This window comes from Pseudopipra pipra, chromosome 5 (assembly GCF_036250125.1).
Source record: "Pseudopipra pipra isolate bDixPip1 chromosome 5, bDixPip1.hap1, whole genome shotgun sequence".
Classification (NCBI taxonomy): domain Eukaryota; kingdom Metazoa; phylum Chordata; class Aves; order Passeriformes; family Pipridae; genus Pseudopipra; species Pseudopipra pipra.
Genome location: NC_087553.1, coordinates 61767434 through 61828381, shown reverse-complemented (window position 1 = coordinate 61828381; position 60948 = coordinate 61767434). Strand labels below are relative to the sequence as shown.

Genomic DNA, 60948 nt, shown 5'->3' with positions numbered 1-60948 from the left:
GTCTTTATTCTCTCCATCAGGTGTTTATTTCTACACGCTGATAAGATTTTCCTGAGCCTTCTCTTCCTCTGTGGCAAAGTCCCGGCTTTTTCATGCATCAGATCCTCCAGTCCCTTAATAATTTTCATGGCCCTTTGCTGGACTGACTTCATTATGTCCATGGCTGTCTTGTACAGGGAAGCCCAGAATGAGACACAGGACACCAGTCCTGAGCAGAGGGGACGGATCACCTTCCTCAATCTACTGGTGATGCTCTGCCTAATGTAGCCCAGGAGGCTGGTGGCCTCCTTTGCTGCAAAGACACACTGCTGGCCCATGGCCAGCTTGTCCACCAGGACCCCTAGGTACTTTCCTGTAAAGCTGCTTTCTGGAGAGTTGCCCCCCAGTCTGCTCTGCTGCCTGAAGTTATTCGTGCTCAGGTGATGGACTTGGTGCCTCATGAGGTTCCTGTCTGCCTATTTCTCCAACCTGTGCCTATGCTGACCTCTGAATGTCAGCAAAACACTCTGGGGCATCAACCACTTCTCCAGGTTGCTGATAGGGCACTCCCTCCTGTTGTCCATGGCATTAATGAAGATATTTGACAGTATTGACTCCTGGGGTACTCAACTAGTAAATGGCCTCTGTTTGGACTTTGTGCCACTGATCCACACCTCACTGTGCATTTATCTGTTCGTACTTCACTGGTTTGCCTTTAAGAATGTTTGGGAAACATCATCTAAAACCTTGATAACATCAAGACAAACAATGTCCATTTTGCCTTGGCCTTTATGAGATTTGCCTTCACAAATCACAGGCACCAAAGACCGGTGGCAAATACTCTTCCTGATCTGGTCTGTAGCAGACACTGATCACAGCATTGCCTACATTTGTCAGCCCTCTTATTCAAACCCATAAACTCTCAGCTGGCTCATTGTCCACCCCAGGCAGACCTCTATCCAGTGTCCCCAGTCTTGCACATGAAGGACAAACCACCTCCCTGCTTTCCCAACCTGTCCTTCCCGGAGAGCCAGTATCCAACCACAGCATTCATTCAGTTGTCATATCATGTCTCCATGATCTCAATCAGATTGCAGATCTCATATTTCCTCCTGTGTGCTCCCCATTCTGCATGTGTCAGTGTACAGGCACCTCAAGGGGACAGTCAGTCCTGCTGGTTTCCCAGAAAAGGTATGAGAGCTTCCCCCAGAATTCTGCCCTCTCAATGCTTCCTTATTTCTCCTAACTGGTATCTTGGGTATCTGAATCTGTCCCAAGTTTTGTGACACATACAGAATGAGGGATGGTCCTACTGGAAACCAAGTCTGCTCCCTGATAGAGAGAACATGGAGGAGCTTGATTATTTCACTCCTTCTGCCTTTGGTTTCCTGGTCATGATAGATAACACTCTTTTGCAAGATCGTTGAAAGATAGTAATAACTTCCTGACCCTCCACAACTGTTGTGAAAAAGTATTTATTGAAACAATAATGAGGAGCACCATGGGATAAAATTCTGAGAGGAAAAGAACCTGTTATGGGTGTTAGAGTGCAGCAAATAGAACCTCTGGCATCTGGGGAGGGATGAGTTTCAACAGTGGTAGAAACCTTGCCTAGAGGTCAGTTTAAGTCAGAAAAAAAAAATGTTTCCTAGCAAGATGTGAAGGATAAAAAATAGCTGTATTGTTTCCATTATAAAGTCATTGTTGACATGTGTTTCAGAATAACTTTACAGCTGATGAGATGGGAGCAGAAATTTGAGAGTTGGCATAATAGATAATTCTTCCTTAGGGAGGACTCCTTGTAAAAGCTTCAGAGAAAACAGGATAAAATATAACTCTTGGGATTCTCTGGAAAAAGTTGGGTTTGCATAAGGGGGTTCGGGTTTTCTTGGTTTTATTTTCCCAGAGGCCACTTCAAGGCTGTATCCAGTGCTCATTGCAGGTAGGTAACTGAACAGATACAAGGGAGCACAATGTTGGGCTCCACAAACTACCACTTTCTTAATGGGTTTCTCCTGATTTCCATTACAGGAAACATGATATTTCATCTTAGTTTCTGTTCCCATGGCTTCCCAAGTCAGTGGGTTACTTTGAGGGATCTGCTGATGGAGATCTTCTGAATTGCAGCATATGCTATGAAGCCAGTGTTTCATGGGAATGTCTTGAATATGGTTACAAGATGCATTATTGCCACATAAATGGAATCTGACTTTGTAGTGTGTCCGCTGCTTCTGGGTTACTGTTTATGTCTATAGTCAACAATAAAACAGTAAATTTTGGGAGCTCTCAGACTTGGTGTCCTTGGGAAGATGAAGCATTAAGGTATTATGGCAGTCATCACTTGTCCTGTCAGGTGAAAAACAGCAAGTGAGGTTCATTCCTGATCTCTTCTGAGCTGTTGTGCTGGGTATGTGTGGGAAATCACCTTTATTTCGTATGGTTTCACTCTCCATCATGTCATTGATGCTGACTATGCTTACTGCGTGTCATCAGCACTTCTGCTGTGAGAGGGCAGAAAGCCACTTTTCCAGCAGCCAGAGCACAACCTGTGTTTGGTAGTCAAGGGCCTTCATTCAACATCTGTATTTAAGAGAGGTAAACTCAAAGCGAGCAAATACCAGTTGGTATTGTTCTGTAGAGCAGAATGTTTCACCAGCATCTGGTCTGAGACTGCTGGGGAGTGCATATCAGTACAGTCACTGCAGATCAGCAGATATATTTTGGATCTCTGTAATCTGTCAGAGAGAAAGCCCAGTGGAGGACAATTAAAAAGAACATTATTAAGTGAAGCTGGATGCACATATTTAATGGCAGCACTATTAAAAAAATCTCTTTCTTTTTTCCCTTCTGCTCTCTTTACTCTGCATCCTCTTCCCAAAAATCTGCCAAAGCATTGCCAGATTTTCATAGGAAATGTTTCCACCATGAAATTAAATACTGGCTATTACAATATACATGTTACAGGTTCATCTCCACAAATCAGTTTAATCGGCATGAGAAATGTGCCCTGCTCATATGGCAAAGAGAAGGGTGGAGGAGAAGACTGGCTTAGGTAAACTTTCCCCAAACCTACTGTAAAACTCATTTGAAAAGGATGTTTATGTTTTACTCAGAGCATGGTTTGACCAATGTAGAACACAGAAGCAGCCCTAACTGATCAAGATGAATCCCAGTAATGGCTTTTCAAACAACACACTGTGATCAGATCGATTCATGCACGTGGAAGCAGAACCTTGGGGACTACAAGAGAGTTTTAAGCTTGGGGTTCGCAAACATTTCCTGATATTTTCTTCTCTGTAGTTAGAAAGGGGGAAAAAAATCACTCATAAAGAACAACAGAAAACCATGCTAATTTCTTTTGGGATTTTGTTTTGCTTCTATTTTTGGAAGTCTGATGACCTTCAAATGTTTTAAGCAAAATGTTTACATTAATATTTTAGGAGCACTGCTTTTTACTACTGTCAAATCCAGTTGTGCTTCAAGAACTGCAGAGTCATAGGCACATCTTACTCTAAAAGAGTAGAGCAGGACTTCAATCCTGGTCTGAGAAACTGAGCAAACAGGCCCGACAACTTATTCTAGCGAAAATTGGGTAAACAACCTAAGTGGTACATAAAGGTTACCACATGAAGGAATGACACGTGGTAAGGCTCTACTAGAATGTTTGCTGAATTCCAGTGTTTCCAAGTCTGTTATGTTTACTTACACATTATACACATTTGTACTTATGCAGTGCATTCACCTGCACACGTGTGTATGTAGATACACACACACTCTGCTGCCTGCTGTGTTTTTTCTGTGAAATAAGGCTTTTACTTTTCCTGTCTCTGGACTCTTGGGAGAAGCAGTCAGTCTGAGAAGAGCTGGTGTTGGTACAGGTTGAATACATGAATTTTTGTTGATGACAGGGCAGTAGTGGACTTTTTCCAAATTACCTTTCCTCTGCTGACGTGTCAACTGGATACCTTCCTTCAAAGCTGCACTGTAGCAGTTTTATCATCAAGTTGTTTACAAACAATTGTTGGCATTGAACTGATGAGCTTTAAAGGACTATCAGGATGTCTATAAAGCACATGCACTGAAATTGGGTTTATTTTGTAAGCTCTCTTGGGAAATTTTTTATGATTAGTAAAAACCCAGCTCAGTTCTGATAAAACCTTCCCATCCTTTCATCCTAAGGAGCCTCAGTGCTGCACCCAGAAGGGGTACAGTCAGTGCTACTTGCAGTTTGAGCTCTTGGATGTAATGAGCCTACAGAATCCAATTAGGAGACCAGACGAGGAGGGTGGAAATTACAGCAGCCTGCTACAGAGCAGGCTGGATTGGCCATGGGATCCAGCAGTTGAACAAAATACGGTTTTACACAGTTTTTAACAGCGAACGCTTTCAGAAAATGTTTCATTTTCAACTGATGTTTATTTGAAGACAGTGTTACACAAGGTAAACACATTTTTCAATTCCTGACACTCTCCCAGATGAAATCTATCCCTAGGTTTGCTCATGTGAACAGTGCTCTTACCTGTGGCAGTAGGAAACATTGTACAACAAAAGTGTGAACATGCAGAATAGGTTCAAGATCCAGTTGGGGCTCAAGCACCCACTTGCATTAAACCAGTTTTGGAACAAAGGCCTTGCAAAACTCCTGTGAAGACTACAATCACAGGATTGTTTAACTTCATACGTTTAAGTAGCCACTTTAAGCCAAAAGAATTGTGCAAGCTTAAGATCAGCATATACAGACATGATCTGCTAATTTAGGACTGCACAAGGGCTGATAACCTGATTATGTAGTCATACTTGATACAAACATTCAGGAATACAGATACCTTCTGATCAAGTTTGGTTTTCCCAGACTAGAAGTATGTCATACAATCTCTTCCCTGACCTTACTAAGCTCAGTATGGCTCAGTACCAAAGTAGTCTGGCTTTTGACCCTGGTCTTGAGGACTTCTTTGAAGCAGGTCCTGAATGTGGCTCCTGATTCTCAGAAGAGAAACGTTTCAAAGTACTTTTAAATCCAACTTAGCTATTTTTCTGTTTATGCACACTGAAGTGGCTGAGTCCAAAGCTGTATACTACAGGCATGCACATATCCCTGATTATATTTTCAAATAAATGTCATTCAAAAGTATGCATCTGGAGAATAATGCATAAGTAATAATCATTAGATAATGATTTGATTCAGTGATACATTGTCGATTAGCATATGTAGCAAAGTGCTTGGGATTTCAATTAATATAACCCTGATAAAATATCTAAGAGCAGTGCTCTTGACATTTGATCAGTGCCATGTTTTGAGTTTCTGGAGAAGCCTTAAAGGTTAGTGCTATATTTCATCCTTCCAAGTTCTGCATTCGAAAGCTCAGTCCCATGAAGCATCACCTGGTGCCAAGGAAAGGCAGCCATTATTTAAATTACATTCTGACATAAGCTGTGCAAAAATCTCTGTTGCAATCTTCTTTGCAGACAAAATCAGTGCCTTCAAGAATGGCTTAAATCAGAAGAAATAATTTTGAAGACAGGTGCAAGATGAGGGGGGAGAGGAGAAGGATCCCTGGACTGCAATTTGGCCACCAAAAAGAGCAAATGGAAATAAATCCAACTTGGAAGGGCAGAAGGGGAGGTAAAATATAATTTTCCACCCACAATAACATCGTCTGGGAAGTAAAGAAACAAAAAAACAGGGTGGGATTTAGCATCCACTGGAGAGATTTGATGGGCCGAGTCAAAATATCGGGAGACGGGGACTGGAGGGACAATGGTTGTAGGACATCTATGGGTGGAAGGATAACTGCCCTGCTTAATCCAGTTATTGGGCATTGGGACAGTGCATTAAACCCTCCTCTGGACCTTATGTTCACTTTCAGCCCAGCACCACCCTGGCTGCGAGGGAAGGATGATGGGGCAGTCATTAGGGACAGTTTGTGTGTGATGTTCTCCTTCTCCAGAGCCTGAGCTGGCCTGGGGAGAAAGCCTTGAGAACAGCACCAAAGTGTAAACAAGCAAACCTTGTCTGCATCTTAGGGAGTGCTGAGCAGAGGGGCTCACACTGAACACCTGCTGCAGCTGTGGGGTGACTTCTTCCCCAAGCTGGAGGAGACACAGGGAAGGCAGAACACCACAGAAATATCACTTTGGTGATACCTTTAACGGGAAGGCTGAGCCCCTGGCACTAGAACTGAGGGCAGTCTTGTGACATGGCAGTGGGAGAATATCTGAGGATCATTTCTGATGAAATACTGGGGCAGAGTGTTCACTAAGAGCCAAGGAATGAGCTGCTGAGAACTGATGGAAAGCTGAACACTGGCTGGAAACAATACACTGTCCTACAGGCAATTGTTGTGACTCAATGGATGACATAGTCCTTGTCCCAAAATTCTGTCCTTCGTGGATTAGAAAATATATATGTAGGAATACTAAAAATACCTCTGCCTCCCTCATGCCTGCCTGACAAAAGGACATCTCCAGCAGGTACACCTACGCAGCAGGCACAGGTCTTGCAGAGAAGATACGTCTCTGTGCTTGCACTGTTCATCCTTACACAGCAAGAGATGGTTAAAAATAGCCTGTACTACACAAACCTCTTAAGACCAGTCAAGGAGAACTTACAAAACCATCTCAGGTGCCTTTTTACTTGTGCAGCTGTGTATGTCTTGTTTTTCTGCCTTTATACAAGTCAAGTGCTTGGAAGACACAATTTGTGGTGTGGTTATAAGGTACAAAACAAAGCATCAGATGTCCCCCAAAGACATGATTTTTAACTCTGCTTTTGAGGCTGCATCTGATGAAGCTGTAGAGATTTTTTATTTTGTCAAGTAAAGCTTTGTCAACTTTATTGCTATCATGTAGTCAATAAACCAAGACTGGTTTCTGAAGCAGTTCAGATATAATAGCTGTTGTTTTTTTTCAAATGCAGTATAAAAGGCTTGGAAGAACAATTCTTGGATTTCATAGAATTGCATTGCAGAAACAACTTTTGCACCTTGCTAAAAGTGGTGAAGAAATCTGAAACAAGACATGGGATAAACATGTATACTTACAAGGCTTAAATGGTCTGAGCTGGGAAAGGAAATACTGCTGTATTTGAATATACAGTCCTAATGATACAGTAAAGAAGCAAGAAGCCTGTAGAAGCAGGTAGCATTTCTCACTGAACCAGACTTCTAATATCTGTGACCTTTGAAAGAAGAGTTTTAAGCAATAGTGATGACATCTGGTTTGTTCTCATTCCTGAACCTTCTTGTCTGTAACAGCACAGAATAATCAGAAATGCCTTGTACTCTTGGCTGGCTGCTTGCTTTTAAATTAGCATTCCAAGTCAAAATAGAGAATTTTGTTAAACACAGTCACACAGACTGGCAGATTTTTAGTTTCTGCTCTTCAGTCTAAAATTCTTCAAAGCCTTAGTCTTCTCAAAGGAATAATTAAAAGGAAAAAGTGGGTTTGAAGTGCTTGCAGAGATAGTCCTTGCAGAGGAGAAAGTTCTTATGTCTGGACTGCTTGTGCAAATCTAGTCTCAAGATTAGTTTTTAGTCTCAGGAAATCTCAATATCCTATTCCATCAGAAATGGGTCTATCCAGGCTAAATTGCTGTGCATCGAAAGGACAGGATCAAGCAGCTCATAGGGGTACTGACAGCTTTGAATTGGGCAGAATGAGAAGCTTTCATGCCTGAGGAAACAGCTGGGTGCCCTTTGGCAGCTCGGGATTCACGTCAGGCTGAAAGTACTAAGAAAAAGTGATGGGCATGTGTGCAGTGGCTGTACCCTCATACTCATAGGCTCTCACTCTCTTCATACAGACACACATGCACATAGATGTGGGTGCATATAAAAGTTTATCATTCATAATTACATTATTTACATGTTATATATATTATATGTCATCTGTAGTAGATATACTTTTTATTTACAGGTCTCCCTATAAACATATGGGTATCTGTCTATGTGTACACACACACACACACACACACACACACACACACACACACACACACACACACACACACAAACACACACACAGTCACAGCATTATTTTAAATTCCAGTGGTACTGGAGTTTCCAGGGTCTCATGGGAAGGACACAGTAATGCAGCCAGACCCTGTGTGTGATGTGCAGAGCCACACAATCTTCTCAAGAAATGTTTGTTTACAGTCTACCAGGTAAACTGTTACATACAAGGCTGCAAGTACAACAGACACTGATTTGGCAACCCAAGATTGAAGCAGGTGACAATGACAAAGATTTGCCTTAAAGAAACTCCTAACACATGAGAAGCTTCAAAGATCAGAGCATCACATTTCTTTTAACATAATCAAATGGGAGTGTGATGCAACCCACATTGACAAGGGATGAAGTAAAAGTGTGAGTGTTCCTTGGCTACTGGCAATGGGGACTGCACTGATAGCTGGTGCCATGTGCAGGAGCAAGGAGCTCATCACACAGAGCCAGATTTGCCAGCTAGCCCTTCATCCCAGCTTCACAGTGCAGTGGCAGATATTCACACAGCTGGCTTCCTGCAAACTGACCAGTCATGATGCCCTCTGCAATTCCACTACACAGGCTTGGAGATTACAACAGGGTTCCCAAAGGGAAATAAGGAATACGATTCTACAGTTTACATCTGGCATATCTTAAATATGCCGTAGAAGTCTGTTCTGCTGCTCAGGTACATACTGAGAGCCACAGAGCCAGCAGCTGTGACACAGTAGGTACCACAAGCACTGGATCTCCCCAAAGGGGAGGAGGAGTGCATTGGTTGCCCTACAGCCACTAGAACAAATTGCATTCCTTTGTAACATTTGCGGAGATGTTAAACATTGTACAGCAAGGTATGAAAATATGCTAAAGCCAAACTTTGATTTTCAGATTTGCACAGGCCTGAGCTGTGTGATTACCTTCAAACATCAGGCCAGGAAGAACAGTGAAGATAATTTGCCTGAGTCCTCACCTAATTCTACCAAATTAGTTCTTGATTCAGTTCCAGTAACTACAGTTGAATTTGAGGATATCTTTCAGAAAAAAATTGACTAAAAACTTCTCCAGGGATGGCAAATCTATGACAAACATTACCCTCATAGTGAAAATAATTATATAACATTTCTTGCTTTAATTTACTTATAAACTCTAAATACAGAAGGTTGTTTTATCTTTACCTGTAACACCAAAACTCTTTGGCAGGGTCTTACAGACATTTTAGAGAAGATAAGTAGATTTTTTTCTCTTCTGTAAGAGGTTCTTTAGGCCTTTAGGCAGTATTTGTCTGTGTTGAACTGTATTGAACTTTCTTTGATCTTTTTATATCCCTCTTGGAATGTGAAGTCCAGGACTGGACAGCACATTCCAGCTGCGTCCATGCCAAGTGTGGAGGCAACAAACCTTACAGAGGTCCTGCTCAGTGACAAGCAGGGGACTACATTCAAGATCAGCATTGATTCTAAAGGTCCCAACATCATATTGCAATTTCATTACAGCTGATTATCTATCAGTAAATCCTAATCTCTTCCAGAATTACTGCTCTGCAAGACAGAACACCTTCTCAGGAAAACACAACTTGTGGGTTTTTTGTGACTAGATACATTCTATTTCATTTTACCAAACTGAAATACATGTTATTTGCTTGTGCCAGTAATATACCAATTCCCCCAATATTGTCAATAATGACTGTTTTCTTTTGGATCTCTCCTGAAAAAAACAAAGATTGAATGTCAATTTTGTCTTATCTTTTATCTCAGTCAGAATACAAGCAAAGCTTCCCTACATGAATCTAACTGTATCCAACCAATCGAACATTACTTCTAAAATGAGAATGTAATATCTTTCATAAATCTAGGCTGTGCAATACTAATCCTTTTACCTTCCTTTAATTATTTGTCAGTGGATCACCTGTTCTTCCAATATTATTGGAGATGGGCAGGTCAGTAATTAAGGCATCAGCGGGGCAGAACAACGAATTCCCTCTGTGGTGGGCAGCAGGAAGGCATCATGGGCTCATTCTTTCCCATCTGCCCTGCCCACAACCCAGGACCCCATTCCAGCCCTCTGAATGCAGCTCGACCCTGCCCTGCAGACCCCCAAACCAAGGATCCCATGGCCTGGGGCTGCCGAAATCCCTGGTTACATTCCAGTGACCCTACGGTTTCCTCACTGGCAGCTGTTCTGGCCAGGCTACTGGTCAGCGTGATAGTGAGGCCCTTCCTTGTTTCCTCCTGCATGCCACCGCACAGCAGCCTCCACTAATGCTGTAGGCAGCTTTAGAGTGGATAGCCTTCCATGTACCCCAGCAAAGAGGCCCCCATGCTCCAGCCACATCCTCGTGGCCTCCACAGCTTGTGAGCACCCTGCTCCCACAGCAGAGGCTGAGCAGAAAGGTGCCCAGGAGGGCAAGGTCCTTGACGTCCAACAGAAGACTTCTCAGGATGGATGTAGAGGAGCTTTTGAAGCCAGAGGAACACCTAGCTGTTCTCTGTCATTTTGAACTGCCTGTGATGATTCCCATATCCCCATCCCAGCCTGGTGGACACCCTGTAGGGAAGAGGAATGGTGTGGGCCAAATGTGCAGCCATTGTGGCTGGGACTCATGAGAGTCTTTCTTTCTGTGCCCCAGAGAGAACCTGCCTCAACGAGTCCTCACCACACCCAGGAGCAAGCCCAGCAGGGTACCACAGGCTGCAAATGGACGCCCTGGCAGTGCACTGTTTTCTTCCAGACCCTGGCAGGGCCTGGCACTGTTCTTGTACATTCAAAGATGTTGCTAACCAGAGTGGGCTGCAGGTGGAGATCATGGCGATATCCTCACTGTGGACATGCTGCTTTGCCTGTGTTAATGACTGCAGTCAAATGTCAAGAGTCCCAGAGCAACTGAGCTGCTAATTTTGTCTAGCAGTTGCTTGTTCATACCAGAATGGATGTGGAAATACAGTAGCAGTGGTAGGACAATGTTGATGTCTTCATGGTGTGTGGGAGGAAAGTGAGAGGAATGGTTCCGTGGGGAGGAGGGGCACAGCCTGTGGGCTAGTGCTCTTCCTGTCCTCAGAGCAGAGAGCACAGGGGCTGAGTAAAGCCCCACATCTGCCCCACTCTGGGTCTGTATATTGCCCTGGCTGGCAGACATCTCTGGGCAGGCTCTATCTGCTGCCTAGGCTGTACCGGGCTGTGCAGCACATCTGAGGGCACATGGAGGAGTGGTGGCATAAGGTGAGGGTGTTACAACATCCCACAAGCAGGCAGGAGCAGCCTGTGGCAGTCGTGCACATGGGCATGGAGTCAGCTGGAGGGAGGCAAGGACATAGCTCTCTGCAGGGACAGTGCTGATGAAAGTCAGTCCCCATTCATTTAGCTGTTTTCTCTCTCTTTGTAGACATACACACCTAAAAGACAATAAGCGAAACATATATATATTCATATATATAAACAAACACATCCACATACTTCATACACACACGCACATATCCTTTCCAAGAATAGTGTGGAAATTCTGTTTGCAGTTTTCTGGAGTTCCCACAATCAAATCACTCAGAAAGGGGGTGGCTTAAAGCTGTGGTCAGAAAGCAATTTCTTTTCAGCTATTTTTGCCTTTTCAGCTAGTCTTTGATAAATTGAGTGGTGTTTGCTTAAAAGTAAATGTCATGGTTTAACCCCAGCTGGCTACTGATCCCCACAAAGCCACTTGCTCACTCCCCCTACGTGGGGTGGGGGAAAGAATCAGAAGAGTAAAAGTGAGAAAATTCATGGACTGAGGCAAAGATAGTTCAATAGGTAAAGCAAAACCGCTGTGCACCCAAACAAAGCAAACCAAGGAATTCATTCACCACTTCCCGTGGGCAGGCAGGTGTTCAGCCATCTCCAGGAATGTAGAACTCCATCATGCATGATGGTTACTGGGTAAGACAAAGGCCATCACTTGAAACATCCCCTCCTTCCTTCTTCTTACCCCAGCTCTATATATGGAGCATGACACCATATGGGATGGGTTATCCCTTTGGTCAGTTGGGGTCAGCTGTCCCAGCTGTGTCCCCTCACAACCTCTTGTGCACTCCCAGCCTCCTTGCTGGTGGTGTAGTGTGGAGGGCAGAAAAGGCCTTGACTTCATGCAAGCACTGCTCAGCAATAATGAAAACATCCTTGAATAATCAACACTGTTTTCAGCAAAACTCCAAAACATAGTCCCATACCAGCTACTGCGAAGAAAATTAACTCTACCCCAGCCAAATCTACAGAGTAAGGCAACATCTATTTGCCAAAGAACTAGTTGCAGAAGTATTGCGAGAAGGTGGAATCAGGGAGTAATAGAAAATGCCCCTCTTCATATTGCTGTGATGCCAAGGGGAATGTTTCCTCCCCCACTGCCTTTACTCTGCTTCTAAGAAGTTGTTGGTGCTCAAATAATACTGTACTAGTGTGTGATGGCAGCTTGAAGTTCTCTTCTTTGGAGGCTTCATGCATTTAACTGGAGGGGTGGCCAGGGCAGCTTCCAGGAGGTGGATGCTGTATGCAGGCATCCCTTAGGACTGAGTGTGCATGGAGTTGCCCTGACTCTGCAAATCCTCCAGACCAAAAGTAGAAATATACAGTCATGGTCCAGAGCAAAAGCAATCAAATCCTCTGTAAGCTGCCAAAAACAGCATTAGCCCAGGTTGTTCCCATGAGCAGGCTGGTGTGGGAGCCCATGCAGGCAGCACTGCTGCAAAAACCTTAGGAAAAGCCACTCCTGGAAAGAAAGCACTCACTCGTGATTTTCCTGATGAGTGATGTCTCTTTAAATAGGACTCACTCCCAAAGAAACAGCCTGCCCTGGGACCTGGCAAGGAGGACAAGGCGACCAGCTAAACCCTTCACCTCCATAAGGGCTTTGTCGGGATGAAAATGTTGGGACAGGGTGCCATGGTCCTTGCCTGAAAGGTCCAGTCAGGGCACTGGTGATGGCAGACCAGAGCCTCAGCAAGCTCACACCAGAAGTCAAGCTAAGGGTTGTCATGTAGAGGCTGTGCACAGTGCTCATGCACAATCTTGGTATGGACATCCCTGGAGAAGGGGAGCCCTTGTGAAGGGTTTGTGGTCTTGGAGGTGAGCTATAGGGTCATTCCCAGGGAAGGCCACTCCTTGGTTTATGGTAAGAATAATGAGGGTTGCATGTCCATTGGAAATGGGCTTTATGTTCACTTTACACAATGAAATTATGTGATCTTTTTGGTTTCCAGTTTCTAGTCGCTTGCCTTGTCCGTGCCTTTCTCCAATACTGTAGGCACCTTCCTCCAGACAAGCTCTGGCATTGCCTGAGAATTTCGTGGGGCTGTGAAGCCCCCAGGAAAGCCCCTTCTGGCCGATTTTTCCAACAGGTTGCAGTGGACAAGACAGGGCTGCCAGCCCTCCAGGGACCCTGCCACCACTGCACCACGCAGCATCACACAGATCACACTGAGCTCCTCTACATTGCAGCCAGACTGGGAAAGCTTGTCCTTTCCCCTGCAGCCCCCAGAAAAATGTGATACAGGGCATTTGGCCAAGACCTTGTCACCCCAGTAACCCTTCTGTTATTTTGCCGGTATTGGCAGGTGGCTTTGCTAGATGCAATGCTCAGGGTAAATGTCAATTTCCCAGACCCTGCCATGTGCAGGAGTGACCTGGGCAGAAAGCAGAAGCTGCTCCCTGTGCTCTCCCCTCTTCCCCACGGATGAGCTCAGCTGCCTCCTTCCCACTCTGCCTCCCTTGACAATCCAGTCCAACTCCTGCATCCGGCATTTTGCGAAAGAAACTGTCTCCTTTGATCTGCTGATCTTTGATCATCTGGTATAACTAAAGATCATGAATTAATGCTGCTGTCACCTCACAGTGAGCCCAAGTTCCAGATATTCTGTTTGGTCTTGAGGTGCTCTGGTAGTGACATTTTTATGATTGGTTAAATAGCAACTGTGTGCAGAGAGCAGGGTTGATGGGAAGGTGACAGTAGTCCCTGTTGCAAGGATTTAGCTAATTATAGAGTAGCACTCCTCTGCTGAAGTGAATTGTCACAGCCCTGCTGGAAAGCACAAGCTGTAAAAATTCACATCAGCGGAAGACACTTCCCATCAGCCAAGAATTTGCTGTAGCTTTGTCTCTCATATATAAATATTTATGTGGATGGATCTGGCTCCATCTTGCAATTTGACAGTCTATGAAATACCTACAGTTTCAGACCTCCTCCTCACCCCTCTGCCTCATTATAGCTTTAACAGAAAGTATTATAAACAACAGACCTATTGCCAGACATTAGGACTTTTATTTGATTCCACGACATCCAGATCATATTGCTATTGGCAAAAATTAACATGCCTCTGAAATTGCCTTTGTTATCCTTGTGGATATAGGCTACAGAGATTCATTCTGAAACATCAAGAGATCGAGAAAAAAACTACACATTTCATTTCGAGTTGAAAACTTCCTTTGTTTAGTGTCTTCAAGAGAGCACACAAATAACACATTACATTTTTAGGGCATTGGCTGCTTAAAGCCTAGAGATCACAGTGGATATTGGAAGAAAGAACAGAAAAAAATGGATCACTATTTTTTCAGATGTTTTCTGAAGGAGTGCTTGTGAGCATGGGTGAGAGAAATAGAGACATGGTATCACAGACTAAGTCATCTGGAGGAGTACCTCTGCTCAGTACCAGGCTGAGGCACACAAATACTGATTTTTTAAATATATTTGGGCCTCCAGCTGCACCCCCAGGGAAGACTGGGGCTGCCCCAGGCTGTCAGGAGGAGCTGCTTAGTGTTCGTGTCACAGAAAAGCCGCAGACATGGCTCCAGCGTGGGCAACCTAGGGACTGACTCAATCCAGTACCCTCACAACACAGCATTGTGACTCATTAAATGCAGAAATGCTGAATAGCAACCTCTTTTACCTAAGGTAAACATAGCAAATTTAATTCCCTTGTGCCTCAAAAGAGGATTTGAAAGGATATCTTCCAGGACCAGGAAGTGTGCTGGCAGGTTGTGGGTGTACTCTCGTGCTGAAGCTGCCTGATGGCATAAAAATGGGTATTAGACATCCCAGGGATGTTAGAGAACCAAGGACACTCATGGCTGGCACTGATCTGGAGGTCATTGTGCTCATCCAGGCCGGGGAGCCCCAATTTCTCCTTATTATTGCCCAGGCTGTCCCTTTGTGGTAGCTGACCAAGTCTCTGGATAAAGTGCAGGAGTAACCATGGGGAGAAGGACTCAAATCCCTTCTTCCTCCTGGGCAGGTGCTTGAAAGGGGTCTGGCCAGGATGGAGTCAGCTTTCCTCACAGCAGCCTGTACAGTGCTGGTGCTAAACCAGTGCTGATAGTACACCAAGGTTTAACTATTGCTGAACATGCTTGCACAGCATCAAGGCTTTCTCATTTCTTTGCTCTGCTTTCCCCCAGCTAGTAGGCTGGCAGTGGGCAAGAGACTGGGAGGCAACGCCACTGGGACAGCTGGTCTGAACTGGCCAAAGGGATATTCCAAACTGCATAACATCATGTCAACAATAAAACTGTGGAGAGGAAGAAGAAGGGGAGGTTTGGAGTTTCTAAGGGTGCTGTTGCTCAGAGGGCAGCTGGACATTGCTCTGCTTGTGGGAGATAGTGACTGATTTCCTTTGTGTTACCTGTGGGGTTTTTCTCCTTGTTCCTGCACCTGTTAAACCGCCTTTATTTCAAACCACAAGTTTTCTTGCTTTTGTTTTCCCTATTGGGAAGGAAAACCATTTTAAACTGGAATCAATGGAGTAATGAGAAATATTCTCAAGTGCAGAAAAGGACACGTCCAAAGAACAGAAGAATTAAGAGAAAGCAAACCAAGGTCTGTAGGAATATGATGTGTTACATTTGAAGGACCAAGGATGTGCATCTAAATTTCCTGCAAAAAAAGAAAGCTTTGGAAATGACAATGGCATGCATTAAATATAAGTTAACACAAAGTATTGAGAGGAGAATAGTGTACAATAGTTCAATTCACTGAAAAAAACAAGCATGAAGGTTCAATTTTGATTCTCTATTTCAATGTAATTCTAGAAAGAGAAAATATATTTTTCCATGAAAAATACCGCACCACATTAATGATTCCTTCTTTTCAAAAGCAAGCGGGAGAATGCGATGTGACAGGCATAAATGTGTGTAATGTCTAAGAATTCTAACTTAAAAGATTTCAAAGTAGTGACAACTCAAAACTCACAGTAGTAGTAAAATCACATTCCTAAGATGCTGAGAATAATTGGATTCATATTTAGATTTGAATTAAACTATGAAAGCAGATAAACTACTCAGTGAAGAATATCAGTACTTGCCAAGGACAAAAACTTGTTTGCCTTATGTGAATATTATCATTCTACCTCCATGAGAGGGGGAAGGGGAATGGTCTGGCAAAAGGTGCTAGTATGAAATCTAGGTTCAATTCTTTGTAGCTATCCCCTGTGCAAGTAATTAAGCTGCACGACACCAAAAGCATTTTCTTACCTAACTCCCATCAGACTTTCAGTGAGAGACAGGGATGAGTCAACCACTCCTCATCTGGGCACCGAGCAGGTGCCTGTACTCTCTCCTTGGTGTTTCCACCTTGGCTAAGCTGCTGGGAAAGCCAATTGCATGAAAACCAAGTGCACTCTGGGCTGCTGTGATTTAGCTTGAGAGAATCCTGCTGCTGACACCTGCCCAGCATCTACAAGAGCCAAACCATCAGCGTCTGGTTAGACAGCAACCTTGGTACATGCCTCCTAAGGCACTGGTGGCCTCCAGCTGGTTCCAGCAGTGATGGCTCTAGAAGAGAAGGACTGGAGCCACCACAACTCCCATGAGATGACAGATCACAAAAAAATGAGGCTTCTCAGTACAATTCCTGCAGGAAAATAGGGTGTCAGGATTTTTTAGTAATTCAGATAAAATCATGCAGGACTGGAGCAGATCTCAGGAAATCAGCTGATCCAACCTCCTGCCCAGCTGCCCTTATAACAATTCTGAACAAGAGCTACAGAATGTTTTCTTAAATAACTTCCAGGGATGAAGGCGCTTCTGTAGGGAGCTCAATGTGTGCACAGTGTTTAAAGTGATGCAGAGAGCAAGAGACTAGGAGCGTGGCTAATTCATGCCAAAGCTCAGGAGGAGATCAACCATTTGAGCGCCCAGGGATGGGCTGAACCACACCAGGTCAGAAGTTCAGCAGTGCTGGAGCTAATCTATAATACAAAGTCTGGGAACATGTCACATAAGGGCATTCCAGAAAAAAAAGTAGGACTGGGTCCTAGTCACAGTCCTATCAGTTATTTCTTGTCATCTTGAGCAGCTCCCCTCTGCACTTCAGTTTCCACACCTGCAAACCACAGCAAAGAGCATGTGCCTACTTCATCATATGCATTTGCCATCAGAGCTAAGAGTCATTTAGTGTCATTAGTGTTGTCTAATTTTGTGTTATCTTCAATAAATATGGATGCGGCAAGATATGCTCACAGCCAAAAAACTTTTTATATGCTTTATTGCCCTATTTAATGAGACCAGGTGGAACAGCAGGGTCTACTTAAATCATCCTCACCCTTCGAAGGGTTTCAGCAGTATTTTCCTTGTGCAGCATGAGATTGTGTTGCAGCATTGACCACCAATCCCTCTGAGAGCAAACATATTCCTTGCCTTGTCTTGTTAATAAATGCTAGAAAATAAAAACATCTTCACACGGCTTAATCTCCTCCTCTTCCTCAGTCACCAATAAAAATACCTTCCTGACTTTACTGGTAAAGCATTTCCTGAGTCACTGGAAGCCACAAAAGGCTTTTCTCCCTGAATTAAAATTGTAATATATTATGCAAGCAATTCAGCAATGGAGAAAGAGTTAGAAACCACAACAGAGCATGACACCACAATAGAGTCCCACACAGAATACACATGACTTTGCACTTTTTTCTTCAGAATTATAAAAGAACTAGCCTGGCCAGTTGGGTTAGCCAAGATTTAAATCCCTATGATATTAAATGACACAGCCATGACACAACAGGGTTTGCATAATGGCTTTTTACAAATTTGCAAAACGACTTTTCTAAATGTTGGCTCTGGCTATTTTTACCTCATGGCTAAACTCTAACTCTGTAGGAATGCTGTTCCACTAAAATATCAGATGTTTCACAGGTAAACACTCATCTGGGAGGCTGTGGACCATTTTATGTTTATGGGCCCATATTTTCCCCAACAGATGTGGGATCCCCCTGTGACAAATTTAAGCTTTCTGACAACAGGCTTCCCTTTTGTTGATTACTTACCTTGTAACAGTGGGATTTAATGGGCTGCAGGTTGAAAGTTGCTGATTTAAATATCAATCAATTTAATTCTGCAGAAGGATTTCTTTGCATTTGTCATACTGCAAGAGAAAGAGGTCAGCCCCTGCAGGCTGTGGGGAGGAGAGGGGTAAAGGATTAACTTACATAGTTATGGGGCTGTTATGGGTGGCTCCTTTCCAGGATTTCATGTTTCAAAGATCTTCTGGGATGCAGGGCTGACAAGACCAGAAGAGTATCCAGGGGAGACAGCACCGGGCACCCCCAGCCCCACAACAATCCCTTTGCATTAAGCCTTCCTCCTTCCAGGAATTACACCTGAGCTGTGTGACCACAGGTGCAATTCCTGGGTCCCCTTTAGGCCAGCATCATTCTGGCCATGTCTACCCGTGTCTGCACCTTTCTCATGGTGTTTCCTCCTTGACTGCCCTCTTTATCTGCCTTTTGGGGCACTACTTTTCCCCCAATCCAGTGCGAGGGGACTCAGCCACAATCTGCATCTAGTCCCAGCTTAACTCTGGCTCCACAAACAAGCCAGCAGTTAGAGCATCATCTGAGATGAAAAATGTGATGTACTCTGCACCACCCCTCCACTCCCAACTTTTGTAGACTCTTGGCCTGCAGTAACTTTGAGGCAAGTACCAGGGACATTCCCTGCACATGAGAATGTTTTCCAGAAAGGAGTTAGTCCCCAGAAGTGGTGCTGTTTTCCCACTCTCCAGCTGGATTTATGCTGGGGCTTCAAAACTGGAGGTGCAACATGAGTGTCCAGTGAGAGCTCATGGGCTTTGACACAGAGGTGTTAGCACGGGAGCAACTTCAGGAGAGACCTTCACTGGACCACTAGTCAAAAACACATATTGCAGGTAAACAGTTGGGGGGGGAGGGCCTAGGATTTGTTTGCTCTTCTCTCTGTGTCTTATCTCCCCCTGTTTCTGCAATGTTTTCTTGCGTGGCATATTACTCAGTCCTACATTGCATGACAAAAAAATTTGAGACTGCACAAAGTTATGAGTCGGTCTGCAAATGGGACTTGTACCCCCAAAAAATTTACCCATGGACCCACGTCCTACACACCATAAGGCAGCTTAAAGAAGCACCAGCCTGAAATATTTGGTTGTTGCACAAATTCCAGGAAAGCGCTCCATGAACTAGATACCTTTGGGATTAGCCTATTACAAGTCCTTCCATCGAGGCATGTGATATAAAGCCTGATTTTAGGGTTAGAAACTTTCGGTCTAAGCTGCACGTGCAGTGTTGCGCAAGAGGATGTACAAGGGAAAGAAGCATTGTCAGACACTGGCCAGCAAAACTGGCTCTTTGGTCTGGAAAGTTCTGCCTCTGGTTTTGAAGTTGTTGCTCACAATCATCTCGCAGATTTTACTGATGTTTTGTGAGCTTTGGCCCTGGAAATATTAACTACTGTCAATTTGTTTGATATGCTGTTGCTGCTCAAGGGTCTGAGTACTTTGAACTTTGACCTGAATAACACAGTGAGACTTCTGTTTGGGAGGAGCTAGCGAGCACCTTTCAGCTCCTGTGTGATCTGAGTCACAAGTGAAACCAGAAAACGTGTGGCTGGAGTTAGTTGTATAACAGCAGGGCTGTGTTACACAAGTGCCAAATCCTCTGCCGAAATCAAACAGGGGACTTGTAAATCAGGGGACACCACCAGCAATGATGGGCTGGTCAGCAGATTGCTGTCAGACCTTGCTTACTCATTGACTAAAAAGAGCTGCCAAAATGGTGCTTTGCCCTTCCTCTCACCTTAGGCCCTGATTCAAATGTGTTACAAAGGCAAGGAGAGTGTTTCGGGTTGTTTTGCTCCACTGTTTGACAAGGCAGCAGTCAGCTGTGGTTCCTTGTGGAGCCTCACCACCCCACTGCACATCAGGGCTGGAGTGGTGGCCCCAATGCAGGGCACGGGGACAGGTCAGGCCATGCCAGCGATGCATTGGCACTGTCAGGGCTGGAGGCAGAAATTCTAGGCACAGCAGTGGGATCACTTGAGAAGCCCCCTGCTCCCACACCACAGCCGCACTTGGGCTGCAAGCACCACAGGCAAGGCTTCACCTGGCAGCTGTGAGGGATAGTTCAAAGCAGTGTTTGCTTTCAGGTCGCTTCAGCAGAGTTTTCAGTGATGCTGGAGTGCTTCCTTCCATGCTGATCCATGTGCCTGGGGCAGGAACCCACTCAGTTGCACCTGCAGGATAGGTGGATATAGCTCCTTGCTGCTGGGGCTGGGCAGGCTCTTTGCTGAGTTTCCCTTGGGATGAAGCTCCTGGGGACTTTAATCCATCCCTTGTCACCTCCTGCTGCTGTATGATGCTCAGAGTTTCTATTTTAAGCAGAAACAGTTGAAATGAGTATGTCACAGTTAAGGTGACTCACTGCTCAAGAACACATTCCTCCAGGTTTTAAAAGGACACCATAATCTGGTTTTGGAAGCCTGAGCAGCCCCACTGTATGCTCCAGACGTTCCTGAGTAACTTGTAGTAACCCTCTGTGGAGGTTAAGGCAACTCTCTTTAAAGACAGTTCTTTCAGAATGAGAAAAGTGAAATTACCCTGTCCAAACAGATGTGAGAGGACTGAGCGAGGAGGACCAATGTGGTTTTTCTGCCATAGAGATGTTTCAGAGCACTGTGAGCTGAGGGACCAGTGTTTTGCAAACACAGTGCCCTGGGATGGTCCTGGCAGCCCCTGCTGCCCACCAAGCCACCACCCCCTGCCCAGTACGATGGGTCAGAGTCCCCACACACCTCTCAATGCCTCCTTACACATTGCCATTTTCTCCCCAACTTGTGCTGAAGGGAGCAAGAAAAACTCTGAAGCATCCACCGGGTGCTCAGGGAGGTCACTGCCTTAGCCCTGCCATGTCTCCACCACAGGTCTGTTATCAATGCTCAAATATTGGTTGTCGGCAGGAGGGCTCAGCCTGTGCACACCCTGCTTGCACCGGTGCATCCTGAGTGCCGAGGAGCAGAAGGGCTGCTTTTCTGGTTTGGTAGCCTTTTCCACTCCCTTGGTAGAGGCCTGAGCAATGACAGTGTTGGGTGGGGTGACAGGGGATCAGGACCCGGTTTTTCTACCATAGCTGCAGAATAAAAAACATGCCAGCATGAATCAGCTGGTGCACAAAGGCACTTAGGTCACCTGTGTCAATGAAGCGTAACTCTGGCATTGTTTAAAGAACATCTGCCCAGTGACGTGCAGGAGTCTGACAACAATGAATTGAGGTTCAGTTTTCACTCGCTAAAGGGCTTTACAGGTGTCTTAAACCTCCCTATCAAGCCTTGCTGAAAGATGTGCTGCGAAGGCAGTGATCTCACAGCAAGAGGCAGTGGATTAGTCCAAATGCCTATGCCATAATTCCCACTGCTGGCAGCCTGGTGTATGCCTGCAAGATAATTGGCACATAACATCAGGGCATGGAGCAGGTCTGCAGCCCATGGCACTGCTGTAGGTCCCCCTCGAGAACCCCCCATGTGCCGTGCTGCCAGCTGGAACAGCTTCTGTAAGAGAGCAGGGAGCGGGGAAGCCTTGGTGCAGTGATCCTGACTGTAGGAGCACCGGGCATAGAGGAGCTAGCGACCCACGGAGCAGTTAGCCTGTGTGTGCACTGGGATACCTTGTAGCTGAGATACCCTGTATCCACAGGACAAATTTCACCATAAGTTGTAATCCTGTGGGCAAGCTCCCACTTGGTACCAGCAATTGCACTGCCAGTGTGGCCTCGCCTTTGTCAAAAAGCGCAGCAAGAAGTTGTGGTGCTAACATCCTTTCTGTTCGACACAATGAAAATGATGAGCAGAGTTGCTATTTTGTAAGAAAATCTTGTAACAGCTCAAATCACCAAATTGGTGAAACCTTCTCTGTGGAGGGGTCGATGTGCTATAGGTGAGTGTACAGCTCGGGGTTCCTGGTGTCTGAAGGGATGCATCTATGCTCTTTTATATTTATAGTATTTTCTCCATGTTATGATTTAACTCTAGCTGACAACTAAGTACGACTCAGCTGCTTGCTCAATTTCCCCCTCCTTCTTCCCCTCACACTAGTGAATGGGAGAAGAATCAGAAAAAAGTAAAACCTGTGTGTTGAGATAAAAACAGTTTAATAATTGAAATAAAATAAAATATGGTGATGATAATAATAATAGTAATAAAAAGAGAAAGAACAAAGACAGAAAGAAAGGTATAAAACCCAAGAAAAAGAAATTATGCCCAATAAAATTGCTCACCACCCCAAGCTGTGATCAGCAGCTCCTGGTGAACTTCTCTCAATTTATTTACTGGGCATGATGTTCTGTGATATGGAATATCATTTTGGCCAGTTCAGGTCACCTGTCCTGGCCATGCTCCCTCCCAGCTTCTTGTTCATCTGCTCACTGGCAGAGCACAGGAAACTGAAAAGTCCTTGATTTAGGATCAGCACTATTGAGCAACAACTAAACCGATAATGTGTTATCAAAGTTATTCTCATACTGAATCTGAAACACAACACTGTACCAGTTAATATCCCAGCTGAAACCAAGGCACTTTAAATAAACAGGATTCTAAATGATACTTGACAGAATCTGAGTGCCTTTCTTATGGGGTACACTATGGACCAGCAACTAACTCCCAGTGCAGCACACTGGGCACTGGGTGTCAGGCTGGTAGGAGGCACGCTGCTCCCATGAACGGGGCATCCTTGAGTGACAGGGGAACAACCAGGCTTTTCAAAGGATATTTAGCCCAGCATCAGTCCCAGAAAGGTAATTTTTCTGAGCTGGCATAGTACCTCTGGTAATAACAGTAGTGTCTGGCACATGCTTACACACCACGCTCTGCTAAAATGGGCAATGGAAGTGCCTTTTTTGACTGTCAGCATGGATGAATGTTCCAGTTTTTAAAAAAGGAAAGATATTATTAGAGGTGAGCAATAAAGAAACTCCAGCATATGGCAAACCACCTCTTCCACAAAGCTTCCAGTGTCCATGTTCTCCGTACCTGCATGCTAGCCAGATTTATTTCTGGGTCAATCCATGTGATATTAAATAATTTCCCATGCAAAGGTGTTTTATTACTCCACTGCCTGCAAAACTCAAAATATGTTAAAGCTGATAAACAGTATATGGGGTCTCTAGCTGTCACTGGTGATCACTCCCTGGAAGCCAGGAAAGCACTCACCACAGTATCCCTAGTTTGCAGCTCTTAAAGGTTTTGGCTCCAAGGAACTTAAACCAAAATCAGATCAGCAACTGTAATAATTACATCCTATGGCTGCTACCATTGCTGTCAACTGTTAGAATACAATAAATAAGAAAATAATAATAATAAAATAAAATAAAATAAAATAAAATAAAATAAAATAAAATAAAATAAAATAAAATAAAATAAAATAAAATAAAATAAACAACATGAAATGAAAACCTCTTGAGAATATTTTTTTCAGGAAATATAATCACTGCACTGAGATAGTATAAATGCATTCAAAAAGACTCTTTTGTCTGTGACATAAGGAGGTTTGTTCTTGACCCTCTAACTAGGACATACTACTCATTGTGCTGTTCATGTTTGTAATAGGTTGTCACTACATCATCGCAGGAAGAAAATAAGGCTCCCTAAAAGAATAACATTTCCAAGTGGAAAAACGTTTTGTCTTCCATCACTTCTTACATATGCATTTACAGAATGACTACTCAGAAGAGTCTTTCCCTTCTTCATCTTGTATTTTAGTAGTGTCAGGACTTTATTTCCATTTACTGTGGGAGGAGTGTCAGGAAGTCTACTGTTTTTCCCGGTGTAAGTCGAGCTCTTCTGTCTCATGATAAATGAAACTGAAAATACAGGGCAGTGTGAACACCACATTTTGGCAGAGGTACTCAAGGCCAATCAGAGGATCTGGAACTATTCGACTTCCCTCCTTTTCCTCTTCACTGCTTCCCATTCTGGCACATTGCAATCTGAATCTCCTGAATTTTACAGTAAAACATTGAATCACATGTACTAATCGATGGAAGGGCAAAACTTCTTAAGGCTGTCCACAGTCTTCATGCCAAAACAGATGTGTTTCCTCACTAAACCCAGTTATTTTATGACTAAGTTCAGGAGAAGCCACCAATATAGTGAAACAAAACCGTGCTGAGCTGCTGGGAAATTGGGCTACTGCTGATCTCATCAGCTTTGCTGCAGGCTCACATGGTAATGCACTCAACATGTCAGACCCTTACCTCTCCACTTCCCTTAGTTGCCCAAAACATGCCATGACTATGACCTCAGGTGCCAGATGGACTTCTGAGAGGCTAATTCATTAAGGTTAATTCATTAAGGTGAGTTAAAAAAAAAAAAGGTAAATGGTGGATATATATATACAAAGTTTTTTTCAGCAGGTATTTAAAAATTTTGATAGAAATTAAAGTAGGTAACAGATGAAAGAGAGAAGAGATTTTATCTTAATGAGAATGCTTTTTCAGAACATAGCACACTGCATCTGTTTCTAACCAGATTTCAAACGTACTTGTATTGGTGCAGCTTTTATTCAAATGCTGTTGTCAAGGGAATTTCTTAGAGCAAAATGGTACAGCAGGTAGGTTAACTGATTCTGTATTAGCCAATAGTCATAGCTAGAAAGAGATGAAAATTTTCTAACAGAGTGGTGTGCGTGGGAAAACACCGTTGTGTTGAATCCCAGAAACCCCAGAAAACAGGATGATTTCAGTGATATTTAATAGAGAAAAAATGTAAACATTCATTTGGGCAAGGCTGGAAGTTCTATTTTGACACTGCCAGAACACAACATTTTTATTTCATAGTCTAATAAAGATATTTCAACATTCAAAGCAATCACATTCAAAATATTTCAACATTCAACATGAAAAATTTGAATGCATATAAATATTTTTTAATTGTGATCTCATTCTGATTCTTCAAATTGTGGGCCTTCCTATCCATAAGACCTGAAGATTCTTGCTCCACATTCTGCAAGTGAGCTGTCTCGGGTTGTACCACATAGCTCAACACAATGCCTGGAAAACCGAGCTGACGTTTTAGTGAGGAACATGCACTAAAAGCTTTGAGTTGAAAATTAAACACATGATCATGAGTTACTTTCACTGGAATGGCACCCAAACCCAGCACTGCCTGAGGAACTTCATTCTTTTCCCACTGTCCTAAGCAACATTTCTGTTGCAATACCAAAGTGCAAACCCTGGCTCAACCTCTACTTTGCAAAGTTTTCCCAGATATCTGTTTTGGCTGAGAGTGTAGGGCAAGACAGTTATCTCAGTCAATATTTTAGAAAATTATTAGGAAAAAAATTGTTGTTGTAATTGTAGAAAAAATAAAATCCCTGCTGACAGAGCACTGCAGGTGTGTCCTCATTGCTGATCTGGCCTGAGGCCGAAGACCAGGGCCTCTCCCTATCTGTGCCTTACATCACTGAGGTTGGATCAGGACACTGGCTTCTGGTGAGGAAATAAACTCTTTTCTGAAGTGGGGCCAGAACAATCTTTCTTCAAGGAGTCTGAGTGGAACACCAGAGAGATCAGCTAAAGTTCTTGGGGAAACTGGTGTTGCAATAACAGCAGAAACCCCCCCGTTCCCATCTGCTGGGGGTTTGGAAGCCCAGTTCATGTAGACAAGACCCTGTAGAACGGGTCAGATGGGTTACCTCTAGGCTGTTACAGAGATGCAAAATGTTTCTATGACCCTTCTGTTAAACAGCAAAGGCCTCAGGAGTTTGGCTTGATCCTAAAGTGAATGGTGCACATTTCTGATTTCTCAGACATCTATGAGAGTGAAAACATCTCCATTAGGGTGCTCCTCATGTAGGTTTCTTCTTCAATATCTGTTCCTGCTGCAAGAAGGTCTCTGTGCCTGTGTGGCTATAACACGCAGCATCAGCATGTCAAAAGCAAGTGTGTTTAAAAGTAAATCCTCTTCTACTTTAGGCCATACAGCATTTGTCTACTTCTTACCGCATCTTCGGGGGCACCAGTTGATGAGCAATTTGTGCTTTAATTTACAGGAACTTAAATGCCAAAGCCATGCTCATTATCTGACAGAGTGAAATAAGCTGAAGCACTCTGCAGAAGGGGAGTGCAACATGCCTGGACAAAGTAGAGGGCAGGAGACAACAATTACTGGAGACAGGCACTTTGGGCTCCTTTAGCACTGTCTCTCTTCACAGCAATCCCAATGCTACCTCACCTTTTTTTATGCATGTTTTCTTATTGCTAATCAAATAGCACAATATAGTTCTATCACTGCTCCCACACAGCAGAGCTGTTCACTTTGAACCAGCAAAAACATATAGAGTCTCCATGCCCAATTGTTACAGCCTGAATCCTTAGACAAAAGGAAAAATTCAGTCAGAAGTTACTAAATAGCTTATTTGTTTGGGGTTTGGCTTTGTGTTTTAAAGTGGCTGGATTCTCTTTATCCTTTTGCTCAGTTCTACAGATTCTTCTGAACTGCAGAGCCAAAAGCCAGCCACACAGGCCCACATACCACAGGAACAGGAGAGCCACCAAGAGGGATGTTTTGACAGCTAATGCTGAAATTGCAACATCAGCCATGTTGGTTTGCTTTGAAAAGCCTTAAGTGGTGTTTATGCTGAAAAAGCATATGTAGTTAAACCAGCCAGTCTTTCCCAAAACTTCTAAATTGTTGCTTCATTTATAAATCTGCTCAAGGCTTCAGGTAGCCGAAATATATATGTTTTGGTGGTCCTTGATAGCTATGTATGTCCCAGATGGAGACTATCTAGCCAATACTACCCAAATATTGTCTGGGGCAGAAAGACAAGGCAGCAAACCTTCTCCAGAGCTAGTGATGAGTCCCTGGAATTCATAATCAAATTAGGGACTGGGTTTTCTTTGCAAGTAAGAGTGGGAACATGTCCCTGTCCTCACCTTTCACACACCCAGCCTACAGCTTTCATGAGTGGTTGGTGGTGGTTGTACAAAGGATGCACAGTGCAAAAGTACAGTGCCTAATCCCCAACTTTGCCTTTCAAAACACTTCTCTGCATCTCTCTTCCTAGAGACCAGGACTCATTACTAGGTAGAACCTGTATCCTCCTATGGACAGATAGCCAAGGCTACTTATGATTCCACATTTTTGTAGAAGTATCCTTTATTTTTCATATATTTCAACACATCGTTCCATCGGTTGATTACCTAAGTTTTCCATTTCAAATGAAAATATTCCTGCAAGCTGGATATCTGGAAGAAAATATCATTCCGTGCCATGACCAAGCAATCCAGAGGACCAGAATTCAGAGGGTTGATTCCAAGCTGGCGTATGCCAACACTACTCTGAGAGAATTTAAGAGACCTCTGTGGCATTACTTGCAAATACCGCTGGAGGAATGAATCAAAAGATCATTGTAGAAGATGCTTTTACCTACTGAAACAAGGATGTGTTTGTGACCCATTGTTAAAAATAAGCGGCTTTGATTAGTCATTTGGGTTTGCATGGGATCTTTAATGGAATTTGTTCAACTTGAACATTAAAATAAAACACATACCAAAAAAACCACCTTGCAAAAAAAATTACTAAATGTTTCACTACAAGAGAAAGGTGACACAGCTGGACAACAGCTCTAACAGTGTTCCCTGCAAGAGTAGGTAGAGACTAATAGTGGTTGTTCAGTGACCTTTATAAAATATATTTGGCCAGAGATAAAGGCCTAGTCAGTGAATGTCCATGTAAAGTAATACTCTGCTTAAATTTGAAAACACAGCAGGAGGTAAATGGTGACAGCTGTAAAGGCTCAGATATGGTCTGCAAAGGTGTGGTTGGCTACATTCACACCTCTGGAGGCCTCTGTGGAGAACTGTGAGCTGGTTCCTCCCTGTTAACATACTGTTTCCCAACAAACCCTGAATTTTTCTTTTCCTTTTTTAAAGGAAAACAACAACAACTAACAAAAAACGCCAAACAAACAAAACAAACAAAACCCCCACAACAACCCCACCTTTGTGACGTGCTGGAACACGGAGTTACTGCAAGGAGCTGGCTCCTGTGCCGCGATGCCCGAGCCGGCGCTGACCCCTCCAGCCGTGCCTGACCACCGAGGAGCCTGTTCTCCCTCCTGCTGCTGCGCTTCGTTTCTGCTACACCTCACATGCCACCTAGCGGCTTCCCAAGTGGAAAATTCTTTTTAAAACATGATTTACAGACGCCGCTTCTGCCAGGTGTTCTGTGTGTCTCCAGCTCGCTGCTGAAGAAGTGAGTTGAGGCACAGCACACGTAACACACCCCTGGCACCACTGCAAACCTGCCCCGTAACAGCCCATCCCTCTCGTCAGCCCCAGCAAGTTCTCACTCCTCATTGCACCCTCAGACTCCCCCAAGAAATTTCCACCACTTTGGCCTGTCTTTACATCTCTCTCTTGTTTTCCATCATGTTCAAAGCCTTCACGGAGCCTGCTCCCCTTTCGCTCCCCGCCTTATCCCTCTGCCCCACCACCTTAACCAAGTATCTGGTGGAGCGGAGGTTGTACATTTTACTTTTAAGTATTCAGTGATGGTGGGCACTTCCCACAAAATTTATGTTAGTTAAAATCCAGCTTTTCCAAGAAAAAAATAAACCAGAAAGGTTTAAAGTGGTCTTTCCCTTTCCCTCCTCCTTACTTCTTATATTGGTCGGGGAAGATTTTATTGTTCAGTTCACCTACTTTTTGTTTTGTCCTACAGCCATTTTTATTCAGACAAAAGGTGTTATACCTTAAAAACACCAGAAGGTGTTAAGCTTTCAGTCAGGACATTTCTCCAAGAATCAGGAAGTTTTGGTTAAGAACAACGTTCTGTCTTCAAAAGAGTTATTTTGATTAGTTTTGCTCCCTTCTCAGCAAGGTCGCCTAACCCCTGTATTAATAAATACCTGTGTGCCTTGGTAAGCCCCTAAGTGCTACCAGCAAAGTGAGATGATGTCTAAAGAAGAGGTTGGTGGAAACCCCTGAAGGACTGCCAGTACCATGGTCTCTTGGGATGAGTCCAGCTCCAGCCAGAATGCCTGTCAGAGGACACAGAGCACATATTTACATTTATGAAAGGAAGAATTTTGTCATCATTATATCTGGGCAATGGCTGTCCAGGTCACTCCCTCCAGTCAAAGAAAGGATCTGGACCTGATCCATGTTATCTCCAGGACTGTCATTGGGTAGAGACAGCAATAAAAAAAAGCCACTTTCCCCAAATATTCATTTCTTTTATTTCATTTCATATGCTTGAAAACATAATAGTCCATCTTGAAAGGGCTAGATGTTTCTTTTCTTTGCCACAAACTCTGTGTTTTTTAGAGAAAAAACAAACAACCCCCTGCCCCAAAAAACTGAAAGCAAGTCTTTCAACATTTCTGAAATTATGTACCATTTTTTCCTTTCAGATCATTGGAGAAATTACTTTGTTTTGTGAATGGCCACTGCCAGGCTTTACCACAGCTAAAACCCGTTGGACTGTGCTGACATCCCCGACATAATTTCTCCTCTCACCAGTGTGGTCCTTATCTTGCAGCTGGTTTAAACCCAGGTGCTGGCCTTGAATGCTGTGCATCACCAGACTCTGAGGGCTACAAAAGATAGTCCTGCCCTTCAAGAAGAGGTTACTCATCATGATGAACACAATGCAGGTGAAATTATTACATGAAATGCTGCCTTGAGGCTTGAAGAATCAGCTCTACTTGCTAAAGTCACACAGTCATTCTTTATCAGTTAATCCATAGTGGTGTGTCTGTGCAGAGGAACCACGTGGCAAACCCAGCTGGAGCCCCTGAGCAGGGAAAGGACTATCAGAGCCAGGAAGCATGAGAGGTGGAAGCAAAACTGATTTTCTGTCCTGCCTGCTGTAGGAAAGCCAAAGAAGCGGGGACAAGGGTGAGCTCAGCAGCTAGAGGGCAGGCTCATTTTTCCTTTAAAACTTGGGAACCACTTCCTGGAGGCTGCAATGACTGCTTGAGTATCCAACAGAAGTGACTAGGTCAGTCAGTCTAATTGGAGAAGTCTTCTGTGTAATAACTACAGGAGGGAGGACCCAAACTCAAAAAAAACCCCCAAAATCACAGATGTACAAACCTGATAATCGTTTCAAAAGGCTTAGCTTCAGCCAACTGTGCTGATTTCTGACACAGCAGAGGGAGAGGAATCATGCACAAGACAGGAATATTCCACAGAGGTGGACACGGCTGATTGCAAACACCCCACAAAAAGCACACACTGGCCTTCCAGGATTTCATGACAGGAAAAAACAATTGAAAGGATTTACAAATAGCACACATCAAAGCATTCCAGAGAAATAACGTCCTTCTTTTTTTTCCTATTCAGAAAAGGACTTGCAAGACGAAGCAAGCTAAGCAATCTCTGCAGAGTTTGGTCTCAGATGAGTTATGTACTCCATAACACAGAATTTTCCATTACTTTCTGTGGCCATAAGATCTGGGAGCTCAGTCTGTTGTGGGGAGGGAGCACAGCATGAGCAGCCATCCAGGCACCCACCTGGTGCTGCTGGGGGTGAGGCTGCCATGCCAGGAGCTGCCACACTGCTGTGCACCCACTCAGATGGGCAGTTTTACGTCTTCAAAGGCAAATTCTTGTTCTCTTTGTTGCTTTGTAAAAGAGCCATTGAAAAAGTAGCTGTCATGGTATCACTCTGCAGTGGAAATTTCCTTCTTGAAGTATAAGGGGAGACTACACTACACTGCCTAATATCACTGCTGTCTTGCTGTTCACACAAGGACCAGGCCAAGCAACATCACAAGTGGTGCCCAAAAATTAACATACTTATGGGGGTCGGGCCAGTGCAGGAGTTCACGATGGCAAAATATGAGGCAGTGACAGCCTGGTGAGGATGGGGGAAGGAATGCCTTGTTGAGCAGGAGGATTTGAAAGCTCCTGGCATACACCAGCTACCCATCAAAACAGCAGGCAGAAGCTTAAAAAGCAAACATATCTGGAGGCATTGCAATTTTTTCCCCATCTTGCAGCAGTGGTTGCACATCCCAATCTCGTGGGAACCCTTGATGGGCAGCAACATGGGAGAAGCCCACCAGAGAAGCAAGGCTTGGCCTGGACCTGGGGACTTTTGTGAGCTGAGCAGCAGCCAGAAATCAGGAAGGTCCAGAGAGGTGGAATCCACTGAAAACACACCACCCTGTGTATTAAAAACACACCACCCTGTCTATGGGCTGAAACGTGAGAGCATGGCTTGACATAAACACAACCCTCAGTTGAGACTGTTACTGAGAAAATGGTTCCTTTCACTGCTCTTCCTCCTGCATATCTGCAAATGCCAAATCCACATGATTCTAGCATGGACATATGATGCATGAAGTATTAATAATTAGAATAAAGAAAGGCTTTAAAGAAATTTGGATTTGCATAATCAAGATGCCATTAAAGGTCTGAAGAGCGTCCATCCCTGGGAGTGGAGAAAGCCATGAGAAATGTTTGTCTTCTTCCTGTTCACCAGCCAAAAGGCAGAGGCTTCTGTGAAAAAGCAGAAGGAGAGAGAGCTGTTTGAACACAGCTATGTGCCAGTGCAGCTGGGAGTGGGCAGGCAGAGGTGGAGCTGCCAGGAGCCAGCCTGGTCGGAGGGCTGCCTACTGGCCTCCTCTGCCCTGCCTTTTCCTTCAGATTATGCTCACAGCCACATTTCAAGTGACACAGGTAAAAAAACCCAAACCTTGATGGCAGCAGCTACAGAAGCACCTGATTTCTTGGCAGGCCACACTGATGGAGAGCTGCTTTTGGACTTGTCCCGTGGCTCAGTCATGATGTGTTTGGATGAAATTTTATCTTTCTGGCAGCTTTTACCTCTAGGTTAGTATGGTTCCAACTTGCTTTTACCATTTTTTTGTTTGTTTGTCTGTTTTAGAGAGGTAGAAAACACTTTTCACATGTGTAAGGTCACATCTGATGAAGAACAAACAAGCACTGTTACATAGCACATGTATTTGTCTTGTTTAACCAGACTGTAAAACTAAGCTATGAACAGAACAGGAACATTTCACCCTGAATTGTGTGGGAGAAAGTGATGTAAAAGCAGAAGTAGGATTAGAGGGTAAACCTTCTGCCAGCCATCACAGCCAGCAACAGTGCCTGACCTCAGATTTAACACTGCCCTTATAAATTGCCCTTGCGCAGGCCTCCCATGTAGAAACACAGGAAAAATAAGCTAAACCAGTTCTCAGTGAACAAATTTTCCCTCTTCCTAAAAATATGAAGCAAATGACAAAGTCTTTTTCTTAAAGGGGAGGAGAAGGAGGGGAAAACCAGACAGGGAAGAAAGGGGGTACGTTGGTGGGACCAGCAACTGCTGCTGCTGCTGCTGCTTGTCATGGGTGCCTGGCCCTGCTCCCATCTGAGCTCTCCCAGTGCCAGCACCTCTGCTCGATGCTTGATAGTGGCTCCAAGACCCACATGGAGTTAAGCTGCACAGAGAACTGAGCTGCCTCTTGCTCAAGAGAGGAAATATTGTGTCAACTCTTTCCTTTTCACATATTGACCAAAATCTCTCTTGCCTTGAGTGCCCTGCTCCTTCATTTGTAGTCCCTCTTACACAAAGAAGCCCTTGCTGGCAGGCTGGCACAGCCGTTTACCCCAGGAACACCGAGACAATGTTCATGGCTGATGTTTCTGCTATACATTCTCCATTTAATGATATAACTCCTTTTTACCAGAAATACCTCTAACATAGCAGAACACCAATGCACCTGCCTGTTGGTTCCTCTCTTCTATTCTATCAGATCTCCATGAAACACCCTCCTTGGTGCGGGTCCCAGCCCAGGACTGTCCCTGCCCTGTGCAGTTGGTCATGGGGAATCAGGGCTGCTGCCCCTCGGGCTGCCTCCCCACCAGCTCCCCTGCTCTGCACCACACCGGGGGGAGGACAGGGCACAATGGTGGCAGCAGCAGAAATTATCAACCTAGAGCAACTGCAAAACCACAGCAGAAAATCCACTTGCTCTAAATGTACAGGTCTGAGCGTGGAAGTTATTTGTGCTGAAATCTGCTGTTTAGAGGCAGGAAAGGTATAAGGGAGAAAGTAAAGCATGTTGTCAAAATGCTTTAAAGCAGTTCCCAAAAGGCCAGCTGCCTACATGCAAGTTCACTCATGCCTCTGCAACCCAGTCTGCCCTTCACTTCTGCCAGAAGCAGCACCAGGAGTACCCAGATCATGGGCACTAGGAGCTGCCTGGGCTGTGCTATTTGGAATGGTCTTGTTTCCTCACAAAAGAGCAAGTACAGAATAGCTATTTGCGGTATAAAATCCCATGCAAAGACAAGGCCCTGAAACCTATTGTAGGGCACATCAGCAAGGCGAGCACCACCACCTCTCCCTGCTCCTTCTCATTTTGCTCAACCCTAGATGAAGGAAATACCCTTTCTATACTCTTTGCAACAGCAGAAGACTTGTATATAAAATAGCTCCTATAAAACAGTAAAGGTCAGCTTTGGACTGATCCTCAGTTCCCTCCTATAAACCAAGCTGCTGGAAACAAGTATTTGTCAGGATTAACCAGGGCAGATTCAGAGCAGAGCCTTCTTGTTTCTCCTCATTTGATCCCACTACACAGCATACCCAGCCTCTCAGCATCCCTCAAAATACATACAAAATGGCAGCAAGATACTCACTTTTAGCAAATTTGTCATTGATTATAACAAAACAATCTGCTAGCCCAGAGCCCTTGATGGGATTATACATGCAGATCCACAGAACAGGCATGAGAAGGAGCTGACAGAACAATTGCCTTTATAGTTGTCTCTCAGATGACTGAGATGCTGGATGGTTTAGTAATTTACTGCACAGAATTCCTTATAATAAAGAAGAGGGACTGATGTCTCCCAGAGAGAGACAGAGGAGGGCCTGCTTGTAGATACAGGAGTAGACCTGTGCTCTCAGTAGTGCACTGGTGACCCAGCCTGGCAGAACATTGCATGAAAGGAGCTACGTCTTGGTAGTTGGGTTCCTGGTAACAAGAAGTTTCAGAGGCACAGAAAGTCCTGCTGAACCACAGTGTGCTGAGGCTGTTCATGATTCTTTTAAACCACAGTTCCTTTTAATAAATCTCAGCTATGCCCTTGCTGGTGGCAGATCTCCCATGGCTGCAGCACATGCACAGGTGCAGCACCCAGCAATCCCAGTGCTGCAGAGAATGCTGTGGACATGGCCTGGTCTTTGCCTGGAACAGCTGCTCTCACTGCACTCATTTCCAGCCATCCGTCACAGCACACACAGATTCCCTCTGTGGTAGGGAGCACTGCTGGGAAGAGGGATCAATCATACCCTTGTCTAGCAGGTTGTTAGGGCAGGAAGGTTTTCATTAAGTCAACAAGGGTGTTAATTTATAGTATACTTGCTACTTCTCTCCAAATACTCTTCCAGATGAGAGCTCACCCCCTCACCCTTGCTGCGCATTAAGGGTGAAGATTAACAAGCATTTCATTTGGCTGCACTGCTTGATGAAGTCCTTCGCCTTCCTCACCCTCCGCTGTGGTCTTCTGGCCTCTGCTTCAGGTTGAGCTGCTGCTCAAACTGCAGCAAAATATCTGTCTGGTTGAAATAAAACATATATATGGTTTTTTGGCCTAAGAGTGGCTATTTAAGGATATAATGGTGCAAATGGCTTAAAGCATTGTAAATGCAAAGCCAAATTTTGCAAAAAATGCTGTTTGGACAAGCTCTAAGTTATTGTGTACCAAGAGCTGTGCAGTCTGAATCTACCAAAGCAGAGCTACTTCCTCACTCACAAAGATTGTGAATTTTGTCAGCTTTTTGATACCAAAAAGATTTTCTCAGAGTTGAACAACTAAAGGTTTATTATTGGATTAAGGACAAACTAGACAGTAATGAAATGAAAATAAATGTATAGAGTATTTTTACTTTATTTTTTTGAGGTACTGCAACTATTTACATCCCATATGCTACAGGAAATTTCTATTAATTGCATCTGAGAGGCAAGATCATTAGTTTTTAACAAAATACGTTGAAGTACAAACTTTACATGTAACAAACCATGCTGCATTTTCACATTTGCAGTGAGGACCATGAGAATTACCCAATAAAAGGAATGGTTTCATCGTAACTCATTGTCCTATACCAGTTCAAGTTAATCAAACTTGGTTTTCTCTTTTTTAGTGTACTGTCTCTTCATTTTTATGAAACTTTGAAGAAAAGATAATACCACTCAGGTCTGAGATGTACCTGAAGGACTCTTGGACCACAAAGAGTAAAAGGACTTTGAAGCTGTCTGGTGCTACCAGGAACTCCTTTCCACTGTTTTGCGTATTTTAGAGCTGCTTACATGATATACAGGACCCCTGGTGGTCTAGTGGTTAGGATGTGGTGCTCTCACCGCCGCGGCCTGGGTTCGATTCCCGGTCAGGAAACTCCTCCGGGCAGATGGAGCTCGTCAGCCCTGTAAGGCCACCCATCTAAGAGAAGGTCACTCTAAACAAACCTACGTCCTGAGGACCTCACTCCCACCGTCCGAGCTCGCTCGGCCCTGGCAGATGAACCTTAGGATTAAAGGGTGGGCTCAGTTCAGCGCACACTGTGTCTCACCTAAAAAATCCACTGCGCAGGCTGGAAGGGTAATGACCTTTCCCAAAATCTTTGTTCGCGAAGACTGGCCATGATGACATGATATACAGTGTACATGACATAGAAAAATATGGTGTCACTGTACTTGTTCCACACAAGCAAAAGTCAATAGAGAGTTAAGCCTACTTTTATCCAGAAAGACATGTTGAATCCACTGCTTTCATTCCAATTTATTGTGCAAATGCAGATGTCGGTTATGGGTAATAAGCCTGCCACAGCAGCTGCTGCAAGCCCACAGTCAAGAGGAGATAACTCAGAAAGAAATGAAAACAGAAACTAGACTGCATACAATAGTGATGTCTTTTTTGCATAACATATGGAGACTAACTTGGAGATGGCAAAACATAAGAAAATGGCAATAGCCAGAAGAAATCCCCAAAATGAGAATAGGAATCCACACAACAAGAATGGAAAACTGTCAGACTTCTTCAGGTGAAAAAAAGGTGTAATGGTATTCCTAATAAATTCCTATTTCTTGTGTCAAATTTTATCCAAAAAAGGATTTTTGATGAGTTAGTAAATGCTTGAAAGCCTGGGATCACTAGAGAAAAGCTGGGAAAACAGTAGCTGCTGATGGTTGCTATTGGAAATCATTGAAACACCAGCCCTTATCCCACTTCCTGTTGTAGAGCCTTCTTGCACAGGCAGAGACATCTTGCACTTCGATAATGTCAGTCATTTGTTCTTAGATCAGGGTGTCCCATGTCCATTGACACCCTTCTTCTCTTGGTGGTGGGGGTTTAAAGGCAGCAGGTAACACCACAGCCTTCTTCCCTCCCTGGATTTAGAGCTGGCTGCTGTATTCTCAAAAAACACTGTCCAGGGTCCGATCCTTACTTGCTGGTGCCTTGTGCAGAAATACCTAAATTCAGTGCTCAGCTGTTAAAAACATCAAGGTTGTGCTAGGGAAGAATCATTCCAGGGGTACAGCCCTGGATCACGCTAACAGAGCTTCTCAGGCAGAAGCAGTCTAGCAGGTACCAGGCTTTTCCTGCCACAAGAGCGCTCTGCAAGACAATGAGGATGGCAGTCATAAACAGTCTCTGCAGAAAGAGTGCATTTTCTATAGGCAACAGCTCCCATTCTCTCCTGTTCCCATAAATCTGGGCATAGCAACAGAGGATATACTGAAGAACCGTTGGGACAAACTCATGAGCTTTTGGGGATTTAGCAAAATTATCTGTGCTCACCTCCTGCTACACAGACTATCCTGTTTGACACATCAAACCCTGTCCCAGGCTGTGTTAATTGTGAGCTTACATGTGTGATGCATGCAGAAAGCTGCCCAGGTCTCACTGGTTCTTATGTAGAAAAGGGTCTGTGCACCATGCTTTCAGACCATCTCTGTGTTAGGGGGCCTGGGACGCTCTATCCCTGGACAGACAATTGCTCTTCGAGATGCTGGAGGTAAAGAGAAACGTAAAAAGGAGTAACAACCAAAGTTACAGTCAAGAGACAGCTCTCAGATGCCTGTAACAGCTCATCATGCTGCCCATGGGCATTTCACACTCGTGCTGACATGCACCAAAGCCAGGAAGCTGCTGTGCTGCCATGGAAGGTAACATGCTGTAACATCACTCACACAACTGGAGGGCTTCTTTGGTTTTGCTCTTTTATGCATACATGAAGCTGGAAATACGTCCTCTCATAAAGTGAAGTGTGAGAAGCAGCAGGTATAACAAGAAAAGTGGTACTGCCTCTTGAGAAATAGCATTGTCCTCTGCAGTGGAGAATACACAGCAGAAGGCTGCTGTCAGCACATCCTCAGTGCTGTTACCAAGTCCTCTCTGCTGTTTCCTCTGAAGCAGAGCTAGCAGATAGCTCAGGAAAAGCCTGAGCACAGAACAAAAAACCCTGGACTTCAGGAGCAATTCTGCCCCTCCTGCTGTGTGATGAGTTGGGTTACACCTTGCAGAGATTGGAGAATTACAGTCATAGTGCCTGGCTGGTTTGTAAGGTTGCATTTGAGTGTGGCTATGAGCAGTGGTGTTGGGCAACATAATAAAAATGTGAGCAGGCTACAGGAGTTTTTTTCAGACCTGCATCACTTACCTCAGGTGCTCAGACGTGTTCAGATCTGTAGTATGGACCAGTTTGAATGGAGGAGGAAAAATCACTCCATCCCCATGAGAAAGAAGTCACTGGAAAAGACCAAAAGATGTTCCACATAGAGAAGAAGCAAAGGTCTGGAGACAGGGGCTGAAGTCAATTGTTGCCACATGCATTTTTTGGAATTGCACAGACTTATTGAAAGCTTTTTATGTAGTGCAAAAAGGATGTGGCAAATTCTGAATGTCGTTGAAGCCAACTCTGATTTCCAAATTAACTCCTTGTCTCCCTAACCTTTTCATTAGAGACAGTCCACCTACAAATTCCTGAAAACAAGAAACAGTGCAATGTAGTACTTTCAACTTTTCAGCTGGGAAGCCTAACCAGGAGGTTAATCTCTGAAAGTCTTGAGCTTGGCTAAAATTGCATCCAGTGCTGGAGTTTCATGTTATTACTGCTGCAAGGCTTGACTTTGCCAGGATCTCCACAGAGCTGGGATGTCTGGTGGATGAAGGCGCTTCATGACTGAACTGTGATTTACTGGTGAAAGACAGTAGTGAAGAAAAGAATTTTCAGACTGAGTATGCTCCTTCTTGAGAAATCAACACAACTGGAAGACCATTGGCTCCTTATAAAGTTCCTTCCATCGTAAATCATGTTAAAGCTTGTTGGAAACAGAAGGTATTGCAGTCCTATTCATTCTCACTAGGCAACAGGGAACAATTAACTTCCTTTATGGAATAAACTATCTGGAACAATAGGATCCACCATCCAAAACACAGGCACGTGATGCAAGTCTTCTGAGGGAGCTGAGCTATGCCGGGTATTGCCTGGTAGTACAAACAATGTGTGCGAACCACTTGCTGGAAAAGAGCTTGGAGCTGTGAGCAAAGTGTTTCCTCATGTTAAGCAAAGAAAGCAGTGCCTGTTCTTTGTAAATAAACAGCTAGGTTTCGAAACAATCCTGACACTAGAGAATTGACTGAAACAATCCAAACTTTGGCTAACCACTGGGGTCAAAAAAGGATAATAAATCCTCTTTTTCCTGTTAACAAAATCCACAACTTTATTTTCTATAGCCTTCAAAAACTAAAAATGACATCATGAATAATTTTGGAAATTCCTAAATGTTACTTCAGTTGCCTGGTAGGAATATCCTGTCTTGTCCCTTCTTTCCCTCCCAACAGGCCTTGCAGCAGAGATAGTCTTCCTCCAGACACCGAAGATTTGGAACAACTCTATTTGACACTATTACAGCCACCTGAAAAAGAGAGTAGAAAGCAGGAAAAAAGAAGAGTATGGCTTTTGTGAATGGCTTAGGCTGCAGATGACAAATGTGAAGGAAGATGGGTCCACATGAAGAAATCTGAAGGATACTGTGACTCTTTGGAGTGGGGAAAGCAAGGAAAAGGCAGATGTGAGCAGCAGAGGGAAGCCAGAGCAGAGAGCTGCAAGCAGAAGTGAGCAGGGGGGTCAAAAATGTTACTGATAATACAGAATTATTGGTAGGCAATATGAAGGCAGATGGTGAAGAACTCAAGGAGGACCTTAAGAGAGAGAATGACCAGCCCAAATAATGGTAAATGAAATTCAGTCTAGACAGATATAAAGCAATGAATGCATTTAAGGGCAAGCAGCTCCAGTTTCATGCATAAATAATGGTTTCTGAGCTCAGTGGTGCTACTCAGGAGGGAGGCCTTGGTAGAACTACTGTATACACTTTCTTGAAAACATGAAATCACTGCTCAGCAACAGTCAAAGAACAAATAAATGTTTGGGATTACTGCAAAAGAAAAAGCCAATAAAGTAGCAAACATCACTGTTCCACTGTGTAAATCCATTTTGCACCCACACCTTGAATACTCTATGCAATTCTGACCCTTGAAAAGGATAGAAAAAAGATGGACAAGATTCAGAGAAGAATAACAGAATGAGCAAAGGTGTGACCCAACTTTCATACAAGCAACAGTGCAGGAGAGTAGGACTGATTGATATGAGTCTGCTTATGGCTCCTGTTGGAGGCAGAGTAGAGGGATGGGTTAGATGGTCCAGACCAGCACAGCTGTTCTTACCTGGAGTGCAAATAGGTAAGATAGGACTCAAGTAAATATGGGGATCCCAAAGGGAGATAAAGTGGCAGCATGCAGCACAACAGGAAGTGAAGTCAGGGGTTTGGGTGAAACTGGCACAGTTAAACTGCAGTCCAAAGGTGTAGATAAGGATGCAGAAGAAAATCTGCGGTTTCAACTCCATCAATGGAGCTGATGGATGAGCCCAAACATGCCCCACTATAATCAGGAGCAAAGCTTCCACTGACTCCAGCAGATTAAGCCCTAGAGACATAAAGGCAAGCTGTTAAGTGAGGAGTTTCAGGGTCAAATATCTCCAAGATAACAGGAGACACAGCACAGGTGAGTCTGTACAGGCAGAATTTGCAATTTATCTGTGTTTGCTATCTATCAGCCAGATCCGAAGGGTTTCAATCCTGATCAGATCCAAGTAAATTCGGAATTTAGAGATATTCCTTTGTAGAGTCTGCAAGATCCTAAACAATAACTACTATGTAGGTATTGCCCACAGCACAATCTTTTCAATCTTTTTAATAAGCACTTTGAAATAAGCAGTGTTACCTCCACTTCAAATGTGATATAATCCAGTAGTAAGAAATTACAGAGTCATGGCCCCAAGGCAAGCCCGTTAAGCCCCCCAAAAGGCCAAGAGTTTCAATTTTCCTTAAGGGCATGCGCATTTAAGATACAAGTCCTCCAAGTGTTCCTTTTAAATGGAAGGAACCACTATTCATTAGTTACTCAAAACACTGATTATTACACCAATCAGCAGAATAAATATGTTGCTTCCCAGAACTGAAGAATACTTCACATTCCAGGACATATTCCTAAATATCACAATTTTTTCTCATACAGACAAAAATTATTTTGGGTAATGACCCTGAAATAAGCCTTTCCTGTTCTGAGGTTGTGTTTTTCTGTAGGACTGATCATGCTTTGTTTGGTTTACGACTCCTACAGGCAGTTTCTCAATAAGTGCTCACATTATGGCCAGCATTCTGAGAGAAGAGTCTTTTGTTCTTTCAGCTGAAGTAGACTGCTTTTCTTGGAGTGCTGAAAAAAAATTATTTTAAGAAGCTGATCTGATTAACTGGGTTAAACTAGAAATGTGCCAAATTGCTCTGCAGACATGGCATAGCTGCTGACCTGCACCAAGACTGGAAATCGTTCCAGGCTGTGACGTGCCACGTCTGTTCACATCAGCTGTGCACTGGGAAATGCACAAGGAAGCAGCTCACTGAAAAACGTCCTTCAGCTCAGGGCTCAGAAAGATTCCTGTTAAACATAATGCTCGTGAGGAAACCAGCATCTCAGATGCAAGCAATGTAATTTCTCACACAATTTGTTAGGATTTCTCAGTTTTCTTCTGGTGAACCCAGGAGAGCATGCACAGATGGACGCACAGCACCTCTTGAACATCTGACCCATTCACCTCACCTGGCCCTGTTCTTTGTCCTAATTCCACTAGCCCTCAGCAACACAGGTTGTTTCTTCTTTTCAGCAGCAATTTGGTTTTGACACCGCAATTCGACATCTCTGTATGTACCTTTGTATCATGTTTGCTCTCCTGCATGCTGCTCAAATGCCCAGTTTGCAAAGCTGGGAATCTCTGCATAAACCACTCCTTGATCCCCACTATTTAAGGATGCATTTCTGCAGCAGGAGCTTACATCTGTGGGTGTCAACCAGCTTTTCAGTATCCATCCTCCTGTTCGTCTTCCTTATCACATCAGCTCCTCTTGCACATGTTCAGTGGGGAGGGGAAGTTGGCACATGAAGACAGATGTTTGGAAGAAGAGCAAACCTTCCCCAGTGCAAAGCCTCATGACTGCTGAGGACATTGCCTAACAAAGCTTTTGTTAACTGTTAGGAAGGAGGAGCCTCAGAGGTCATTCAGGCTGCAGTCTGGTGAGCATTCTCTTTTGAAAGAGTCTCTCCCATCTGTGCCTTTAGTCTATTTTTGTGCTATTTACATGTCATGCCATCACAAGTCAACATGCAGCTGCACCATGAACTGGCCTGGGGAACTGATTTGGCTGAAAACTCACCCAGCTGAAACTGGGGAAAAAGGAAAAAATAAAAGGAAAAAAAGTTATTTTCCAGCCAGCTCAGATCTCTGATCTCATTTACCACACAGCAGCAGTAACAGTTGTACCACCACCAGGGAGGTAACCTCTTCCCACAGCTGTGGTGGCTGCTGCCAACTCTTCCTCCGGCAGCAACCCAAGCCTTGCCCTACAGACATGTTCCTTAGCAGGAACTGAGTTTTCTCATTTCATTTCCACTACTGTGGCAATTCTAGCTTGTGTAGACAGGTAGTGACACATGGATGCCCAACATGTGATTTGAGATCTTGTTAGAAAGCACACATGGAGCAAGATCTGCCAGAGCTCTCCTTATAAATACAAAGGCAGTAGAAAAAAAGTTTCTCTGAGCAATTCTTGCTTCCCTTCTTGCTCTCATGTCCCCTTGGGGAATTTCAGTAAATTCAGTTTATATAGGCAAAGTCTTTTGGTAGCTTCCCCCCTCTGCTTCCTGCTCCTGTTAACCAGTGGATGGATGCAACATTCCCTGCCTTGAGACCTCTGGTCCCAGAGAAACTGCTTGACACTACATTACTTCCCTTTTAGCATGAATTACTGGGTGGAAACAAGAAGCTGGTAACACGTGACCCACTTGCCACGCACTACAGCTCTGTCTGTTAATAGATGTGACCTTTATGACTAATACAGCGCCGGAAGGGTGCATTAAATCCCTCCCTCCAGCACAGTTGTCAACCTCATCATGTCATCATCCCTCCAAGTGAGGAAGCTGCAGGTTCAAAGCCTGCCAATTCCTGCAAGACACACAGTTTGCTGGATTGGGTCCAGAAATCAGCCAGAGGACGAGGGATTGGTGACAGGAAGTGACAGCAGGGGTCAGGCCCATGCTGCATCACCCTCATGCCTGAAGCTTGGTCCCCACCAGGGTGAAGCCCCATCGCAGCCCTCACTGTGTGTTTAGCCTCCACCTGTGATGGGCATCCCATGGCTGCATGACACAGGGCTGACGGCTGCAATCATGACATCCCAACACTCTGGCAGGGTCTCTTCCCTCCCTCTGCCCTCTGCCTGAAGATAACAAGTTCTGAGCTCAGGCAAGGACCAGCTGGCTTCCTGGTTGAGGGTATGTGTGGCTGCCAAGGGGCCTTGAAACATCTGAAGTGACAATTCCCAGTGAAGAACAATCACTACGGTCCATTGAAACCACCCTGCTGCTGGACCTGTGGCTGGGAAGCTTTCTTCCCCAGGTCTTCGGCCTGGGTGATTCTGTAACAGACCCTCCTATTTAACCACTCACACTCTTCAAACCACCACCAAGCCACCAAACATTCTCACCCATAACATCCCACACCAACAGCCCACACTCCAGTCTCCCCTCCAGGCCTCTTGTCCCTTCACCAAAGCCCGTTCTACCCCTGCCATCCCTCAAACCACACTCTCCCCTTGTGACCCTTGCCCCAGCCGCCCTTCTCGCCCCATGTCCTTCGTCCCCTCATTCCCAGAGCTCCTTCCTGCTGATTTCCTCTACTCTCTGTGGAGCCAAATCCTGCATCCTTGGAGCAACACATACCTTGACAGGCGAAGGGAGGGGGCATCTCCCCAAACTCAGCACCATGTCCAGCCTCTGCACACCCTCACAATGACGCGCTGAGTGCAGCTGTCTGGCTGTGGCCCCCTTTTACAGCATTTCTGTTCCCCATGGCCATGGGACAGCAACAGGCCAAGGATACATCACAGAGCCCACTTAAAGTAATGGGCCAGCACTCCCTAGGGACAGAAAGAACATTTACGATCTTACAGGTAAGGAAAATATCAGCAGATAAGGGAAACATTTATCTTGGGTATCAAAGTGCATGGTCAGATAATGTTTGTATCCCCATCAGGAAAACTTATAGGGAATTAGCAAGCTGTAAGTGCCGAATCTGGAGCATGTGCTGGGAACTGCATGAGCAATAAACAATGGTCACGCAAGCATGCAGAAGGAAATTGGGAGACAGAGCTGCACCCTTAGCCCTGAACTTCCAGATAACACTAACAAGACAAGCTTGGGGACAGTGGGGGAAATCCCTATGGGACTGGTGACTGTTTCCTGCTGCAACACACTGGGCCAGCACACCTCTGGCCACCCAGAGCATGGGGGTGACATAGGGCTTAGAATAATACTGCCAACAGCAATGAAGTTGTGGTGGGGATGGAGCCCACCATCTTCACAGTAAGATCTGCCAGGCAGTGAAGTAAGCAAACCTATTCCGGTTTGCTTACCTGTCCCTCCTGCATTTCCTTCACTTACAGTGAATTCACCACCTTTCATCGGCTGTGGCTGTTTTAATGTCGATTTCTTTGTTTCTTACTCAGCTTTGTAGACATTGTCCTTTTGCAACAACTTTTATTTAATTAAGACTGAAAAATCTATGGAAAAATATAGGTGGAAGGCATACAAAGCATCGTGCTAACAGACTAAGGATAATTATACAAATTTGAGAAAAAAAATTTTATCTGAAGATCAGCTTTGAACTTCTTTCCCATGTGCCTGAGAGAGGTATTAGTTTTCCAAATGAACTGGCTTTTGCTCTGCAACTGGGAAACCCCAGGGTTTCCTCTGTGTTTTCACTGTGTGCTCAGCTGGGGTCCTTGCCCCTCCTCCTCCATCCTCAACCTATGCCAGTGCTTTTGCTCTGCTAGCACAGCTTTAAAGCAAACCTGTTCAGATGGTTAATCTGGCTGAAAAATACTTGGGTTTTTTTCTGGACAAAAACAAACACCAAAACCCAGCCTTTTGCTGAGTTATACCCTCTCATCTGATTCACCACATAGACAACAGCTGCTCCAGCAGAAGGAGATGAAGGAGCAGCAAAGAGTGATGGAGAGGTGGTGGCAGTGGCCACACTGCTGCTTTTCTCAGTGTTGCTGGCAAAGATGAAGCCACAGGATCGCTCTGACCCTTGCCAATTGCCTAATAACACAATCCAGCCCCTCTCCAAAGTGTGGTTACTTTGTCCTTCCCCCTCCATGCCTACTTTCCTGTCCTCCAGCAAATAATTATGAACCGACATGACCTACATAAATTCTCCTCCCTGATTTGCCTCATGGTACTGCCTAGGATCCAGCTCCCTCAACAGGGCCCTTGTCCCTCAACAGCCTGGGAGAGAGGGGCTCCCTGCACTTCACCAACCAGACATGGGGGTGATGGTCAAAACTCCCCTCTGTTCCCATACATGGACAAAAGAAGAGGTGAGGAGAGCTGAGACTTTGCAGGTGGGACAGGTAGAGATGTTGCAAGTTGCTCTCTGCCCCCTCCCTCTCCATCTGCCTCTGGGGTTCCACTTTGGGCAGCATTCCTGAACTCATCCCCAGGAGATGGAAAACAGAGGTGACAGGCAAGAGTAGGAGTTTTCCCTCAGGCAGGTCTGCCTTTACAAGAAATGTGGTGCTGGCTGGGGGATTAGCCAGAGGAAGCTGTTCTTCACTAGAAACACGACTTCATCTGCCTCTGAACTCCGTCCACCCCTGATCTTCATTCACCTCCATTCCTAAAGAAAACCCCATTTTCTTGAGGCCCACAGGAGTTGTGCTGCTGCCTTCAGGTAGGGCTCGTTTCAGCTTTGCTTTGCTGTCTTTGTAAAACAAGTTTGTGCCACCACTTTGGGTGTATTAATACACACCACAGCTTTAGGTCACAAATCTATGAACTCCATCTGGAAATGCATTTTTTACTCTAAAATTAAGACTTCAACTCCTTTTCTCCAAACAATTCTGTGCATGGCTTTTTGGTTTACAACTGAAAACTCCAGGGAATAAAAAGCCAGGTCTCAAAAATTTTCCTGAACCACAAACCCATATTTGCCTCATGGAAGAAATGTCTTATGCTCTGGCACTGCAAAGACCTCAGTTCCCTCCTCCTACCATTGTGTGCTCTCTGAGCTGTGCAGCTCTGGGGTGCCATGGCTCTCCTCCCATGGCAGGAGCTGGGGAAGGCTGGGGGCTCAGTCTGAGAAATCAGGGGCTCCACGGGTTGGTTCCTACCTGGAAGGCTTAAGAGAAAGATTATACTGCTCAGCCTAGCACAGGATAGGAACTAAAGGAGGAACAAGGGGTGACACTACTGTTAATGTTACTGGTTCATCTGCTTCGTTGGACTGTAGTCTCAGGAATGGAGAAGAAGCATCATGCAGTTCTCCTCATCCCAAAATAAATACATCCAGGGTTCAAAACAAACTTGGGGGGGGGGGGGGGAAAGTATGTATTGTAGGCCAGAAATAAATTTGGAAACTGAACTATTAAAATATTTGTTATATGCAAAGGTCTTTGCCATCCCTGAGCCTTCAGGATCATTTTTGAGATTATTGTTTCAAACACTAGAGATGAAGAAAAATTTCTGGTTGGAATAGTCGTTTTTTATTATCTTTAACAGGCTACATGGGAGCATGATAAAACTGGATGTTGTCCTTGATGCTGAGCTCCTCCTTGTACTGCCAGCAGTAATTCTCATTATTTGGACACACTATAATGTTTTCTGCAGCATACTCAAGGCCAAGGGTTAGCTGGGGGAAATTATCTTGAAGTGCTCTGTTCTTTTACTATCAAAAGTCTGAAGAGTGAGGTTGTAGAAGGATATTATGCTGGCATTTTAACTTTATTATCACATAACCAAATAGAACTAATTGAGGAATATGTCTGTCAGAAATATCCTTGTTATGAGATGGAATTTGTTTCTGTAACTCTACTTTTAAATACACAGCAATACATTTCAGAGTCTATTTTTTTGACAGTTTCAAAGGGATAGATTGGAGCATCCCATATTGCACAAGGACATGTGACCAGTGTGAGCTACGTAAAAGCTCATGAAACAATGTTCCTGCAGGATGGATGCTTGGATCCCAGTTCTGACCAGGGCCATACCAGGCTCAGGGATAGGGATCAAACCTTGTAGCCCTTCTTCATATTTCCCACTCTTGCTGCTGGACCAGCAGCCATATTTTCACCCACTTCTAACTCAGGTATAAGTGAACTCTGCTGCGACAGGCGTAGCACACTTAGCAGGACACGTGTCCAGCCAGTTGGTCAGAGTATCTGTGGGTGGCTATGGTGTCGGAGGTGTGACATTATCCAGATTGGATGAAACTGAGAGAAAGGTATCTTCCAAATATCCATCCTGAAAGAAGAGACAAACAGGATCTCCGCTGAGGGGCACTGAGGCAGGACACCAGGAACAGCTGCACCCACCCTTCTCACAGTCTTCATGTTACTCAAATATCCAAGAGCTGGGACAATGTTTTTGCCCTTTATACAAATAGTAATATAAAAATATAAGGAAATGTTGTTACAGCTCTGATGACTGCCTAACTGGTCCTTCTGGAGAAGCATGGCAGAGGGTGCACTGGGCTTGCTCTGGGCTGCCCCGGGCATAATCTACATATGGAGGAGCTGGGTACAATCTTCCATCTTCCACCTCCCAACTTCCCTGCCAGCACTAGAAGGGGTGATGCCCACAGCTTATTCAGCATGTTTTGGAGTTCTCAGAGGTAAGAAGGGAAGTGCTGAGAGATGAGCCTGTGGGCACAGCTGGCATTTGAGACAGCCAACTGACATTTTCAGCTTGCCATTCATGTTCAGGAACAACCGACGGGAGTGTACAGGGTGTCTCACACTTGGCTCTACACTGTCTATGCAAGTATGCTTTCACCAGCTCTCCAGATTTTATCACAGTTTCACAGTGTTTGCTCTTTCCCTTAAATCTAGTTCGCAGAGTCATGTGGTGAATACAAACTTCATATTAACGTTCCCTGTTTGAAGTTACAAAGGTATAACAACTCACAGCTTAAACAGCTCTTAAGGGTTAACAATATCTTGGAAGATATTTTCAGTGCTCATCAGCTGTGACAGATAATTATGGATTTGAAGAGATTTGCAATTTGTTTATAAATACAACTTCAAAAACTAGAACTGAGACATCTTCAGCAAACTGCTCAGCTTCATCATTAATTAGGAAATCACATTTACACATGCATTTAAAAGTATTGAGAAATTACAGGAGCACTTCCACTTCCACTTTAAATGTTAAATTTGAGAATCTTCTGGCTGGGGAGAAAAGAGAAACCCTGAAGGCTTGGCAAACAGAAAGAGCACAAATACTGTTACACTGTCTGTGTTTTACCTCATTCTTTTGAAATCCCTAACCTGAATTTGTTGTTAGATATATTTCTGACTGAGTGGGTCCAAGGTCTGGTTTGCCAATCTGACTCTACTTCAACTGTCTACCCTAAAATTTATAGATCAGTAGTAGCTAATTTAAGTCTTGGATGTTCTAGAGAGGCAGGGAGTCTATTGCCAACCAATATATTATCCAATCAGAGAATCTAACAGAGTGTGCATGGGGGACATCCAGTTGACATCTTTTCTTTCTTTTTCGAGTAGAACAGGCTCTTCAAGATGTACATGTGGTGTTTCAGCATACACATAGTGAGGAAAAGCTCCAAAACCAGTCTGCCAGCACACGTCCCTCACTCAGCACCAACTCCCTCCCTGTGCGTTCAGGGCAGATGTTTTAATCTTTGGGCCCTAGTGCATGGCTTGAGGGGTCCCCTTCCCAGGCCAGGAGCTGCTCAAGTGGCTCAGCATCCTGAGAAGATGCAGCCTAAGTCCTTTCAGATGTTTCCTATAAAAGGTCCTGTAAAAGGGTGCCATTGCTTTGTCATCACCATACCAGAGAGCCTCCTACATTTACACAGTATCAGGAATACATTTCATGCTCATTAGGCAATGACTGATGGTGCTTCCCTTATCAAAATCCACATTTCTCACTTCGGAGCGAATTCCTTCCCACATTCCTTCCTTCCAGCTCTGATTTTCAAGGCTGGCATCACATAGCGATGTGAACTCCACATTTCCATATGTGCAAAAATGCAAATCCCACAATCGCTCACGTAACAGCTCCACTATAAATCTGTGCACATGAGATTGCAACCAGCAGCCTCACAATAAACACAGTTTATTAGAGATCCCCCAAGAGAGCCAGTCCCCTAGTATCAAAGTACTCTGCAAAAGGAGCCTAACTTTATAGATGTTCAGCTGGAGCACCCTGCACACAGTAACTAATCCATGAACAAATTCATGAACACAATGTGTCTGCCTGATTTGGAAAGCTGGGAACAGCCCTTCTATGTATGCTGGAGTTGGAAACAGGGATGAACCCAGAGCTGCACAACAGTTTCCAGCTCCATCAATTATTCTTTCTCTCTTGCACATACATGTTTTTATCCAAGCCCATTTTTCTTCTTCCTTGATTCAAGGAACTTAAATATTCAGCCTTGTCCATGGCCATGAATGAATATTCAGCCCCTGACCATGCAGCCTGATTTGGGTTACATTGAACTTCAAGTGTATGTGAATTTGGGAACCTAGCTCAGATCCATATCTGTTTAGAAACACTCCTGATATGAACAGATAGTAAAAAATATCTCAGTTCCTGTGATCTCCCTTCTGGAATAAATAATTATTCTGTGGGCAGATGGTCTTTTCTGGCTGTTATGCCCCAATCACATTGAAAAGTCCTCCAGAGCCCACCTCAAAAAACATAGAACTCCCTTACAAGAACAAAAACTCCAGCAAACAAGGTAGAGTGAGCAATCAAAATTTCCACTTGAACCCCACCTACTGGCAGCACCCTTAGGGCAGTGGGCAAGGCCACGCTGACAGCAGCATGCATAGCCTTAGCTACAACATACTACTCCTTAGCACAGTTCACATCCCATGGATAGAGAACAAAGTTACATCCAGCTTGAACCAATGCAAGGGAGAAATTTGGATGTTGTTCTATAAGGACAAAGTTATGGCTTAACATATGAAACAGGGGACTAAAGTGAGCAGCTCAGGGACTGCTGGGTTCTGACTTGCTTTGCTTCATGGTGTTGCTCCACCCAGTCAATAAGGATCATATACTCTCAATTAAGCAATGTGCTTTTTTTTTTTTTTTTTTTCTGTTCCAGGGGCAAAGTCCTGGACACCAGCACAAGAAACTACTCAAGGCTTTAGGCAGAATTTGTGTCTGTATCTAACAGGGCAGTTTAACACTCAACAGCTATGGGGCCATCCAGCCCTGAAAGCTCTGTAAATTCATCAGGTACTTCCTGGACAACTTTCCTACCTGTCAGCACTGTTGAATTCAGTAAAGTGCCACAGCCCACAGTTACAAGGGACAGGTTTCAAACACTGGAGAAAGTCCAGCACAGTTGAACCTGCTTTGCTGGGCTGTTGGCATGAGTCCTGTGTGTGGTTAAAGGCCACTCAACAGAGAACATGTGCAGAGAGCACCAACATGTGCCTTTCCAGTGCTTCCAAACTCTGGAGTTTTTGACTTCATGACTTTTATAATGTGCTGGTGCCACAGTTTCTAACCTGTGTTTTTGTTCCTAAGTTTTAAAGGACAAAACACATTCTGAAGTCCCATAAACATCAGCATGCAGTTGGTACCAGGTTGGTGGGGACAGCATCTATCAGCAGTGCTCGCTGTCCACACGAGCCTTCTGAACCCTTCACAGCTTAGGTGCCTCTGTCAGGTTGTTTTTCTCATTTGGTTTTCAGTGGTGCAAATACTTTGACTTATTTTCACCAAGCTTTCACTTCAGACTTGGCTCCTTCCTTTCCTCTGTTCTCTCCTCTGTTCATTTCCTCTATTCTGTTCCTCCCTTCCACACCACCTGTTTCTTTTCCCAGCTTGCTCCTCATCTATGCAACTCTATGTGTCTAAAATAAATCTCCAAAACAAACCTAGGGTTTTACCTGGACCAAATTCTTCAAAATAGACATTTGTTTGACTGTTTTGATTAAATCCTGTGCATCAGTATAAGGTAAACAAAGCAAGTTTGTTTGGGTAAGTATTTACCCAACTCACCCAAGTGCGGTTGAGTTGTATTGGATTTGCTCCAGTTAAATCCATACCGTCATTTGTTCCTTTACTCATAGTTTTGCAAGGTAATGTTATCTCAGGGAACAACCAAAGCCAGCTGTGGCATTGGAAACCTGTTATCTCCCAGCCTTGAACCTGGACATTTTATATTTAACATCTCTCCACACTCACAAGCTATATTGTGGTGGTTTGAGACCCCCAAAATCCAACTCCCGAGTCCAGGCCCCCCTCCCACATCTCAACCCAGTGTGAGATGGGTTTTCCAGACAAAACACAAGACTCAGTATGGGGGGAAAGGGAATTATATTACAATCACTGTAAAAATAAATATTACAATACATCATATACATAATTTTAACTATCTCTCCTATGATAAATCAGTATTTACAATGGATCAATCTCTTCTCCCTCCAATAAAAGTCCAGAAGGGAGAAGGAAAGATCCTTTCCACTCTCAGGGCAGCAGTGTCTCTTTTCTTCCATGCAGCAGCTGTAGTTGGATTGTTGTAGCTAGGTCTCTTTTCATTACACATAAGGAGGGTCTCCTCTCCCCCCCTCAGCCCTTCGACTCCAATCGAAGGTCTCTCTCTCTTCCATGGGCTGCGTAGTAGGGATAAAACTCACTTCACCATGTCATATCATGGGGTGTAAGACCCCCATGAAGGTCCCTCCCTCAGGGGATTCACCCCTGAGTCAGAACGTCTCGGGCACCTTTCAGTTGAAGGCCTTTGCCTCAAGAGTTCTATCAGAGCTCCTGTGCTCTGTCTCAGGCTGTTGCCAGCTTGGCAGCAGCAGCGGGGGGAGCAAGGTCACCCCCTCCACATTCCGTCTGGCCATCCTGATCCAGCTCTGGGATGCCTGAGCTTCTTAGCTCCTCTCTCTCCAGTGCTGCAGCACTCCAAGACTCCTCTCAAGTAGGAGTCCATCTCCTCCTCCTCTCTAGGAGGTCTCAGAAGGGTTTGGGGAGTTTGTTTCAGTTCTTACCCCAAACCTCTGTCCGTAGAGCTTAGCTCTCTCTCTCTCCATTAAACATCTCTGTGTCTTTTCTGCTTGGCTGCATGCTTGTTTCTGTTGCTCCTTATCTCCTTCTGGCTCTCTGCCACTGTTCTCTGGCCACTGCTGGTCTGCCGCCGCTTTTCAATATCTCCTGCTGCTGCTTACAGTGGAGAAACTCCTTCAGCTCTCAGCTACAGAACCTGGCCCAGTTTAACACTGTTCCAAGTTCTTATAGCCTCCCTGCCAGGGGCTGGGGGGGGCCTAGCCCCCAACGGAGCTCCTGCCCCTTCTCCTCGTGGCTTCAGAACATGGTCACTCTCTCCAACAACAACTACAACATCCTTCTTTTCCGGTCTGGTGTGATATGTTTATATTTTGCAGGAGCGCTCATTGGCTCAACCCCAAGGGACACCACCCCCTCGGGGGTTACCATTTTTTTAACTCCGGGGGGAAAACTTTTTTTTTCCCCCACCACATATATCCAAGTGCAATTTTATCCACTCTCCACACACAAATCAGCTTCTAAAAGGATTTAATAACACCCCAGTGTGCACAGTTATAAACCAAGTTGAAAATGCTTGCTGTTGAGTCTGCTTTATATGAGAAAGTACGGACCAAAGTCAGTGTGTTTCCCTATGAGAAAATGTTGTTGATGTACTGCAATCAATTTAGCAATTCAGCTTGTGAAAAGGGTTGAACTTCTGTAGAGTTGTCCTCATACTGGAGAGGAAGAAATATCAGGCCTCAGGGAAGGATCAGCTGCTGGTCAAACCCACTCTTGCAAATGCAAGCAAGCCAGCTGTGTCTCCACGCTCCAGCCTGGCTGCTCAGGGGTTTCACCCTCCAATTTCTTTATGGGAAGGTGGCACATGTGTATGTTGAGCCATGACTCAGCTGAAGCCTCCAAAAACCCACAGCAGTGAAGCAACACATTCCTGGGTAACTTGGGCAGGCTCCTCTGGTGGCTTCTTCAGTGGCTGCCAAGCCCTTCTTTGGGCTTACATCTTGCTCTTTTTTCCCACTGGCAAATGATACAGCAGAGTAAACCATGTTGCTTGAAGGAGTCTGGTCCTCCACGGAGCCAAGGAATCACTTCAGAGCCCTGACTGCAGTGCCCTACACCTGGGCTTGTGTCTTGCTCTTGTTAGTCCTGATGCCCCTCAGAGCTTAAAAGCAGGGCACCAAACGCATGAGAAGAATCCACAGGCAGCCTATGGCAGCACATTCCTGCTTCCCATCAGAGCTGTTTCATAGGGTCATCACACATCTGCATGTTAACATTTTGGCTAGTTTTGCTTGTTCCTCCCTGTGAAATTTCATCACTTTTTTTAATTGCAAAAGTCAACCACAATATTCAAGAGATGAATTACCCTACTGCCAAAGAAAGTTTGACATTTAGTAGCTTAGAAGATATTTATGACCAAAGTAGTTGTTATTCTGAAATACAATATTCATTTGTAGAAATTCCCCCAAGGGGAAAAATAATCAATGACACCCAGAAGGTGCTAAAGCCCCACCGAAATAGCATTTTAACTGTTCCTTTAAATAGTGAAATGTACACAAATGATGAAAAACAGTTCCAAAATTTAACCAGTTTAGTCCTGGAGCAATGCAAGCATTTAAAGAGAGATTTACAGTGCACTGAAAATCTGATTATGTAAACTATCATAAATGGATTCCATGTGTTAGAGGCCAACACTATATCTTCAGCTGTTTACTGGGAAAAAAGGCAACAGGGAACTACACATTAAAAGGAAGATTGATTTCAGAAAGTGTAACAGAAATGAAATATGCTGACATAATGAGTAAGCAGAAAGAAAGAAAGCATAAAATTAACAATCATCAGCTCTTGCTCCAGGATTACAACTATAAACTAGAGAATGACATTTATTGTAATGCTAGTCCTTGAGATGAACTGCGAAAGTTTTGATAGAGCTCATCAAAACTTTCCAGGTTCCTGATTCAAAATCTGTGCTTCAATTATGCCTGGTCATTAAAACTAATGGAGACATTCCTGAAAAATTCTATGCACAAGCTCCTGCCTCTTATTTCAGGATGGGGCCCTGCAGGGCATGATTTCAAGGACCAGAAAGAAAGATCTGAGGGCCTTCTGCACCACTCTGCTCTCACCCAACACCTCAGTGGTTTTCACCCACAGCCTCAGCCAGCTGAAACATTTTGTCAGTCTTATCAAATTGGAAAACATCATTTTGATGCTAGTGGCAAGGGCATCAGAAGTAGGTGGAGCTGTGGCTCTTGCAAAGTGCAGTGTAATCAGGAGCAAGGAGGAGGGCATCCCCAGCCCTGGGCACCAGCTGGAGGCAAACTGCAGTTCATGGATATCTTGCTCTCTGGGACTGTATCAAAGAGTGAGGGAGACAAGAAGAAAGGTTTTCTTCCAGAGCATCAAGGTGGATAATGAAGATGAGAAGGCTGGGTTATGGAACATCTTGTTCTGGATGTGGCTTTTAATGGCCTAGAAGGAAGAAAGCATAATATATGTTTTACAAACATAAATATGTTTATAAAATGGCCCTCAAAAAAAATTAATCACAACTAACTGTGATGTAAGAGAAGTTTTTGACAGACTCTTGCTCAAAACCAGTATGGCCACAAATTGGTGGGATGGCATGTTTCAGAAGTGGAGGTTGTTGGGTCTGAATCTGGTTGTTTCAGCACAGTAGTGTAAACTGGGGTTCACCACACTCAGGGTGGTTTGTTTCAGAAATTACATCACATGAGGTTTTCTAGGTGTTCCTCGGTGAATATACATATTGTTTGGTTTGGTTCAAGACTTCACACCGAAGTTATTGTAAACTCTGTGGAACTTTTATTCTGTCTTTTTGACCTACCTATCTAGGCTGCACTTTGATAATTGTATTTAAATTGCCTTAATCCTTCTTTAAATCTATTTTCACTGAAATTCATTATAATCCCGAAACAACTTGTTATGATTTGATAAATATTTGTTGTTAAAATGTTATGGCTTTTTTGTTGTTGCTAGGTTCTTTTTCTCTCTCTTTCTCCCCAGAAGGAGTGTTCAGCAAAAGTGGTCAATGCTACAGTTGTACTTTAAAAGTAGCCATTGGCATTAGAGTTGAGATTAGATATGATCCTTTTACTGGGTGTATAAATCAAAATAAATAAATGAAAAAACCCCCAGGGAAACCATCCAAAGGAGCATTTCAGATCCTGAAAAGAACATATTATGCTGCCTCTTTTGAAACTAGGTCTGTAAACCCATAGATAGGCAAAATAGCAATTATTCTTTTGAAAGACCGAATCAGTGCTGGTAGGAACCCAGCTCAACACGTGGGCTCCCAGGTGCACTGCCTGCCGTGCCAGGCTGCTGCACCACGATGGAAATCGCAGCAAACCAAGAGGTCAAATCGGACTCTGGTTGGTTTATAGGACGGTTTTCAAAGGTTCTGCTACCACCTTGTGCTTTCTCCCGCCACCACAGCAGCCACTGCCATCTGCAGAATGGGTGTCCCATGTCCCAAGAGAGTGCCAGGCTTTTATGTCCTTGGCACTCCTGGCATTTTCCCATTGCACATAACAGTGGGAACAGCCTCAGCACTGGAGGACTGGCTGTATCAGTCCAACAACTCCAGAGAGCCTTTCCAAGGTGACCTGAGGCTGAAGAGTGTCCAGCTTATTCTGATACAAGTATAAATTTTGATTGCATATTACTTTAGACTAGAAACCTGTGTTGATTGAGGGTGAAGCAGAGGAAAAGGCTACCTAGGGCATTTTATCCCAATAGATAATGTGTTCTCTTATGTGGGCATAAAAGAACTTCCTTTTGCCCTGTATTTGTCATGCGATACCTCCCTATGCCAATTAGTCCAGTGGATCTGCCAAAATATTGTTTATGCAGCAAAAATATAAGAAAAGGAAATGCAATAAGTCATGTAGAGAGAGGTAGGAGACTACATTTGGATGACAGAGCAGGTTATTTCATCAGATCTCAAAATGCACATGTACTTGTTTCTGACTCACCTGGGGCAGGATGCAGTGTAGTCATCAATGCCACAGCATACCATGCAGGCTGTCTCAGGAGTCAACAAGGGAACCCACACTTTTATAACATGGTTCACCCCACGGTAATGCTGATATTTAACCCAGTGAAGGTGAATTGGGCCTTATTTCCCTCCATTGACTAAAAGGGAGCCCAGAGCAACCAGCTCTGACAGAGATGGTTGCGCTATTGGCATCTGCAGTGAGGTGAGATCCTCTGAGTCACTTAATCTGCCTTAAAATGTAATCATGAGATTGATTGTCTCAGATTTTCCTGTTCATCCAGAGTGAAATTCAAAGAGGAAAGAAACAAGAAGGAACTTGTGTGAAGGAGCTGACGTGACTTGGTACCCCTGAGATGAGTCACTTCTACGTCTCTCCGATAGCCAGGAGACAGGTGGATGGATAACTCACATCCCTGTCAGCACAGAGACACATCCATTAGCCACAGTGACAAAGTCATGAAATCTCCATTTCTGCTGTAGGTGTATAATTATAATAAGAGAAAAATCTGAGTCACGGGCGAAATTGAGCCTCCCTTCACGTATGTGACACATAAGGTGTTAATCAGTCAAAGGACTGAAAAATACTGAAGTGAACACTGTTCAGTATTGGTGAATCAGAAAATGAAGTTTCTTGGATGTGGCAGACAGAATATGTGGTTTGAAAAGTGAGGGGGGACAGCATATTAGTCTTTCATGTTGTTTTTTGCTGGAAAGTGTATCTCTCATTAAACCCCTACTACTTTTAAGCAATATAACAAAGATACTAGAGACCATCCAAAGGAGGTCAATGAAGAAGGTGAAGGACCTTCAGGGGAAGCCGTATGAGGAGCGGCTGAGGTCACTTGGTCTGTTCAGCCTGGAGAAGAGGAGACTGAGGGGAGATCTCATTGCAGTTACAACTTCCTTGTGAGGGGAAGAAGAGGGGCAGGCACTGACCTCTTCTCTGTGGTGATCAGTGACAGGACCCAAGGGAATGGCCTGAAGTTGTGTCAGGAGAGGTTTAGGTCGGATATTAGAAAGAAGTTCTTCACCCAGAGGGTGGTTGGGCACTGGAACAGGCTCTCCAGGGAAGCGGTCACAGCACCAAGCCTGACAGAGTTCAAGAAGTGTTTGGATGACAGTCTCAGACACATGGTGTGACTCATGGGGATGGTCCTGTGCAGGACCAGGAGTTGGACTCAATGATCCTTGTGGATCCCTTCCAACTCACCATATTCTGTGATTCTGTGGATTCCTCCAGGCAATGTCTGGAGTTGTAGGTTTTCTTCTTCTAGATAGATACAGAAATATCTCAGGGTATAGAAGCACACATATATGATACCTGCACAACCTTTCCCAATCAGGTACCATATAATTACTTAGTGTACAAGTAGAGTGCAGTTGTAAGAGAGGAACTCTAATGTCTACATAAATCCAGCTCAGAATTAAACTGCTACTTAAAGATGCTTTAAGGTGGGTATTTAATTTTCTGTCTTATTCTAGAGTAATTGTTGGAAAGATAGAGGGGTTTTTAGATACCTTATTTAAACAATTCTGTCTCCTTCTCTGTTCATTGTGATTTGGGTAAAATCCTTTTGATACTTGGTGTAACATCTCATATTCACCTTGTCAACAAGAAGGGGCAGTAAAATCACCCTTTATTTGGGAAAGGTTTATCAGAAAAGGTTACTATTGAAGCATGGATCTGGTGTCAGTGCCAGGCAGCAATTGCACCATCAAGCAACCTCATTTCCTGGGAAGAGGGCTGCAATGAGGACCACCCAAGCACTGAGGCTGGTGACATCATCTGTATCCTTAGCAAATGCTGGAAAACCCCAGTAGCCAGGAGCAAGAAAACCCACAGATGTAGGCAGGGCTGGAACAAAACATAGAAAGATATTAACTTATTTCAGTGTGACTTACTCTTGGCCAACCCCTGTGAGCTGCTACTTCACATCTGAGTTTCTTCTACCCACTGTAGCATGTGACCCTTGTATAACAAGGAATAAGTGATGCTCCTCGTGCGGTGGTGAGACAAAGAGGTTTTATTCGAACTCGCGCGCCCTTTTATCCTTACAGATCATGTGACTTTCTTAACCAACCAGTTTACTAACTCTGGGGCATGCTCCTTGGGCTCTGTACCTGGCACATCCTCTGTGCCACCTTTGGCCCGCCCCTACACATCCCCTCTTTTAATTATATTAAGAAGTCACAAAAACAGTATGAACAAAAGTGCAAACAACAATGCAAACAACAATTTTAACAATCAAAACATTATAAAACTACTAAGCTTCGCAGTGATCCGGCACATTGCTTGCTCAGTTGCTTAACTCTAATGTAAACCTTTTAAAACCTTCTTATATTCCTATAGGGTAGTGCAACTTGGATAATTACTTTATTAACTTGGGGCTTATCTTAACTGTCTATAAACTTATAACTTTTTAATCTGAGGTTTTTTATAACTGGGGATTTCAAACTTTATTTAAGAACAGGGTAATCATAGCAAACTACAATTTCTCAAAAGCGACCTGTGGCTGAGGTAATGTTATTTGTGAGGTGTTTGGTTTTTATTATTTGACCAATCACACAACCATTTTCATTCACACACTCATATCATACATCGGTGGCCACCGTACTGAACACACACATGAACACACACACACACACATTCCAGAGATTGCTTTTCACCACATTGGTCATTTCCTAATGTAAACTTGAAAACATAACATAACTCTTTTCCAAACTTCTGCGTTGCTCTGGTTCCTGTTGCTGTGGTCACATATTTGAATAGGGTTTTACACACCTGGAAGAAACTTGCTTGAGTTCTTTTCTATAACTTTTAGGCATAGCTTTCTCTCCATGTCACAAACCTAGGTATCTCATCCATCGTCCTGAAATCAAATCTTACTATGATTAGCAACTTTGGAGAAACAAACGCCTGAGGTGCGTGCTGCTTATCAGACCTGCTTCTTTCAGCACTGTCACAACTCAAAATTTGATAACATACATGGTTTTATACAGATGTTCTTACAGGTTACACCAGTTCTCCCCCCTTTTGTTTAAACTTAGCACGTTTTTCAATATGTGTTTTTACTGTTTTATGGATCAGTGTGAAATGCTTGACATGAGAATTTCCCTATTTCATAGGAAGATAACAGCTTATTATAAATGTTAATCCATTTTAGAGTACCAAAGGTTTGCTAAGCAACTAACTCATGTGTTTTACACTTTTGTGTTTTGTCTAGTGAATGTAGTAGCAGTTATGTTTTGTGAATGTATATCTATTTGCATGTACAATTTCAATATGTCCAATTCAAAATGTATATCTCTGATCGCCAAGCCTCATTTGCATTTAACTCTCTAGGGTGGTTTCCTGACAGTGTGGCATACTTTGATGATGTAGTTTTATTGATTGTTATTTGAATGGTCTCTTAGAGAACCTGTATTCTGATGGAGAATGAATGAAGCAATTGTTTGCTTTAAAACTCTGGGTATAGTGTTAAACATTTCTGCTTTAGCAGCTTTCCAGTTTCTGTCAGTCATTGGCTGTGGCAGGTCAGGATGTGATTTTGCGTGCATTTGTATACAAATCATACCTTTTGTAACTCACAGGAACTAATCAGAACGCATTTCAAAAAACAGGTAAGGGTTAACAATATTTCAAGGAAATTAACTTTCAAAACAGATTATCAACCTCATAGCATAATAAGCACAATTATAACATCAAAGGATTGTTTTAATTTTTTCCCAAGGTAATGACAATCAGTCCAGAACTATACAGAAGCTTAGTTCATGGCTTGTAGTTTTCTCACTGTTCCGTGGCAGGATTTATTTAAGTCTATTGCAGCATATTGTGTTTTCTTAGATGCATATGTGAAGGCCCTGAGGCCTTTCATTGGTTCAGTATTGCATCTGGTGTGGCCTTTAAAGGTAAACTGTTGAATTCTGCCACAATCTGTGCTTAAGGAGATGGATTAAATATTACCACCAAAACTTGCCAGGGCATCTTGAAATCCAGCGTCCTCAGCTGTCATCCTATCTAAATTGTCCTTTCAAGGCTGTAATGTTGGTAAAGGCAGGATTTCTTCTGTCCAGATCCTCCGTCGTGCTCTGCCCTAAATGACAAGCTTGCAAACTCAATAGCAACTTACACAGATTTAGGTGGTGGGGTATGACTGAAAGAGCTGTTTTAGAACTAACAGCGGCTTCTCTCAGTTTGATCCCACTGAAACAAAGCTGCAATGCTTCATACCTGCTGGAAACAAAAACTAGGCAGATTTGCTTTTCAGGATCTCCCCTGTTTTGTTTGCTCTTTGTTACCTTGGTATATTTCTCTAATTTTTGGTTTGCCTCTGTAATCAACAATTTGTCAGACTTTAAGTTGGAGTTCTCCCCTAGCAACACAAAGAGAGGTTGTAGGTCCCCTCTGTTTATGGCTAAAACCGGTTTTAAGCAACTGGTAGTCTTCTGAGGTTTCTGCAACTCGTGTAAATACAAATGTTTTTTACCTCGAGCTGCGTCACTTGTGTAGAACTTTTTTGCTGTGTTGTCTTTTCCATGGCAAGTCCAGAATTGTGGTCGTTGGATCCTTCCTGAAACAAACTGAAGATCTGCACCTTGGGCAGTTTTGGTTAAAACAGCAGGAACAATTAGCAGTTCATTTCTTGTGGCATTGGTTATTACTGTGTCTTCTGCATAATGATGTATTATGGCTGTCTGATACTTCATCGAGGTATTTTGTATCTCCTGAGGAGGTACAGCCCAGCAGTGAGTTTGAATAGTTTGTGCACTGCTTAAAACCATGATGGGAAAGAGGGGTTTCTGGGCATCCTCAGGGTGACAGAGAATGGTAAAGGAATTGTTTTTTGAATCAGTTACCACTTGTGACAATTTTGCTAGAAACCCTTTAAATAGAGGCAGTTCAATCTGCAAGGCTTCTGCATGTGTTTTGACTGCGTGTTCTGCTGTTAGCATCTGTAATGTTTTCCACCTGTCACCCTTCTTTGGGGTACAGGGTACATGGTTATTTTGGGGGCTGGTTATTGGTGTGTGGCTT

The 60948-nt window shown here is 44.0% G+C and overlaps 2 long non-coding RNA genes across 2 annotated transcripts; one reads left to right on the top strand and one right to left on the bottom strand.

Annotated features, from left to right (window-relative positions):
- Positions 1-1885: 1885 nt before the first annotated feature.
- On the top strand, positions 1886-2261 carry LOC135414955 (uncharacterized). Its single transcript, XR_010430917.1, has 2 exons — positions 1886-1921; positions 2011-2261. It is a non-coding gene; the product is annotated as an uncharacterized LOC135414955 (long non-coding RNA).
- A 2114-nt stretch (positions 2262-4375) lies between these two features.
- LOC135414956 (uncharacterized) lies at positions 4376-29001 on the bottom strand. The gene is made up of 2 exons (XR_010430918.1): positions 28204-29001; positions 4376-11347 (listed from the first exon to the last, which is right to left on the bottom strand). It is a non-coding gene; the product is annotated as an uncharacterized LOC135414956 (long non-coding RNA).
- Positions 29002-60948: the final 31947 nt, after the last annotated feature.